Raw genomic sequence first — 52,627 nt, 5'->3', positions numbered from 1 at the left:
TTGAGTTTTCTGAACATAGATTAGCTATAGTTTAAGCCTTCCCATCACACACCCAGGAATAAAGTTTAATGTTAATTTTTAAATGCGTGCTTTTTTTCTTTCTGTTTATTGCAGCCTATTTGTATCAGAGATATCACACCTAACCTGCAGAGCTGCGAGCTTGTTGTTCACGATGGTGCAAGTGTGTTTCAATGTAAAGCAGATGTGTTCGTATCGGTTGACTCGTTGGACTGTGAAGGAGCATGATCAGCACCATGAACTGGGATCCACTCCTTGATGATGGGAAGTTGAGATTTCATGTTTTTTGTTTTCCACGGAAAAAATCGAATTGTGTGTGTTCAACGTTTTTTTTAAATTATCATTAGAAGTAGTCTTGCGCATAATTCTCCAAGCTGATTATACGTGTTATTAATTTCGGTTAAATCATATTTTCATGTAATGTATATCAATGTACATATAAAGCATTAGATTCAGAAAATGTATATGTTCTTGAATAAATAAATTTTGAATTGCACTTCTGAAATGGACCCAATTCATTTGCCCCACGGGTCACACGTGAATTGAATGTAACGCCACTCATATGTGCAATGATTTCCCGACCCAAACAACAAAACAAAATCGATAACATGAAGGGTCCCTTTTAAAGGACAAATATTGTCATTCACTGTAAATAATAGCTACACCATACTCACAACATACTGCATAGAGCTGTGCGACCAGTGCTTGTTATAATGCTGGTTACAGATGTCAGGACGCAAAAATGTTAAGCCTGCGCAGTCAACGTCTTTTATTTATCAAATGAACCAAATAATACACCGTCATTCTGAACAATGAATGTTTTGTGACATGGCACACGGCTTCTATTCAGTAAAAATGAAGAAATTGATTTTTTTTTTAAATATAGCAGAAATAAGCATAATGTAAACTAGCAGCAATTTTAAAGTGTAGAATGGGGAATAGGAAAACATTAACTAGCTAAATCATGTGTTACAAATAGTTATTGCTTAAGCAGTTATTACATGTACTAGTGTGTTAATTCAGTCACCTATATTTCACTTCCAGAAGATTTAAAAGGGCAGATTGTCAGGATGGGTGATGTACTTCATAGAATTTGTACACTACTGGTCAAATTTTGGTGTAACTTATACATTTCCTTGTTTTTGAAAGAAAAAAAGCATAATTTTATTATCCATTAATATAACATCAAATTCATCAGAAATCAGTGTAGACATTGTTAATGTTGTAAATGACTATTGTTGCTGGAAACAGCTGATTTTCAATGTAATATCTACATCTTGTAGGCTCATTATCAGCAACCATCACTCCTGTGTTCCAATGGCCTGTTGTATTTGAAAATCCAAGTTTATCATTTTAAAAGGCTAACTGATGATTAGAAAACCATTTTGCAATTATGTTAGCAGAGCTGAAAACTGTTTTGAAAACTGTGCTGATATTTTTTCAACATCAGCGTTTGTGGGTTTGATTACACACTTAAAATGGCCAGAAACAAATAACTTTTTTCTGAAACCTCGCAGTCTATACTTGAAATGAAATGAAGGCTATTCCATATGGGAAATTGCCAAGAAACTGAATATCTCATACAACAATTTGTAGTCCTCCTAACACAGAACAGCATAAACTGGCTCTAACCAGAGAGAGGAGTGGGAGGCCCCAGTGCACAAATGAGCAAGAGGACAAAAACATTAGAATGTCTAGTTTGAGACAGGTCCTCAGCTGGCAGCTTAATAAAACAGTACCTGCAAAACACCCGTCTCAACTTCAAAAGTGAAGAGACGACTCTGGCATGCTAGCTTTCTAGGCAGAGTTGAAAAGAAAAAGACATCTCAGACTGGCCACTAAAAAGAAAAGATTAAGATTGGCAACAGAACACAGAAACTGATGTCGGATCGCTCCCATCATACCATCAGATTTTATACCTATCTATTTAATCATCTCACTCATTTAGTTTGGATATGCTGATGTCCATATTAGCATACAGGTGCAAAGCCAACCATCACCCCTCCATGTTTGGTTCTATGCTTACTTTGTGGGGTGATCGGTACTGCATACCTTGTTTCTATGCCTATACGGATTGCTATTTATAATATAACAGTGATGTTATTGTTGGTAATATCGTATAGATGTGATGGCAGTGAGTTACCACAGAGAAGCAGAACCTGATGCCAGGACACTGCATGCACATTTCTGTGCATAAGTTCTCCAGTACATGGTTAAACCAATGTGGTGTTTCCCAAATTATTTTCCACATTGTGGAATAATAGTGAAGACATCAAAACTTTGAAATAACACACATGAAATCATGTAGTAGCCAAAGAACTGTTGAATTAAAATACATTTCATGCTGTACATTCTTCAAAGTAACCACCCTTTGCCTTGATGAAAACTTTGCACTCTCTTGGCATTTTCTCAAACAGCATCATGAGGTAGTAACCTGGAATGCATTTCAATTAACAGGTGTGCCTTGAACGGATGATGTCCGCAGGTGTGGTTTCCACTGTGAAGCATGGAGGTGGTGTGATGGTGTGTGTGCCTTGCTTGTGAGACTTGATTTATTTAGAATTCAAAGCACACTCAACCAGCATGGCTACCACAGCATTCTGCAGCGATACACCATCCCATCCGATCCCATGTGCTGAAGCAATTATCATCCAATCATGCCGTGTCAATGTATAAAAATGCTCTGCAGGTTGATTTTGGATCCAGATGGGAAGAGGAAAGGATCAACAGTATGTGACTTTGAAAGAGGTTTCATTATTGGGCCTCTTCCAGGATGACAATGGCCCCCATCCAGGGCATGAAGGGTCACTGAATGATTAGATGAGTACGAAAATTATATGAACTATACAGTATGCTGCAGCCTAAAAATAATTCCCCAAAAAACAGTAATTTTATTAAAATGTGTATAAAACAATGTCACCAACAATTACAGAATTCATAGCAGCCCAAACTGGCATTTCCAAGCATGTTAATTTTGCAAGGTACAAATTACATTCATATTATCATTACATAATAATATACTGAAGCTACAGCTTCAAAGTTCAAGGACCTATTTGTCTAAAAGTACCAAGTTGGATTTTGTCTCTCTGCTAGGAATTAACTAAGAATTGAAGCAACTCAAAATTTACTTGAATAGCAACTAACACTCATTATATTTTTCAAGAATTCAATACTATCCAATGGGCCAATGCCAGGTTGATAACGTCAGAGAAACTATAAAATAAATATAGAAATATATGTTTTACAGTTATAAGTAGTAATTATTACATTAATTAAAAACAACATAAAAATACTGAAACAAATGCTAGTGTCTTAAAATGAGTCTCCTTTCAAAAATAGATGTCAGTATTGGGAGGACTAAATGCATGTAGACAAACTGAATAGAATATTTCCCATGTAAATCACAGATTTGGCCATTTAATATTATCCAATAGGCAAAATGTTATAACTTTTGAAAAACCAGGGCTTTAGCACTGGTACTGTCAATGGACCCATATCGGTTCTTAAAGCAACGAGACAGCCTCTAAGTTGGCCTTGACAATGGTGTCCAGGACGACCTGGAAGACCACCCCCACGCTGTGTGTGTCCGTGGCGGTGGTGTAGTGGTGGTAGACCATTTTGTTGGGTGTTGAATTGCAGGCGACAAACATGGCAGTGATGTGACGCGCGGCAGCATCCACGTCACAGTCAGCTTCTGTAAAGGGGGGACATGGAGGAGTGATGGCCGTTGTTAGAAATCCCAGGAAGTGAAATGAAAATGTACTTCCCTGTTCGTGCCTATAGACATGGCGCAATTAACAATTCTCCACTATAATTACAAATACCACCACTGTGACATTAGAGCACTGTAGGTTTAGATGTTGAGGCAACCACGCGCCAATGTGGTCTGCTGTCCTAATTAAAACACAAGTGCCTATAGAGCTTTGCTCTTCGTCCCTGTACTCACACAGTATGAGCCAGGCATTCTGCCGGGGCTCCACCAATGTTTTGCGGTGGCCAAATGCTACACCACTCCCATGGACATTAGTCTCTTCCCCACAATAAGACTAGATAGGAATCCCTCGCTGATGATTACAAGAACATCTAGTCCCAGTAGCCTATAATTTTCAGACTGAAGTATGTTTGTAAATGACAGAGCAATATAACAATTGAGCTTCAGTAATTTGCACTGAAAGTTGAAGCAAGGTAACTTGGTTCTTCTACAATGGAAAACATGAAGAGACACGGTCCTTCTCAACCCCTAGGGGTAAAATACTATCTTTGCAACTCCACTGAATCCTGTTTTATTTACAAGGCCTTCAGTTCTAGGGGATGAGAGTGAAATATGTATGACTAGGTTTCTGAGCCCTGAGGACCAGAGGAGTAATTCGTTTGGTTGTGCCACGATAATTCACTGGCCAGACATTCTAGCTACTGAGACAACAATGCGCCTTGATGCTACCAATGGGAATGACAGGTACCCACACACTGCAGGGCAAGGGATTAATCTGGGAGTGTAAGTACACATGTAAAAAAGTGTTTCTCCCCATGGAGCAATTAATAAAAAAATATGTGGGTTATCATCTACCTATAGTGTGGGTTATCATATAGCATACTGTAGGTAGGTACCGGGTGTCCAAGGTCAAAATCAGTCCCTATATGTGCCCTGTTGAAGAGCAGCGGACCAGGTGAATTTTGGAGAATATTATCAAGGAATATCAACGTACGGTTATTTAAAGTAAGGTTCCTTACTGATGAATCCATCTTGCGGATATGGACCATATGGTGCCATAAGGTCTTTACCACAGATTCTTATGAATCATCTAATTATGTTGGGAGCGTGACTACAGTATGCAGTGTAGTCACTTCCATCAACCTTTTGATTTAAGTGGGACATTCTATTCTCTGAAGAACCAAATCTGGCTTTCGCTAGCAATTAAAAACAACTTTAATAATGAAAGAAATTCTGAGCAGATACGAAGAGCGTTCTTTTTTGGTGAATTATTCCCGGTTTTTGATTTGACTAACTTGGTCAAAAGGGAAAGCAAACCACAATATCAAGACTGTTACTTTACCTTTGTAACTAGGAAGGTAGAGTCTTAAGTGCCTTTTTGGGTTCAAGATCTTCTCTTGGAAGAGGTCACATTTGTTCATAAACAGAACCTGAAAAAGAATTATGACAAAAATGATCAATCTTTCCAGGTGTAACTTAAGCTCATGTCAACACTTAAAATTAATAAATTCTAATGTTGATAGTCATGAGAAAAACAGTGTAGTGAAAAAGTGTTGATTCTTAAAAAAAGCATTTGAAATAATTCCTACTTGCTAATTGCCTGTCAGAGGTAATTAGAGGAATTAGTCAGCCTGTGGCTGGCTGGGCAGAGGTTCTTCACAGGGGGTGCTCTGGGGGATACTGTGGGCTTTAATTACAGCCACTGGGCTGCACTCAGCAGGTAGCAACGTTTGAGTTTTATTTAACCTTTATTTATATAGGTAAGTCAATTAAACACCGTTATGCAATGTTTACCTCTTTGAATTTTGGGAAAGTTCAGAAAGATGTGTCAAGTAGAACACCGTGAAGAGACAGTGTGAAGCTGCCTCTACGACTACTCCAGGGTTAGACATTGGCTTGTTTTAAAATGGTTACTGTAAGGACGGGGTGGTAGGGTAATCCGGCCCTAGAATGTTAGGGGCATCTTCTAACTATCGTTCACCGTGGGCAACTGGCCTTGGGTAACTGCGGTGACCAGAAGGATAATCATGATGGAGGTGGACATTCTGTTAAATGTAGGTTTGGCACTGATTAATGTTAGGGGAATGCAGTCAGGAAGATGGGCCCTATTCAAATTACACACGTTTTATGAAGATAGCTGGCTGAAATGCATTGAACTTTACTTGTGTAACACTGGTTAGTAGCTTCCCTATTCACTGTCTTAGCCACATTTAATGCCTAGCTAACATTGGACAAAACATGCAGGTTTTGACTATCAAACTTACAAAAATAAATGCCCAGTGGTACACAAAACACTTGAGCGAGATTTAAAATGGTTTGACAGAACTTACTCAAATCACGCTTGCTATGATTTTCCATGACAATAGGAAATTCCTTTGGAAGGTCAACGAGCAACAATCAAAAGTTTGTCGCCAAGTTCTGTCTGCACGATACATACCTGCGACATAATTCAATGTGCTAATCATGTGACCCTGATAATTCAGAAGTAAATAAGCCCAGTCTGAGAAATGAATACAGCACCGTACAACTTACCAGGGCAGTAAGTCTGAACACGGGGTTTGTACAGATGGAGGTAAAGAGGGAAAGGCTCTCTTGTAGCCGGTTCTGAGACCAACAGACAGACGATAGTGAAAAACAGAGAAAGGCAGAAAGTGGTAGTTGACAAAACTAAATGAAAAATGTCAGCAAATGTGTATGTTGTGTCTACTTCAAAAAGGTATAGTCCCAAATCGAGCTTTCCTAGCCCATTACTACTTTCCTGCATGATTCAGACTGAAGAAGAATAAAGAACTGCTCCAACTCCTTTTCTGTATTTGCAAGGATGTCTAAGTTGCTTGGAATAAAGCATCTTCTAAATTGCTGTTCATTACCACAGAGGGGTCCTCCATCAAAGTCATGTCATAACCACTGAGCCCCACCACAAACAGCACGGCCTGGACACGGTCAAAGTAATTGAGCCACTTCCTCCTCTCAGTCCGCTGTCCACCGACATCATACATTCTGAAAAATCAACAAATGCAGGGATAAAAAGGACACCAGGTGAATGGAAACAACATTGAACATAAGCAAATGTTGAATCGGCTCATTTTCTTTAGCCCATACTATATATTTTCACGTCGTTACTACATAGCTAACAATAACATCTGAAAAATGTGCGAATGTGTATCGTTCAAACTTAAATTTAATGTTCATTTCAATTTAGTTAATTATTCTTCATTACAGTTTATATTTACCACTTTGGCTATTTAAAAAACTATGAATTGAGAGATCACTCCACAGCTGCACTCATTTGAAGATTGAGGTTGAAAATTATGAAAGCATCCTGCCACAATTGGTGTATAACATGTTAAAAAGACAGACCCACAGAGAATTAATTTAAGTAAATGTTTTGGAAAGCTCTGATAAAGGAAGTCACTTGGTTGGGGAGAGCCATTGGCAGCAGTGTCCAGGTGCAATTTGTGAAATTGGGGGAAACTCAATCATTTTATGTCCATTTTAACAGATTTTTTTATTTCCTTGCTTATATCCTGTCAGGTTGAAATATAATTATTAAACACCAATAAAGCAACAGAATGAAATAGATGAACATTTAAACAATCCAGAATGTCAAAAATAAAATGTTTTCATCTTCTACATTTGATTGATTTGTCCTTGTGTCTATATAAGGCGTCAAGCACAAGGGAAATGAGTTTCAAAATCACTGTGATTCTCCAGTTGTGTATTGGGATTGTCTTCAGATGTGTAAGCCCAGAAAAAGCCCCACAGTATACTAATCTCTATATCTGGACAACGAGAGGGAGCAGTGGTATGGTCCCCATTTTTAATTGTTGTAGCAAACCCTTCTTGAAAATGACCAATTCTGAATTTAGAAAAGGAGTGGTGTATATAACAAATCCGTTTAACCGGAAAAACAGAGCTACATTAATTGCATTTATAATTACAGTGCAGGCTACCTTTCTGAAATCCATGCTGTGACCCTCAAATGGGTATGGGAGATGACATTTCCGTCTTATTCAAAAAGTACTGAATATAAGAACATTGACATTTTCACAATTAAAAAGACCCCAATGGAGACAATTTGTGCCTTGTTTAAACTAAATGAAATAAAATCATTTTGCATGACTTATCATAATGAACATTAAATTACAAATATTCAAGTTTTCCTACTCTTCCTATCTCACCAAACAAATAACAGGTGTCTCTAAAAGACTAAGACACAGCCTCAACTTTATGACCTTCAGGGTCTTTGTGACACAGATAATTATGAGGCTGTGGCTAATTTGCTTCTCAGGAGTGAGATTGCACTTGCGACAATAAAGCTGTTAGTTATGTCTCCATCTCCAAATGAGCTACACCTTAGGAGTCGGGGTGTAACACAAGCAATTTGTCTTCGAGGTCTCGTTTAGTTGAAAAAATTAAAATAAAACCTGGTAGAGCATGGATAGCTTGATCCCATTCTATATGTGTTACATGCAATGAAAAATTCAAACCGACATAACTTTTTTTTATTTCCAGGCTAGAGCTGTGATGCTCAACCTGTGGTCCAGGGTCCAGCAAATGTTCCTTCTGTCATTACTTTCATTGAGTTCCATACAGCTATATGACTGTCTCTGGTATGCTTATGGGTGTTTATCTTTCTTAATCTTGACAAGCAAAACTTTTATAAAGTTGACATTTAAATGTAGCTAAAGTTTTATACCCATCTGTATTTACTTCCAATTTTCAAAAAGCAGGAAGTGGCACTATTCAGGAGAAGCTCACAACTGTTAGCATGACGACTTTACATGTTGCACATATAAAAAGGAGGGAGTAAAGCACATGGGGCGTCAAGGACAAAAGTGAGGGTTGGGTCAAAGAAAGTGGCCATAACAATGAAATCTATCTGTTGCTATTCATTTTCTCCTTGAAGCAGAGACATTTTTTTATTACCATTAATATTTCACACAGTTGGTCTGATTCCTTGCTCAGTTTGCTGCCTCTCTTGCAGCTGGGGGTATCAGCTAGCATTCCCTAAGTGCTATGTATCTCAACCCTCCAGATCAGCATGTGCTCTTTATAGCAAGACACTTTATGAAAAACTTTGGGCGAGTCCAACATCAATATTTCTAATCAGACGGCGTGAGTCTACTATACACTGCAAAATTCCAGGAATTTCAGATACGTTTTCTGGTTTTCCAGAAATTCTTTGAGGTTTCAAGAACTCCTGCCTATTACTTCCGAATTCTGGGATTCCTCCAACCATTCCTAAAAAAAAATATATGATAAATCAGGGCACCTTCATATTAATACATTGCATAGTAATACATTAAAAGACAATGCAATCTTTGAGTGTGCCGTTTACTCAAACAAAAGCCCTGGCATGGTTCTTGGTTTGCTTTAAAGATAAGAGAAGTTTCCAAGTTCATCCCCATTCCTCAAAACATTAATATGTTTTTCATATACTCCTAATAAAAGGGTTGGTGATAGCAATATATTGCTGGTTTACCCATTATAATCCCAGGAGCTTATACAGTCAGGTCCGGAAACAACGGGACACTGACACGTTTTATTTTGGCTGTTGACCAAAATATATTCGAGTTCACAGTTACAAAATGAATATGGGCAAAAAGTGCAGTCTCAGCTTTAAATTGAGGGTAATCACATCCAAATTCAATGAAAGGTTTAGGAATTACAGCTCTTTAATATGTAGCCCCTCTTATTCAAGGGACCAAAAGTCATAGGACAATTTACTCAAAAGCTGTTTCATGGACAGTTGTGGGCTATTCCTTTGTTATTACTTCATCAATGAAGCAGGTAAATGGTCTGTAGTTGATTCCAGGTGTGGCATTCGCATTTGGAAGCTGTTGCTGTGAACCCACAACAAGCGGTCGGTCAAAGGACCTCTCAATGCAAGTGAAACAGGCCATCCTAAGGCTGCAAAAAAAAGAAATCCATCAGAGAGATAACAGGAACATTTGGAGCGGCCAAATCAACAGTTTGGTACATTGAGAAAAAAAGAACACACTGGTGAGCTCTACAACACAAATGCCTGGACGTCCACGGAAGACAGAGGTGGATGATCGTAGGATCCTTTCCATGGTAAATAGAAACCTCTTCACAACATCCAGCCAAGTGAACACTCCAGGAGGTAGGCATATCATTGTCATTAAGTCTATGATAAAGGGAAGACTTCACAAAAGCAAATTAAGGTTTTACCACAAGGTGCAAACCATTCATAAGCCTCATGAATAGAAAGGCCAGATTTGACTTTGGAAAAAAAACATTGAAAAAGCCAGCCTAGTTCTGGAACAGCATTCTTTGGACAGATGAAACTAAGATCAGCCTGTACCAGAATGATGGGAAGAAAAAGCATGGAGATGACTTGGAACGGCTCACGATCCGAAGCATACCACATCATCTGTAAAACACGGTGGAGGCTGTGTGATGGCACTGGCATGCATGGCTGCCAATGGCACTGGGTCCCTAGTGTTTATTAATGATGTGACAGAACACAGAAGCAGCCAGATTAATTCTGAAGTGTATAGGGATATAGTCTGCTCAGATTCAGCCAATTTGATTGGATGGTACTTCACTTTACAGATGGACAATGACCCAAAACATACTGTGAAAGCAAACCAGGAGTTTAAGGCAAAGAAGTGGAATTTTCTGCAATTGCCAAGGCAATCACCTGTTTTCAGCCCGATCGAGCATGCATTTCACTTACTGAAGAAAAAACATAAGGCAGAAAGACCCATGAACCAACAACAACTGAAGAGAGCAAAGCATCACAATGGAGGATTGGTGATATCCATGCGTTCCAGACTTCAAGCAGCCATTGCCTGAAAAGGATTCTCCAAAAAAGTATTAAAAATGAATATTTTATGATTGTGTTAATTTGTCCAATTACATTTGAGCCCCTGAAATATAGGGGACTTCGTATTATGTCATTATCCAAATATTTACAGACCGAACTGTACATAGTGGGCAACTATTATTGGTGTAGTCAGTTTTTCAAAGGGAACTCTATTTTCGGAAGCAGGTTTTTACATGTCGCCCCCTGCTCTACATTATGTTATGAGTAGTGTTATGTACAGTGTTGCTTTATTTTTATACTTCTGTCTGGCACCATGTCTGCTTATATGTCCTTCTTAACTCTTACTACGTAGTTGTCGGGGGCCAATACACAATCATTTCAATAATGTCATCAGAATGTCATTGTGCAGGAAGACGCTGTGTTGTTTGGTGCATTTGACAAACCTTGAAACTTGAACTTGATTTGAATGGCTAACTCCGCCTTTGCCTCCTTGGTCCCCTGGTTATTATTCACATTTGAAACGTTTGGCTATATTCATTATTTAATTAGGCCAAGTGAATAAGAAATCAATGTCTGACTGTTAAATTAAGAGGCATTCATATTGCATGTCGATTTTAAGAAATGCGTTGAACAGATGTGATGGGTTTCATTTGAAATCAGTGGTAATGGAACATACGCACATTGCAACTCATACATTTCATTATTAAATAAAATAGACCAATGGGGGTTTGGGAAATTAAACCTAAAACAAGTCTCAATAAAAAAAGAAAAAGTGTGCTGATGAACTTGGCTCTAGACTTTGATTACATGATGTTATGGACCAAAAACCATATCAGGGTGTATTTAGAATTTAGATGGTATTGGTATATATAATTTTATTTTATATAGATTTACATGCAAAAAATTCAAGGAGTATAAAACTAGGAGTTACCTATTGGGTTTCTTCTGGGCTGTTCCCTTAGCATGCTACAGTGCTTTCGGAAGTTATTCCGACCCATTCACTTTCTCCAAACTGCATTATAGACATAACTGTCCCCCATCAATGCAATCGGATAGGCAACCATGTACAGGTGCTGGTCATAAAATTGGAATATCATCAAAAAGTTGATTAATTTCAGTAATTCCATTCAAAAAGTGAAACTTGTATAATGTATACATTCATTCCACACAGACTGATACATTTCGTGTTTATTTCTTTTAATTGGGATGATAACTGACAACTAATGAAAATCCCAAATTCAGTATCTCTGAAAATTGTAATATTAAATAAGACCAATACAAAAAAAAGATTTGAAATGTTGGCCAACTGAAAAGTATGAGCATGTACAGCACTCAATACTTAGTTGGGGCTCCTTTTGCCGGAATTACTGCAGCAATGTGGCATGGAGTTGATCAGTCTGTGGCACTGCTCAGGTGTTATGAGAGCCCAGGTTGCTCTGATAGTGGCCTTCAGCTCTTCTGCATTGTTGGGTCTGGTGTATCGCATCTTCCTCTTCACAATACCCCATAGATTTTCTATAGGGTTAAGGTCAGGCGTGTTTGCTGGCCAATTAAGAACAGGGATACCATGGTCCTTAAACCAGGTACTGGTAGCTTTGGCACTGTGTGCAGGTGCCAAGTCCTGTTGGAAAATGAAATCTGCATCTCCATAAAGTTGGTCAGCAGCAGGAAGCATGAAGTGCTCTAAAACTTCCTGGTAGACGGCTGAGTTGACCTTGGACCTCAGAAAACACAGTGGACCAACACCAGCAGATGACATGGCACCCCAAACCATCACTGACTGTGGAAACTTTACACCAGTCCTTTTTGTCTTTAGCCCAGGTGAGACGCTTCTGATGCTGTGTCTGGTCCAAGAGTGGCTTGACACAAGGAATGCAACAGCTGAAACCCATGTCTTGCAAAGGTCTGTGCGTGGTGGTTCTTGAAGCACTGACTCCAGCTGCAGTCCACTCTGTGAATCTTCCCCACATTTTTGAATGGGTTTTGTTTCACAATCCTCTCCAGGGTGCGGTTATCCCTATTGCTTGTACACTTTTTTCTACCACATCTTTTCCTTCCCTTCGCCTCTCTATTAATGTGCTTGGACACAGAGCTCTGTGAACAGCCAGCCTCTTTAGCTATGACCTTTTGTGTCTTGCCCTCCTTGTGCAAGATGTCAATGGTCGTCTTTTGGACAGCTGTCAAGTCAGCAGTCTTCCCCATGATTGTGTTACATGGGGAAGACTACAGAACTAGACAGAGATCATTTAAAGGCCTTTGCAAGTGTTTTAAGTTAATTAGCTGATTAGAGTGTGGCACCAGGTGTCTTCAATATTGAACCTTTCATAATATTCAAATTTTCTGAGATACTGAATTTGGGGTTTTCATTAGTTGTCAGTTATAATCATCAAAATTAAAATAAATAAACACTAAATATATCAGTCTGTGTGGAATGAATTGTACATTATACAAGTTTCACTTTTTGAATGGAACTACTGAAATAAATCAACTTTTTAAAGATATTCTAATTTTATGACCAGCACCTGCACTGTAACAAATTTGGTTTATTTGTTCACGTGTCACAGGTGATTTCTCTGGTCCTACTATGTAATTTTTGACAAAACGTTTGACTGAATGGTGTGTCTTGGGGTTAAGAACTAGCATTTTCCTACATTACATAGCACAGTGGTTCACAGCTCTGACCTAGGAAGATCTAAATATCTCTGTGAAACTGACAGATCAACGGCTAGGCTAGTACCACGGGTAAAACATATTACTGATGCCTTATTTATTATTATTATTGATTACACATGTTTCTGTCATCCAATACCCCATAACCACAGTGATTTTCTTTTTTAGAGAGAATAAAAAAGACCTGTTGCCTTGACACTCAAATTAGGTCAGATGCACCCTGTGTTCTTTAATCATCCTTCATAATGCTCTAGAGAAGTGGGAATTTCAACTGAATGGACATTTAGAAAGGCGCACGTTTGTCTATATAAGGTCCAACATTTAATGGCTTGGTTTTTGCTCTGACATGCACTGTGAGGTCCAAGGAACCCTGCCAGAAGGCCAACCATGTCATGCATTCCCCTATTCTGAGCCATTTTGTTCACCCTTATGTTTAAAAATCCCTATTAGTATTACTGCCACATTTTGTGTTGCTCGGAAAACAGAATCAATAAACCTTGTTCTGTCACTACTCTACTTGCCTTTTCGTTACCCTCCCCATGTTGTCCCTGTCTAGCACTTCTTTAGACTGTGTTGGTTGAACTTCTGAATTCATCCTCCCCCATGTGTTTCAGAATAATCCTATCCTCAATCAGCTCAGTCAATAAAACGACTTACAGTTCTGACTTTTTCCCGTTTCTCCGGACTTTAATCCTGAACAGTGTCAGTCAAGTAAAGCCACAGTCAAATAGTAGCCTAATAATTTACAACTGCTGTTCAAGTCAGTCAATTTGTGATGCCAACCCAACAACTACCTGAGGTGAATAACAGCAAAACAAACATTTTAGTGGAGAGAACTCTCCACACCCAGTAGAAAACTATGTAATTTTCATACCTTGGCCATGTGGACATTAACTGGCTATTTAGTGTGTGGAGAAGCATTGAGAATGAGAAGATGTGAGGTAAGACAACAGTATCACCCACCCCTACACTACTATAGATACTAATTCAGAACCTGATTGTAAATGCGTCACTTCAGCCACATGAATCAAATTAAATTAATTACTTTATCAATAACTAGGCTTCCATTACATTTGTCACCAACTGAGGAGTAGGTTTCATTGTCAGATAGAGTGTAACAAGATAGAAGGTAAAAAAGCTTCAAGCTCATCTATGTGCACAACAAAAAGACCCGAAACGGTCCATCCACATTGACACGGGCGATGGCACAACAGCTTCTTTTCAACCTCCGACAGCTGAAGACATTGTGCAGGTCTCAGAGGACCCTCACAACTAATGATGGCCATTCATTACGTTCTTCGAGGAGCAGGATATTATGCTAGCAGCGCTAACTCAGATTTATTTATATATATATATATATATATATATATATATATATATATATATATATATATATATATATATATATATATATATATATATATATATATCTCTTTTTTTTTTTAAAGCCATCATTGAAATATACAAGGCAATATAGTTAATCTAGCCTGTCAATCTGCCATTTTATGTTCAATGACCGTTCCAATGTTGTTTTTGCCTGTTCTTTTTTTACAGAATAGATTGTTAACTATATGGCCTTATAAATTTAAATGATGGCTTTTATTGTGATAATGAAAATCTGAGTGCTGCCAGCATAATATCCTGCTGCTAAAACTACGCTAATGAAGCCTCGTTTGGCCATCACTACTCACAACCACAGATGCACCATAGAGATCCAACTCTCCCACTGCATCACCAGCTGGTACGTCTGCAGTCGGATGGGTCTTCAGAGGTTGGGGAGGTTCAGCTCAGCCTACCCTCAAGGACATTTACGCCGCACGGTGCCACAGAAAGGCCACGGGCTGTTTGGCCTCCTTGCCATGCAGCACACAAACAATTCCAGAGCGTCATGATCAGGACAGGGGCTGAATCAGACTGTTAATAAACTGCCTATCTGCCCTGTACTCGAATGTGCACATGGGCGCGTGCGCACACAAATTTACACTCCAGCTCATTTACACATGCTCACCATGCACCTGTGTTTACTGCATGTTTTTTGTTTGTGGCGGAAGCACTGATTGTCCTGGGGGTACAGGGCGTTTCTCTTAATTTCCTTGTACTGTAATTACAGCAATAAAATGTTACCCTAAGAAACAAATCATATTTTAGCTGGGGGGGGGGGGGGGGGGGTGTAACCCTTTAGAACCAAATTTACTGAAGATGGCCTTTTTTTCCTAACAATAATAACTGTGTAAAAAGTACTTGATAAAAACTTGTTGCTGTATTTGCTTGGATGTTGTCAATAAGAAACCAGAAAAATGGTATGCTGTCTTTTGATTAGGTTCTATTCACTTTTTTTATTCACAAAAGGCAGTGCCTCAAACTAACCTTTTGGCTGGTAAATTAAATCTATTAAAAGACAATGTTTTCTTATAAGCTGTAGGTATGTGTGAGAATTTCTGACCCTCCCATTATGAGGAATGATCTACAATCCCTTTCAAGTAATGATACCAAAAAAGGGGAGGGCGCACAGATGACAGGCATGTTGGGGATGTGACGGTTTACAAGTGACTAAAAACAAGTGCCCTGGATGTGACGGTTTACAAGTGACTGAAAACAAGTGCCCTGCTAGTCTACCAGGAGCCATTATGAGTCAGGAACCTGTGAGCAGGGTTCGAACACCAGGGAGTGGTGAGTAAATGATACCTCAGAACCTTGTCGAAGAGACGGGGAATGTCATGGGATGACAGTTGTCTGACGACATTTTCTACTCGTCTTGCGGGCCTATGGTTTTAGCATTTAGCCCATCAATAGCGGTCTTTGATTTCTCTATAAATGGCATGAAGAGATTGAGACAGCAGTTACATTATTATGGGCTAAGCACATGGGTCTTCCATGAAGGGGGCTGAAAGCTTTGGGATGACATGCTGTAGGCCTCCGTCGAGACCTCTTTGCCTCAAGCACTATGCTATGTCACAAGGAATTTCCACCCAGAGGTCAAGCCTCAGGTACTGAGGCTTGCTGACTGCAAGAGGTCTAAGGAAAGTTAGAGCTTTGGTCTTTTCTGGTAAAGAATTTAGGAGCCATGCTCTTATGCAACCATCTACTTTAGCACGGCATGTCACTGGAAGTCCAATTACATGACTTTATACCCCAGTGAAACAGAAAGCCATGGGAAACCACAAGAGTTCCTTAAGACTAAAATATATTTCAAGATGTACATGTTAATGAAGGTTTAGTTAGATTTTTTAAACAATTCTTAGGTTTAGTGATTTTTTCTGGCACATTTTATAGAATTCTTTTTTTTTTTAAATCACTGTTTATTTTCTGGGCTGAAGTATATCTGGGTAGCTTGAAGTGGTTGTAAATCAGTTATACATTTAATTATTTTATGACATGATTATCATTGATTCTCAGTTCTCTGCTCTAAGCATCGTGGGATCAAAAAGCCACAGAGACTGACAACTTGTCTGGAACCATTACTTTACCAATACCTCAGACTTGCAGTGGCATATTACACACCTGCATAAGGCAATGACAGGAAAATTGCCTTCAATCGTTTACTAAAAAAAAATATCAAGCACTCCAGAAATTCTTAATAATACCAATTTAAAATTGATCATGCTCAATGAGGGAAGGCTACAACAGCAAAATATTGGTAAACAGACCTTTTTCGGAAATACCAACAAAATCACAGCTTGTGACAAAATGTTTACATGACAAATATGCAACAATTTTTGCATGGGGCAGTGTCTTACCTGAAGACCGTGTGATTGACTCGAAACTGAGTCTCGATGATTCCGCACGTTCGCACTCTCACCCGTAATACATCACTCTGAATGGGAATGTAGTTGGGGGCGATGATGCGACTGATGTTTTTAAAGAAACTGTAAAAGGTTGATATAGTTAATGTAACAGTCGAGCAAAACAATCACCTTATGAATAAATTGTTCAAGCATTTTGTAGACATTCAGCAATTATCAAGAACAATGTAAGTGATGAAAATGTGACTGATGCATGTCAGACTGCCTGGACTCAGTGCTCAGACATGGCACTTTGCCAATGCACCACAAAGCCCTGAGACGCCATATTGCTATTATAAACCGGTTACCATGCAATTAGCAAGGGTCTTCAACCAGGTATTTGTGGAGCTACTGAAAGAAGGCCTTGGGAAGATTTCCCAGAATTGTTTATCTAAAGCAGTATTTTCAATGTAATAAAAAAACTGAACACTTTTTTCAGTGAAAACTGAAGGAAACTGGGGTAGGGGGTTTGTGTTTTCCGAAATAAAGAATGACTTCAAATGTCAAACTACAAATTAACAAGGGAAGGATGTTTGTTCAGAGGTAATTATGTTTTTGGGGACAAACTGAGTGAGATAAAAGGGGTTTGCTTTTGGAAAGAAAATTCCAAATAAATCCGTCAATAGAATATTTAAAACAATTTCAGAGCGAAGATTTACTTTTATTATACAGCCTTGAAATAGTAAGCAAGTGAGTAGAGTTAATTAACATAAAATGTACATTTAAAGTAAAAATCTAATGTAAAATAGTAGACACTTGTGAAGAGTGACAAAAAGTAATGTATACATTTTCATATAATGAGAATTCTTTTGGATCAGAAGTATCCATCCTACTAACTACCTTTGAGTTTGAAAAACCAAGACCAACAATCCCTGACAAATTCAGATTCCATTACCAAATCCCTATCCAGAGGACCAGAATTCAATTTCTTTGTTAAAAAATTCCTAAATGTAATTAGATTTTATATGGATAATGAAATCAGATCTCCACAGAGTAAGCCCATATAATCAATATAACTAGACAAACACCTCCACAAAAGGTCATGCATGAAGATGTTCTGTGTTGAATGTGTCAAAAGTTGAGTCAAAAGATCATGGTGATAAGAAAGAAGCAATAGTCAACAACAGCTAAAACTGTCACTGGAAATAAGTCAAAAGATCATGGTGATGAGAAGTAGTGATCAACAGCTAAAACTGTCACTGGAAATAAGTCAAAAGATCATGGTGATGAGAAGTAGTGATCAACAGCTAAAACTGTGGCTGGAATTCACACAATGAACATGCGTGTTGTGTCTACACAACTACGAGGCATTTATTCATCGTATGCAAATCAGATTCATGGGACATCAATGCAGGCCTTTTTCTTCAAGACTTTGTATGAAGGTATAATGAAAAGACATACTAGCATAACAAATGTTTCATCTACAAATTAACTGCCATCATTAGAACGCATATTCGCATATAAATTAAAACATACTTGTGCCACAATAAAAAAAAACAGAGCACAGCAAAAGCCGCTAACAGGCCAAATAAGCAGCGATATGCAGGAAGGGGGAGGCACAACATGAAAATTGGAGCTGACCTTATAATCACAGAGCAATTAGCGCTTTTCAAAACGCAACACACAAACCGGTACTGCGGCCAAGAGCATCGACCACTAAACCGTTACCTACAGGGCTCCTGCCAACCACCTTCCTACCCACGCTGCACTTCAACTCCTGGAGCCAGGCATCCGTGATATTTTGGTCTAGTCTCATCGTGTCAGCCACTTCAGGAGCCCGCCCACCCACTTCAGCCACTTTTTTGTTCCTTCCGCCCTCACACCCTTCCTGACTGCATGAAAGTGTACATTTTGGCTGACAGACCCTGGGTTCAAATTATATTAATATAATTTCAAAATTCATATAAAAAAATTCAAAATTAATTTGACTGACCCAATCCTGGACTCCATCAGGTGGCCGAGTGCTATTCTATTGGTTCAGCTGCACCCAGCCATGTCCAACTGAGAGCATCTGAAGTATTCTGAAGAAAACCAATACCATTTCATCCCAGGTCCAGCGGCCAAGACACTATCCATAGCGGGCCCCTCAATGGGTCATGGAGGCCTTGACTACTGGAACTAGAGGGTGGGAGTTCCAGGCTAGCTTGTCTGCAGCAGGGGGCCATGATCCAACCTGGCAGCCTCAAAAAGGACACCAGCACCCCCTGCTATCCACTGCTAGTCTGCTGTCATGACAGACTGGGCATCAGAAAGCAGAGCTTTAAAGTGGAGGGGATGGACTGTGAAAAGTGATTGTTTTTTTGTTTAGCTTGGGTTAGATGTGTTTACAGAAGCCAACAGATCCAGTTCTACAGCTTTTCCCCCACAAAAGCAAGTTCTACAGTTATTTTCCCCCACAAAAGCAAAGGTTAATCACAAACTAAGCCATGCGTAGCTTTCCACTGCAAAGATGTGTTCATAATAAACGAATTGTCTGACAAATGTTGAAAAACATCAAAGAAAAAAAAAACAGTCCATTACAACCGTAGGAAATTGAAGAAACTGGCCAGAGCGGAATGAACGCAGGAATTAAGATGGGAAACTAAAATGGGATGTGCCTCTGATAAGTCTGATCATCAGGCAGGGATAGGGTCATTTCATTTTTTTCGGGAGGGGCCTGAATGTTGGCAATTGGATCTGGTTGTGTAGGGCCTCAATGTTATACTCAAAGGTGAGAGTAGAACGTCTGCCTACAACTTCACTTAGAGGGGGCAAAATCATCCAGTGGGCAAAATAATAAACCAATTTTCATCTAAATATAAGGAAAACGAGAAAAGCTAATGCTGTTGGCGTCTACAATGAGTTTCACCAACATAGATGGACATTTGAATAATGGAACCCATCCACCTGTTTCAATAGGACTTTAAAGCAAGACTGATTGTTGTTGAGGAGAGAAGCTGAGGAAAGAACATTGGAGTGCCTTTAAGTAAATCCTGTTGAAAGATCAATAGATTTTCAGTCAATGACAAAAGTATCTTGACATTTATCGTCATTTCCTCTCTTCACTCCCTAGAGATCCAGAGAAAGTCAAAGTGTGTCACGACTCAGTCTGATCAGCCAATTCATGTGGAAGAGATCAATTGAAACAGGTTGTTGTGAAGGTTGAAGCGCCATGACCCTTCAAAGACAAGTCGGTCAAAACCAAGAAAGAGACAAAACTAAGAGAGAGGTAGGTAGTCTTTCCAGTTATTAAGAGGGGTCTAAGTATGTTGGGTTTGATTTGAACCTGATCCCTAGACCCACCGTGTCCAAGTAGTGCACCACATATGAAGTGTGAAGCCGTTTCAGACACAGACATACACAGGATTGACAGATGGTGTAACACTCAGAGGTAATCCTTAGTCACATCACCCCCCCGTCTTCCGGCCAGACTGAGACACATAATCCAGTCCTGATAATGAAGCTGTCATGGCGGACTTTCCTGTCTAGAAAGCACCCAACGACTTGGGTGCTTTAAGAATAGAGCCTAAGTATGTATTTGAATGTGTGTATTGTTGTTCGTGAACTGGAGGAGTGTACTCAGTTTAGTTACCAGCGGTTTAAACATTAATGGCTGTGTGTTGAGTTATTTTGAGGGAACAGCAAGTTTTCACTGTTATACAAAATGTATGCTCACTACTTTACATTGTGTTGTCACATGAAAAGATAATCAAATAATGGCAAAAATGTGAGGGGTGTACTCACTTTTGTGATATATATGAATTCAGTTATTTTAAGTAACATTATAAACATTACAGAAGCAAAGAAATACTGTACATGAAACATTGGACTTCAATTAGTTTCTCACTGCTTTAGTCTGACCAAACAGAGTTCATTATTACATTAGAAATATATTTGTCCCACACACCCACACACCCACACACAAAATATCTTTTCATAAAGACCTTTTTTTATACATTGCAGAGAGCACCTCACAGTAAGGCTAAATAGAATTTCCATACTAGAGAAACATCCACTAACCTGCATGACAAAAACCATGCACTCAGTTATGCAATTGTCCTTTCGTTTTCACATAAAAATGGAGGCCAGAATGTTTTTATTTGATACCAAATGAAAATCCAAGTATTGGGTCTGGTGACATCCTTACTAGCGTTTGCAACTTGGACTCAAGCCTCTGTAGTTGTAAAGTCTTCTACAGATGGTGGTGGCTGACACAAAAAAAGCCTACCTCCTGAAGGGTGTAAAACACTTCCATTATGGGGAGCATTCTTTAGCCATTCAATGTAACGGTCTTCTTTGTCCTACCAGTTCGTTTGTAATTGCTGAGCTTGCCAGTGCTTTCCTGCTTTAAATGATGTCCCAAACTCTTGTTGTTGGTAAATCTAAGGTTTTGCTAAGGTCTCTGATGTTCTCATAATGAAAGCTTGCTTGTGTGTGAAGGAACAAATGATTAACCAGAATCAACTGTCTACACAATTGTCTCATTACTTTTGGTTGCCTGAATTATAGGCACTGTCTAAAGAGTGACCTTTCTAAACAGTGCACAAATACCCTCAAATAAAAGCTGCAAACCTTAACTGTTTGATTTCCAATCCAAACTGTATTACGCTAAAAGGAAATGCTCCCAATAACTCGGGAGGGCACTCACACAGTGCCCTCCATGAGTCTAATAAATAATGCGAGCGGAACACAATGCTAACGCCATTAATCTAAACCTACATCATCATAATCCACACTTCACCGGATCACTGGAACAACATCCCATTCATCTGAGGTAATGTCCCTGAAAGCGAGTAATACAGAGGCACCATATTGGGATATGATGACACTTGAAACAAAGTGTTGTGAAAACCTGGAGCGCTCCCCGTGAAGTGCCTAATTGCGTCGCTTCCCAAGGACGTGGACTATGTCCAATCAAATCCCACGCTTCGAAAAGCTGCGGATCAACCCTCACAAGGGACGACACGTTTATCTATGATCGGATCAATAAAACTAAAATATCCTGATCATGACCTCAGTTTAGGTCGAGGGCCTATTTTAGGAATACCGCACTCGCCTGCATCTACAGAGTGTGACGACATGGTGATTAATATACCATGGGAGTGTCTTCAAAGAGGTCACATCATGCGTAACACAGTGATGCAGGTCTAATTACAGCTGGCTAACGTGGGATTGCATGTGGATTCACCGCCACTTCCTTTGGCTGAGAAACCCAGACCCAGCTTTCTAATGGTCCCTGATGCCACCCAACCCACCCACAGCACACCCGACGGGGGGGTCGAGTGAAGCTGAATTGCTGTGACGCAGAACCCACAGACGCCGCCTAGCGTCAACTAACCAGTTATTCCCGTCATAACCGGTCCCTCCGCGAGAACGTTGCATGAAGAACATGTCCTCTCCACACTTACCGCCCAATATACAATGTACACACATGCACACTTTAAACATAATTGTCTTGTCAGTTTTATTCCCCAAACAAAACCCATTTACCAAAAATATTCCCTAGGTGTTAAATTATAACGAGGGCGCAATTAAATGGCAATTAAGGAAAATGTCAGGGTTGTAATTTCCTGTGAATGGCATATGTTTTTGCTACAATCTTATTATGCGTATATTGACGAGGAAGCCAAGACCTGGGAGGATCCACACAGCCAAGACTCACCATGAACAGTGTCCAATTCAATTACAAAAAAAGGAAAACAAAGCAGAATACACTCCTAGGCTCTTTAAAAACCTATTTATGTAAAATAATGTTTTGCTGGGGCCTACCAGGTCTCAAAGCAGTGTAAGTACCATCCCAATTTCAAGACAGATGGGACGCTGTGTAAAATGCAAATAAAAAAAGGAATGCCATGATGTGCAAATCAGTTATCCATACATTTCCTTGAAAATAGTACAAAGGCAATATGTAAAATGTGAATTTGATGACAGCAACACATTTCAAAAAAGTTAGGACAGGGGCATGTTTATTACTGTGTTGCATCTCTTTTAACAATACTCTGTTTGGGAACTAAGGAGACCAATTGCTGTAGTTTGGAAAGTGAAATGCTTTCCAATTCTTGCTTGATATGGGATTTCAGCTGCTCACCTGTTTGGGGTCTCCTTTGCTGTATTTGTCATTTCTTGATGCGCCAAATGTTGTCAGTGGGTGACAGGTCTGGACTGCAGGCAGTCAGGTTTAACACCCAGACTCTTTTACTACGGAGCCATGCTGTTGTAATACAAGCAGAATGGCATTGTCTTGCTCAAATAAGCAAGGCCTTCCCTGAAAGGGAAGCAGCATACGTTGCTCCAAAACCGGTACAGTGGGGAGAACAAGTATTTGATAACCTGCAAAATCGGCAATGTTTCCTACTTAGAAAGCATGTACAGGTCTGTAACTTTTTATCATAGGTACACTTCAACTGTGAGAGATGGAATCCAAAACAAAAATCAAGAAAATTACATTGTATGATTTTTAAACAATGAATTTTCATTTTATTGCATGACATAAGTATTTGATCACCTACCAACCAGTAAGAATTCCAGCTCTCACAGTCCTGTTGGTTTTCCTTTAAGAAGCCCTCCTGTTCTCCACTCATTACCTGTATTAACTGCACCTGTTTGAACTCATTACCTGTATAAAAGACCAGTCCACACACAGATTCCAACCTCTCCACAATGGCCAACACCAAAGAGCTGTGTAAGGACATCAGGGATAAAATTGTAGGCCATGTATCGCAAGATCTTGGTCCAACAACCTCCTTCCCTCAGCAAGAGCATTGAAGATGGGTCGTGGCTGGGTCTTCCAGCAACGACCCAAACCACACAGCCAGGGCAACTAAGGAGTGGCTTCCGTAAGAAGCATCTAAAGGTCCTGGAGTGGCCTATCCAGTCTCCAGACCTGAACCCAATAGAAAATCGTTGGAGGGTGCTGGAAGTCCGTATTGCCCAGTGACAGCGAAAACCTAAAGGATCTGGAGTCTGTATGGAGGAGTGGGCCAAAATCCCACGCTGCAACAAGACATTACACCCTGCAACAAGACATTACATGCTGCAGTGTGTGCAAAGCTGGTCAAGAACTACAGGAAACGTATGATTTCTGTAATTGCAAACAATGTTTCTGTACCAAATATTAAGTTCTGCTTTTCTGATGTATCAAATACTTATGTCATGCAATAAAATGCAAATTAATTAAAAATCATACAATGTGATTTTCTGGATTTTTGTCACTCACAGTTGAAGAGTACCCATGATAAAAATGACAGACTTCTACAAGTGGGAAAACCTGCAAAATCAGCAGTGTATCAAATATTTGTTCTCCCCACTGTATATATTGTTAAGCATTAATGGTGCCTCCACAAATGTGCAAGTCACAAGTGCCACGTGCATTAATGCACCACCATACCATAACGGATGCTGGCTTAAAAACTGAGCCCTGACAAGCCGGATGGACCCTCTCCTCCTTGGCCCGGAGGATGCAGCATTCATGATTCCCAAAAATAATTTCACATTTTGATTTGTCAGACCACAGGACAGTTTTCCACTTCACCACAGTCCATCTAAAATGAGCTCAGGCCCAGAGAAGGTGGCGGTGTTTATTTGCATGGGAGAGTTTTAACTTGCATGTGTGGAGGAAGCGATGTACTGTGTTCACAGACAATAGTTTTCTCAAGTGTTCCTCAGCCCATGCAGTGATGTCCACTACCGAATTGTCAGTTTTTAATGCAGGGCCATCTGAGGGCCCCCAAAAAGCACTGGCATCCAATATTGGTTTTTGGCCTTGTTCCTTGCATACAGAGATTTCTCTGGATTCTCTGAATCTTTTAATGATAAGTTGTACTGTAGATTATGAGATCCCCAAACTCTTACATGGAGAAACGTCATTCTTAAATTGTTGCACTATTTGTCTGTGCAGACTTTCAGAGTGGTGAACCCCTCCCCATCTATACTTCTGAAAGACTCATCCTCTCTGGGATGCTCTATTTATACCCAATCATGTTACTGACCTGTTGCCAATTAACCTAATTAGATGCGAGACGCTCTAACAGTTTGTTTCCACTGTCCAAGCTTTTTTTAAGGGTGCTGCTGGCATCAAATTCAATATTTTCTAAGGAACATATGGTTTAAATTATTTGCACATTATTGCATTCTGTTTTTCTTGACATTTTACACAGCGTACCAACTTTTTGAACAGTAGTGATCGCTAGTGTCTTATAAGCCTTATGGGCGATGCGAATTGGCCAGTATTGCCTGACAATCAGGCAGTAAGGCCTCTTACAAATCTAACTGTGGCCATTGAGCAACGGTGTGTTCCCTCACATGCGCTGAGCAAGCAGGCTTACAGGTTGGAGCGCTGTGCAAAAAGCTGAGAGCACCATTTCCTGCTGGAGTCTGGTGTTGAGTTCAAGCTCCCTGGCAAATGAGCTGCAGCTCTGCCAGCTGTGGCCTACCCCAGTCTCCCTTTACATACCTATCTGCCTAGCTAGCTCCCCCCCCCAGCGTTCCTGTTATTAAATATCCCAACAGAAATGTACAAACCAAAACTTTGCCGGCCACTACATTTAACTCTGTCAAGTCTTTTGAAATTGGGGAACAAAAATGGGGCGGAATTGAATTGAAAGAGCAAACTGAAGTGGACACATTAATTCCATCAGCTCAGTTTCTAACGTAAGGACCGTTTTCATCAGCTGCAACGAGACCAATTCTGAATATTGCAGGGATCAAGACAACACTACACGTAAAGTAAGCCACTTACTACAGCGCTGAGTCATTGAGTTCGAACTCGTAGCCCCTGGTGGCTGCAGCTCGCACTCCTTGGTCAGCCCAGAGGGCACAGAAAGCGAGGGCCACAAACGGTAGCAGCTCTCCGTCTTCCCCAAAACACTGTCCACAGGACAAGACAGAACGGGCATGGACCTGCATGAGGACAGCAGAGGTTGTAATGTCTTGTTGCAAGTTTTTCTAAAGCAAAAACCATCTGCTTCTAACTACCTTTACTAAATGTGAGTAAAGGGCTTTAGAGATTTCACTTGTAATTATGTATGTTTTGTAAACAGGATAATACAAGCCTGACATCTAGTGTAATTTCAGAGCACTACAGTACATTTCTTTTCTACATAAAAAAAAATAATTTGTAAAACTGCTGGCAAAGAAAAATGTCTAAAACTGGAGATATTTACACGGAGCCTAAGGTCACCATGTGTTCAATGAAGAATAGAGTACATGACATACATTTTACCAGGCAGTCAGGATGCAAAAGAAGGGCAGAATCTTGGCAACTGCCAGAAGGCAGTAAATAACACTTTACGAAACAATCAACCCTATCAGTAGTTAACCGGCACGGGATGATCCTCAGAGACGGATTGCTCTTCTTGCTCTTCTTCCTCACCTTGTTCTTCTTGTTGGCCAGATTAATCCTCAGCTGCCCCATCCCACGCAGCACACACTTCATGGACATCAGGAGGTTATCCAGCACTGCAGTCTGGGGATGGAGAGAAGGAAGTCATTACTACGGAGCACTAGCCAAGCTATTCTTTGCAACACGAGGTGAAACTAAACCATTTCAGTTATTCCCTATTGTGCTCTACATCGGTGGCTGTTCTAAGCAACCCTGTTCTCTGTGAAACGTTAAGTAATTACAGCCTCCTTATGAGACACCTAGTCAAAGCACATAAAAGATACATTTCCATTTATATAGTTTCAAAGGTGGACCTGCGGCTAGAAAACGCATTTACAGTAACAAGTAAATTTGGTGTGCTTTGCGGCCTTTTTACATTGAATTGGAATAACTAAACCACATGAATTTTGGCTTGGTTTCTCAAGCTTCAAGGGCAAACTGTTTTAAGGTTAATGCATGCTAATTATGCAAATTACAGTAATATATTATCAGTTCATAAAAGTTTGAAATGAAGTGTAGGTAATTTGAATTAACCTAAACATGTGAAGCTGTGTTGGTTTGGCCTGTTTTCCTATAGAAGTCCAAGACACTGCAATGTTAATGCCAACTATGCAAATTACACTAATTTGTATAATTAGTCAAATGTTAAAGAATTTAGAACCAAGTACATTTGGTATCTAACTTGAATGGTTGAAGAGATGCTTCAGGAATTTTAAATTGATCGAATATAAAAACATTTGAATATTAAAAATGTATTGATATAGTCTTTGTCAAGCACACATTAGATGTCTACCATTAACCACACAAAACAATGATTTTCATGACCAAAATAATGATCCAATTGGCAGTAAACGGGACAACCTTCCTCAAAACCCAACCACCATACCGTGCATCAACACACTAACCTTCGAAATTCCCTAGAGAAATCCATCAGCTAAATCAGAGGCATGACAAACCCCATGCTCTAAGCATCAAGAGGATTTCGTAGGAAAAAAGGCATATTAATCAAAGACCTTCTCCATGTTCATTACTTCCATCCATTAAGCCAATCATTGATTTTCTCCCTTCTTCCCACAATGCTTGTTTTTACAAGGATATATAGTTGAAGAGGGAATCAGTAGTTGACTCCTTGTCTGCTACAACCCAGATACAGCCACAGTATGAGATTAAAGGGGCACTGCGTGGAATCATGCCTCTAAACAATAACACAACTTGTCACCTTGTCCTCTTCCCTTACCGAACAAGATCTGAATGGTAATACCTTGTCCAGGCTGGTTTAGGTTGCGGAGGAAAGCACTGTGACTGTCTAAAGTCATGCAAGCTGAAAAACGGACCTCGGAGGAAGTTTAACTGGGGATTCTCAGACCTATTTGGTAGAAAAATATTATTTGAAACATCAATACCAACCAGTAATTTTTGCATGTGTTTATGCTAGCATGAGAGTTAAAATCTTACATATTGCCCCTTAAAGGAAAACGACTTCAAAATCATGTCATGGCTCAAATATAAATACCTATAGTATTTAAGATGGTAGAGTGCAATTTCTTTTTTAAAATAGTGCAGTAGCCTACATCCTCTATACATTCTTATTTTAAGTCAGAAGGTCGTGATTAAAAAAATTTGAACGCATTGGGTTTTTTAAATAACTTTTTAAAAACAGAATCGGAAAAGTACAGAAAAAACTTCCAAGTAGAATAAGTATTAATACATACCTTAAAGCTAATAAGTTCTGGCTTGGAGAAGCCATGACTGTGCATGACCTTTATTTGCTTGACCAGGGTACTTTTTCCACTCTCTGCAGCACCTGGAACAAGCAAAGTTATACTGTGTCATCTGAGGAATTCAATGTACTGTTATGTTTTACTTATTTTGTCACATAAACACCTTACTCTGCCGTGACATGTTTTTTTTTTGTGAGCTGACCCGACGCCACGCACTTACCAAGCAACAATATTTCGATCACGTTCACCTCAAGCTTGGCTTGTTCAAACAAATCTTGCTCTATTTTAGAGCTTTGCATTTTGGCTCTTTTTTCCTCCTCGGTATTAACTTTGGGATGACTGAACATTGCTCTCACGCACATCTAGGTTTAAAAAGACAGTTGAAAACATTTTCCGATATCTTATACAAGATATTGCAATACATTTCTTTTTGCAGAACACACGCAAAGAAATGAGTAAGACAGGTCACATCTTAAAGTTGGTGTTGCAATTCTAACAAAAATACAAGATTTGAGATACCTGCATTGAGGCTGGCAGAATATTGAAACACCGAAACATATTTGAGGTAGCTTGGACAGCAACGTTTGCTAAACGAGGGCTGCAAATTCAACACGAGATACATCTGATATTAGAGAAATTAAGTAAGTAGCTTATAGGCTAAATAACTGGGAAAATGTCCAAGTGATTTCTGTAGTATATGCTGTTGTTTTAGGTCGAAATATTGCAGATACAAATTGCAGCTTTGCCCAATGAGAGGTGTCTTAACGTCAAACACCTGTGCACCTATCCGGGCGGATGAAATGCACAATTAGAGTGACTAGCGCAAAAATAAAAATTGTGCGCTTGTATCTTAACTGTATTATTATTATATAGCAGCTGAATAGCGGTGTTAATTTAAAAATGTTGAATGTGTATGCAAGTTGAATGAATAAAATTAATGACTCCAATATGTTACATTGGCTTTGCTTGACCAAGAAGAAACCGTTTTCGAGAGATTTGAAAACAATGTAAAATCACAGAAAATGCTTTCAGGCTTGCTAGTGTGCCGGGTTTGTACATGGATAAGTCAATGAACGCCTATCCATGCAGTCTGTTAAGCAAGTTAGCTAATTTTAATAAACTGCAGGGTACGTGATCAATTAGAGATGGGTAGAGGACTTATTTGCGTTACCTTTATTTTAGCTGAGGTGGTAATGCTGAGACCTAATGTCTCTTGCCTTGCGGATGAGCCCAGCGTCCATGCATCAAATAAATACCCTATACATATCTATAAACATGTAGTTCACAGGAAAACAAATTGTGGGAACATAATCACAAAATGTATTCCTTTAATATATTTGCCCTTGAGGCACCAGTTTATTCAATTTGTAATAATTTTGGACATTATTTTAAATGACAATTTACCTGAGAACACTTTCTACAATGGTTCGCTGCCAATTCCTTAATGCAGTCAATTGGGTGGGACTTTCAACTTCATTTACTTATGATCCCGTTGGAGGATAGAAAAGGATGGATGACATATCTACTAAAATGGAGATGGGCTTAACAGCGCTAACCGTGCACTGAGATGCCATTTAAAAGGCCCTCAAACAGGTAATTACTTGAGGGAAACTATCATGGTTATGTAGAACATAACCTCATGGTGACCCCTTGACATTGCACTGCGGTATACACGCATGTGAAGCTGATCCAACCTCACATCCAAAGTCAGACTAAGATAGCCACGTAGAGCAACAAAACATTAAATATAAATGCTAAAACATTTATCAGAGGCCAAGCACAGGCCCCCCACCCACCGTGGGGCCCCCACCCACCAGATACCTTGCATTAGCGGTTTGGGGTCAAATTGCAGACCACAGCAACTATTTTGTACCCCAAGGTCCAACTGCTGTGCTGTAACGCTGTTGTTGGACAGCTGAGCTGTCTCAACACTGCACTGACTGGGGGCAGAAAATGTCAGCAACCTTTTACTAAAGGTTTATTGCGATAAAATAACTCAGTTTTTTCATTGCAACCCTATAATCAGGGACTGATTTACATCTGAGATACCAGGTGGGAGCAGTTAATGATGCAGTAGAACGGAAAATAAGCAGGCTCTTGACCTCGTAGTGTAAGAGTTAAAAACCCCAGGTTTAGGATATCCCTAATTCGCTCCCACCTTGTGGAAGTTAGCTGAGTTATGGCATGGAAAACATGATTTTGCGCTCATATATAAAATACCAGCGAATCACCGCAGCTAAAATGACGGTAGGAGGAAACTTTTTCCATATTGAGTGTTGCCAGGTTGGGTGTGTTTCTAACTAATTGGGCTATTTTTAACGGGCTTCGGTGGGTCGATTTCGTTTTTGAAGTCAGCGGCAGAATACAATTCACGGTCAATAATATCTGGCAACCTTGCATACAGGACCACATGGGTCCAGACATAGCAGAGATGAATAAGTTGGAAAAACATGTGGATCCTAGTTTTCTTTTACTCCCTAGCATGTCCAAATATTCCATTAAAATAAAAAATTCTAGGTTATGTTAAGAATAAATATATTGCTTGCATATTTGTGTTGATATAAGGGAGGACATTGTAGCGTGAATAAGCTGCTCAAGTGGACAGGCACAACAGGGCAGATTTAACACTATAATAGTTGTATTTTTCAAGTGTGTAGCCACATTATATAAAGTATTTCACAGAGGGGTGTCCAGTACCACATTTGCCTAATAGTAACTGAACCAGTGAACAAGACAGACTAAGATGTAGCACACCATAGTCAAATAAAACATAATTCTCCAACAACAAAATGGTGGCTAGTGAAAATGCTGAGTGGCTAGGCACGACACTGCAAGCTTCAAAAACAGGACGGCCAAGTAACGGTTTGCTGAAAAGTACCTAATAGAGCATACAAAGTTCTGAAAAAAAAGGTATTGTGAACAGACGAGACAACGATGAACATGGACCAGAGTTAAGCTAGAGTAAAAGTCAGGAGAAAACCAGAAAAGGAACCAGGCAAGTTCAGCAGGCCCGCAATTAAAAGTGATACAGCTAGCCTCACTCGACTCGGGTCTCCCACGTGAGAGGTATTCCTTAACCACTATGCCACAGTGTTTTGAATATTTTGCCAGACACCATTAAGCACTGTGTTAAACTGATTAACGTTTCTTATAAAGCTTACTTCCACCACAAATAGCATCTATATAATGTATAGCTTTTACCACTGGCCATTTTAACAGCTTATTAGCCAGTAATAGGCTTAGTAGTATCTACTAACTTACTAGAATAGTCATAGAATTGAGCAATTGATAGCGAGACTGAAGATGTCTTATACACAGCAAATTTTTTATGAAATTTAATTTAATGGCACAAAAATATTCATTTTTCTTCCATTCGTGAATGACATTGATACAATAACTGTAATGAATGGTGGTGTTGCGAGAGCAAGGAACCAGGTGCAGGCAGGAGTAGTCGGTGTAAAATCTTTAATAACAGAGGGGAAACATTCAAACACATACAAATTAGCAAACAGGGACCTGGTGTGAATGATAATTGAAGACATGTGACACAACAAGTCCGGGGTGCATTCATGTGATGGTTGGAACTGAAGGTGTATGGAACGGTGGTGATGCTGTTCACCGTACCATGACAATAACTGTGAAAAGACGAGAGAATTGTGGAAACTTCTACTTTTACGGCCTACTCATACTTTTACAGCTCAAAGGGTTTTGATCTAGCCGATATTACCCCAAAAAGCATGCACGAATGCGTACTTCGAAAATCCACCCGAAATTATCTAAATTTAACCGTAAACAGTTTTATTTTAGGCTTACTACAAAGTAGCTACTGAAGGTTGTATCCATCGAAGTATTTGTCTATCCGGAAACAAATCCTAACGCATATATTTGTTTTGACTGTGAGGAGATTCGAAACGCGGGACCTATTGCTTGCAGGTCTAACCGCTATGCTGTTGAACGTCTGTCATTCAGTCAGACAGACAGACATTAGCTCTTCTTGGCCGGCTCCGCTTATGCGGTCCAGCAAAAAGGAACTGCTCAGGACCCCATGGCATACCACTTCATCAGTGAAAGGGGGAGTTATGTCTTGGGTATATGAATCCCACCGCAACTGCCTCACCTTTCTCGATGTGAAGAAGTATTTTCCAAAAAATAATCACCACCTTAGACTCTAAAACTGGTTACACCACCTTTACCAGCAATGACTGCTTCCAAACACTGCCTGTAGTTATTGATCAGTCTCTTAGAGTGCCTTGAAGACATTTTTGCCTATTCAGCTCTTGACATTAACTTTTCAGCTCAACAGCCACTGGCTAGTGGTTTTCCAAAGTTACTGTAGTTCTACTTGTGATATTTTCTGTAGCGGATTGCGGCAAACACATTCAGGCCTACCTCCTCTAGGGTTCCCGTTCCGTGTACTTTTTATTGTTAATATTACTAATATTACAATTATTATTCTGTCATATGGCATAATAACTGTAAGCCTGAGACCGTTAACAGTTGCTTAACTCAACAGTACTTGCATACTTTCAATTATCTTCCAAATGTTTTTGGTACACCCACAACTTCGGCTAAGTTTTAGAAATATATTTATGACTTGCTTTTCCTCATAAAACGTCGTTGTTATTTTCATTTACACATGTTGAGAGACAATAATAGCTGACTCCAAAGCAAAGCTTAGAATTATTTCTGAAAGAAGGAGACGTGATATAGCCATTTCATATGGAGGTGTTATTACTGACAATGATAATATACTGTATCAAATTACACAGCATTTTTCATTCAGATCAGAGTTGTCAATAACATAACAATACTTTTGCTATACACGGAATACACTTCAACTTTACAGACAGACAACATGTTAAATGCTTTTGAAACATATGAAACCAACCAGTTTATGTCAAGGTGGTCTGACTGCAAAATGTACATTTACGAAAAATATAATGTTTAATCTGAATTAAAGTTTTTAAATGGTATGTCTGAGACCTGATCATGACAGTAAAAGGTCATTAGTTCATGTAAGTTAACAGCACCTTTCATATTTCATAATCTTCTATCATTTTAAATTATGTATAATTATAATCATTTTGTTCAAATTCAGGAGTGCTACTGGATAAGGAGTGACTCTCAAAGAGGAAGCATGACCTCCTGTGGCTAAAACAAGAAGTGCACTCGAATGCTGGGCAGTGGGTTCTAGAATATAGTGTGCATTCGTAGTGGTAAAGGAACTGTTCTATATACAGTATTTCATAGATTCTGTAACATAGAGAAGTTAATGCTTTCCAGTCAGTGCGTTGTGTATTATGTACATGAGGTCCCTGGTCCTGTAAGTTAACCAACCTAAAGTTCAATACAGTAGGAAGCTTTCGATTGGTGACTATCCCACTTAATATTTTAACTGACATTTGTTATATAGTTTACACTTAATTCACCCATACATGCTAACTTTACAGGATTTCAGATTTCAGAAATATTTCAAACATCAATGACCTCAACCTGTTCCAAGATAAAACCTACAGTACCAATTGAATTCTCCCTAAGAGATGGAATTTTCAAAGCCACCTGTAAACCCTTCTAGTGGTTTCAACATCTTCCAGAGTTCTTCTGGTTAATATTATTTATAATAAATACATACAGTACATATATACAGAGATGGATTAGATAAATGCTCAGGGGATCATTGCCATGACGAAAGCAGCAACAGTTCCTTGAAAAATGACAGCTGCATTTAAAATAGCAGCCTATTCCAAATTGTACAGTATGTTTGACCACTAGGTCATACAGTGGATATAAAAAGTCTACACACCCCTGTTAAAATGCCAGGGTTTTGTGATGTAAAAGAATGAGACAAAGATAAATCATGTCAGAACTTTTTTCACCTTCAATGTGACCTATAATGTGAACAATTCAATTGAAAAACAAACTGAAATCTTTGAGGGGGAAAAATAAGAACCTGGCATTTTAACCGGGGTGTAGACTTTTTATATCCACTGTATATAGTGCACTTTATAGAGAAAAGTGGGCCATTTTGTATGCAAGTGTTGGATGCTAAATAATAACTGGAAGAGAATCAGCAGAAAAGCTGAAAAGCAATAAAACGAAGTGTTGGCTTACAGCTTGACACCTGTCTCTACGTTCCCTTGTCCAAATCAGAATGTTGAAAAAAAAGACTATACTTTGAATATTCAAAATTCCCAAATGTTTTTAAGCTCAATAAACCCCAAAAAAATGATTTGGTCTCCTTACTGCTGTTGGGCCTCAAACTGCTTGAGACACTGTGCCATGTTCAGAGACACACTTTACTGGTTTATCAAGACTATTTTGGGCCTTGCTCTTTGTTGTTAAACTCAGTGAGTGAAGGAGAAAATGGTCTATACTGTTTAGGTATTCATAGGAAAACCATAAGAACAAAATGACGTAAAATGTTTACAGCCGGATTTAAAAATATGAATACAGATAGAAAACATGTCAACATAATACGATACCATATCGAATCTACAACAGAACTCCCATTGTAAGAATACTGCATGTTGTTGTTGTTAAAAAAAGAAGGCTTGTCGTAACTTGAGCCACTGGTGCTATAGACAGTGTGAACTGGAGGGGTCTTGGTTAGGAGTTATGACACTGGACAGGTGGACTGATTACACTGCATCATTGGTGGGGTTCATTGGTGGGGTTCATTGGTGGGGTTAGATGTTTTGGGTTCTGTCAGTCACAGCTTGACCCTGAAGGTGGTCAACGGTTCCTCAGTGGTGGGTGTGCATTTTCTGGCACGTCGTCCTAGAGTACAGCCTTGGATCTTTCCTTGGCCTTCTCTTCCTCTCGTCGCTTAATGGCCTGTATCACAGCGATCTCTTTAGCTTCTTTGTTCTGGTTCCGGGCCTCAAACAGCAGCCTGCGTCATGGGTGGCACAGAGGGGAGGTTTCAATAGGACACTCTGTTAAACAGCATTTTGTCCAGTAAACCCACAATCCTACTGCAGCCTGATCCCTTAGAATTGTATGGTTATTCAACCACAATGTCAGCTTGCAAAGAGATGCGGAATTCCTACTGGAATTCAGCCAGTGAGGATATCCAACCAACTGAACGTTTAATCACCCGTTCTGCATTGAGAATAACTTTGGCAGTGGAAGGTGAGGATTACTGTGACAAGACAACAAAAATTCTTACAAACTGGAAAATTCCAACAAAATCGAAATGCAGTACAGCAAGGTCATTGGTTTTTAGCAAACAAACAATTTTTATTTCACTTAAAGCAGAGGTTGTAGAGTCAGTGTGTTTACTTGCGTAAGGCAACCAGCTGCAGTAATATGGTGAGTTTGCTCAACAGTTGGTTGTATTGCTGACCCAACACTGTTGCATTCTAAAGGCAAACAAGAATGTGTCCTTTTCTCAAGTTGGTTTAAATGGAGAAAAAAAATCACACTTTAGCAAATCTCTTGTGGATCTAAATCCGTCTCAGAATAAAAGTAATTAGACCATTGTTTTAATTGTCAAGTACAGCAAGTATGGAATATTTCCACTACTATTATTTTTGTATTCTTTCAATTTTCAAGTGGCGTCCACCTAAAACCTGGAACAGGTCCAGAAGTATTTAAACAAGCACAGAGTCAGGCTTGGTCACTGGGAGAGGGACTAATATAAGGTGTTATTTTCTTTACCTTTCAACAGTATTATCATGAAGACATAACCGTTGTCTCATTTAAAGTACCGGCTATATTTCTGTTTTCAAATCTCTCTAGCTGGCTGCAGGACATCTGAGGTGGTGTCCTTTTCTCCTGCCCTTACCTGTTTTTGATTATCCTCTGGACAATGTCATCAGTAGTGAGGCTGTTCATACTGTCCACAGTGTGCAGAATTCCTCTCCTCCTAGGCTCCTGCATTTAGGAGACAATCCACAGGTTGATATTCACTTAGACATTTGGTAGAAACACAGTCTCCAGTCTGAATCACTCAGTTTCTGTTAGTGACTCGATGGGGAATGTGACCTGCGCAGTATCATTGCCAGTGCCCATTATCCCCTTTGTTATTCAGCCAATCCCTTTTCAAAGAGCAGCTAATACCGTATTGTTTTCTACCATTTTAAACACACAAGGACATAACCAGTACATAGTAAAGGTTTCAAGGTACTTACAGTGTAGGGGTCAGAGCCGTCTTTGTCAGGATGCACCTCAGTTTTCCCATGACAGACAAGGTCCACCTGCAGAGACAAACCTTACCAGGTGAGGGGTGAGAGCAAACACTGACCCACTGTGAATGGTTTACCTTGGGGTTTCCACAAACACGAGAACCTTTCAGACGGTCCAAAAGGGTGTGGAGCACACGAACGTTGTCCCTTCCCCTTACCTTGAAGTGTTCCAGTAAGTCTCTTGTGACTGCATAAGGCGCACCAATCACCACCTCGGAGACGTACTGGTGGAGCGAACAGCATATACGCATGTTAGGTCGGTCCAGTCATTTCTTATTATGAAAGTATTTTAACAATCTATAAAATGACTTCTCACAGAAACATATCTTTCATAAAAGAGTGAGAACCTACTCGACAGGCCAGCACACTTAGTGTTCTCTCGTGGACGTTCATGATGGGATAATTCTTCCCTTTGTATCGATTGACCTCCTGTAAATTAAACAAAATCAAAAGTTACATTATCAAAAAAAAATCACCACTATTAAATAATGATTTTTTTTTTTTTACAGTGGGAGTTGAGGAGAACGAACCAGAGCAGGACTCACTTGGTCAAAGTGCAACCCCACTATGACATATGGCTTGTCTGAGAGCTTGGAAACCGCCTCTAGGAAGTCCACATGGCCGATATCTGATCAACACTGGTCAAGGCTAACACCAGCAACAATAGCAACCAAGCAGGCTTCTGAAATCAGTGTACAATCTAAAAAAAAACTAAAAAGAAGCTGCTACAGAACTTACGGCAAAATAGAACTGAATGTCACTGAATTTCTATGTTGAAGCATGCTCCTCTTTCTAGGGCCCGTATTTTTTCCTCATCGGGTCACATGGTTGGAAAACATGGTAGATATGAATATATGGAACCACGAGACACAGTGTGACCTACATCGATTAATCAGGGTGTTAAAAGCCTCCCGAGAAGGCCTTTGTGAATGTTTGAACAGCTCTTACGTAACATCTACATACTGCACACCGTCGCACAAACCTCTGGGCGCCAGACATGGAAAACCTTGGGTGTTTAGCGGATGAAACGAAAGCGTCTGGCGAAGGGAGAATTGGGCTTCTAGAAATGACTGGCGTCCACTGAACTGAGTGGAGTCCGACATGCAAGTGAATAGCCATGTGTCTAACTGAGCCTCTCGGACAGAGGATGCGGAAGAGGTCGAAGGCCCCGGCCACATAGATGATGGTGTCCCCAGGCTGAGGCTCCTGTCCTGAGGCAAACTGGATGATCTTCTGGGAGGTCTGGAGGAACTGGGACACCCCCGTCCACGGACTGTGGCCCTTCGGACCCTGCAACCCCCATAATTTACAAAGGCTCCAGATAAATACAGTGTTCCAATAATCACTCAGAGTAATATTATGCTGTATGGTATTTAGTATATATTGCGCTGTGTTGTATTTAAAGCCAAAAGGGGCCTCTATTAATCACTGTGTGTGGCAGTTTGAATAATTCCTAGCGAATTTGGTATTCAAACTGAACCGGCTTTTAATTTCTCATAAGAGAAACTGGTCACACTGCTCCACCCAGTGGTGAGTAAAACATCATCCAGTAGCCTGTCTAGCCTCTTGAAGGACAGACACAGGATCTTAATTTGAATTGGTTTGCTAAAGCAGGAAAATAGTCCAGCAGAAACAGGAAGTGTTTATTTTTTTACAGTTGATTGGGGTTTTTGATTGGATAATTCTTGTAAATTTAAAATGAAGATACACTTTAGAAGCCTTTTTAAACTTTGAACACAACACAAGCTTGGGTTTTACACTGCATAGGAAAATTCCATCAAGCACAGGGTGATCAATCTAAAACACATCATCTGTATCTCAATGTCTTTGAAAGCCCCTGAACAAATGTATTTTCTTTCAACGTTTGAAACACACAACGCTTCTTATGTAACTACGATCATTCTAAAGCAACCTTTATTTCCCACCCCGACTTGGAATGAAACGTAGATCCTGTGGTCAGAGGAAACAGAGGTGGTATTCATTACCCACTGGCCAGGCTCACAGCTTTGATTATCAACTGAGCACATCAAGAATGCCCTTTGTGTCAAAGAGTTGAAAGAGTGGTGGCGGAGAAAGTCTACCCAGAATATAAACAGTAATAGTAGATCATGACACAGGTTGCTATGGTCAAGTGCACTCAGATTTTTTATTGACTTTACTTTTATGAATGCTTTTATTAAGGAAACAAGTGCTTTCTCTTTGAAATGATGCAAAACAAATGTAGAAATCGCTTGGAACCACAAATGTTTTTGTTAAGTTGCATCAAAGTAGACATGAGACCTACCTTTCCAAAGTTATCTGTGTGCTGTTGATAGTCAGAATGGCCCTGAGGGGGCACAGGACAGAATAACAGTATTATTGTACTATATCAACGAATAAGTAAGAATAGGAGCTAAGAGACATGACAGCAACAAATCCTAACCTCCATTGATGTCCATGTAGGCGAAAATGGAAGTTTGTGTTTGCTACATACTGTAAAACATAAGAGGAGTTCATACTGTCCATACGAAAACCCAGAAGTTCTGTCTGGTCAGGTAATGTGGTCAAGACAAACTCAACTCCTGCAGCTTTGGTAGCCAATGAAGGGATGCAGTACTCACTATGTTGCTGTGGTGGGCTTTGGTCATTAGGAGCATGCGACCCACCAGGTCTGTGGTAGAAACTCCTTGGGTTCGCTTGCACTCCCTGAAACAACAGTGGCTGGGTCATCAGGCAAAAGCGTACAACTGTATCCAGAGAACCAATACTGGCCATGGCCCAGGGTTCATTCCAGCTTTAAGTCAGGAGAGTAAAGGAAGTACAGACACACACACACACACACACACACACACACACACTCGCAACAGCTTGTAGTCGCACCTGTATCTTCCCGACTTCTTCACCTCTTCGTATGTGTCCTTTCCATCCACTGTCAGTGTGATGTCATCTGAAAAGAGCCATTCAAAATACCTGTTGTACTCTGGTCTAGGTGCAAGACAACACTTTTTTTTAAGAGGATAGGACAAGGACACTGTGTATGATATGACAACCAATTGTATTCAGTCTTTCTAGATAAAAGTTCAGAAAGTAAATTGCTGAAAGAAATGTTGCTTCAGTTCATCTTCGCTTCAGCATAAGTGTGAAAGATGTGGGGTTCTAATGGTCAGCATTAGGCACTTTTTGGTGAGAAAGGTGGAAGGAGTATGACAAGCTAATAACGCGAGCAAAGAGGCGAGGCACCAACAAGTAATTCAATCTGAACACCGTCTCGGGAAAACAACTCGTTGGTCCTTGTCTCGCATGGTGACGAGGACTACTGCAGCGAACAACCACACTAGGTTCCACTACTATCAGCTTAAAGACCAGACGAAGCGGCTCCAGTGGTCGTGATCACCGCCCCTGCTCCACTGGCGGACGGACCCATCCTGCCCGGTGTCAACGCTACACGCCTGTGGTGTCGTTGTGAAGGGGCGCGGACGTTTTCCAGCTATGTCTGATCCCTTGAAAACAACTGAGCAATGGGCGTATCTGAACTCCCGGCACGATCATGCTCCGTGTCACAAAGCCTGTATTGTCTCAGAACCGTTTCAGAAACATGACAGCCAGTTGAGTGGCCTGCACAGTCCCCAGACTTTATCCCAATCAAGCGTCTTCCCTGCATGAAGCGTCAACTGATGAACAATTCCTAGACCTTGTAGAATCCAGAATGAAATATAGTAATTACATTTGCCATTTAAGTCATTCAGAGCAGATGCTCTTATACAGAGTGACTTAAAGGAGAAATTGCAGTTAACTGTTTTGCTGAAGGACAGAACTTGTTTTTCACCTTGCCAGCTCAGGGTTTCAATCTAGCCACATTTCGGTTTACTGGTCAGATGCTCTAAACTCTCGGCTGCCTGCAGCTATCTGTCATATTCAGATAAAACAAAGTCAGCGGAACCGGCTTGCTTCTCCATTTGCATAAGAGTACTCACCTCCGTGCACACAGAAGTCACAGTTGTATTTGTCCAGCGTCTCCAGTGTGGTGACGTAGGGCGCTCCCTCCACTATCTCATCCACCCACTTGATGGCTCGCACCATCTTGTATCGCTCAGCCTGTGTGAAGACCGGGGGACCCTTGTGCTTCGAGATCTCACCTAAAGCATTGCGAGATTACAAAGACTTCATATCAGCAGTAACATTTTAAAGATAGAGCAATTTCATAACAGAGCAAAAACTGCAATGATGAGTATTTTGATGAGCTTTGATTAAGTTAATGTAAACATTTTGATATTGTAGAATGATCAAAGTTATTTGTCAGGACATTAGCAGTCACCAGCCACTTCATTATGTACACATTGCTAGTACCGGGTTGGACTCCCTTTTGCCTTCAGAACTGCCTTAATTGTTTGTGGCAGATTTAACAAGGTGCTGGAAACATTCCTCAGAGATTCTTGTCCATATTGACTTTATAGCATCACCAGTTGCTACAGATTTGTCTTCTGCACATCCATGATGGGAATCTCCCGTTTCACCACATCCCAGTGGTGCTCTGTCAGATTGACATCTGGTGACTGTGGAGGCCATTTGAGTACAGTGAACTCATTGTCATGTTCAAGAAACACGTTTGAGTTGTAAGCTTTGTGAAATGGTGTGTTATCCTGCTGGAAGTAGTCATTAGAAGATGGGTACGCTGTGGTCATAGAGGGATGGACATGGTCTGCAACAATAACCAGCTAGGCTGTGGAGTTTAAACAATGTTCATTTGGTACTAAGGGGCCCAAAGTGTGCCAAGAAAATATCCCCCACACCATTAAACCACCACCACCAGCCTGAACCGTTGATACATGGCAGAATGGATCCATGCTGTCATGTTGTTTACACCAAATTCTGACTCTACCATCTGAACGTCGCAGCAGAAATCAAGACTCATCAGACCAGGCAACATTTTTCCAATCTTCAAGTATCCAATTTTGGTGGGCCTGTGCTGTAGCCTCAGTTTCCTGTTCTTAGCTGACAGGAGTTGCACCGGGGGTGGTTTTCTGCTGCTGTAGCTCATCTGCTTCAAGGTTCGACGTGTTGTGTGTTCAGAGATGCTCTTCTGCATACCTTGGTTGCTACAATGGTGGTAATGAGTAACTGTTGCCTTTCTATCAGCTCGAACCAGTTTGGCCATTCTCCTCTGACCTGTGCCATCAACAAGGCATTTTCGCCCAGAGAACTGCTGCTCACTGGATATTTTACATTTTTCAGACTATTCTCTGTAAGCCTTAGAGATGGTTTTGTGAGGAAATCCCAGTAGATCAGCCCTTTCTGAAATACTCAAACCAGCCTGTCCGGCACCAACAACCATGCCACGTTGAAAGCCACTTAAACCCCATTCTGACGCTTGGTTTAAACTTCAGCAGATCATCACGATACTGTCTACATGCCTAAATGCACTGAGTTGCTCCCACGTGATTGGCTTATTAGATATTTGCGTTAACAAGCAGTTGAAAAGGTGTACCTAAAGAAGTGGCCTGTGAGTGTATTATGACTACGTTTGCAGACGAGCCATGACCAGCTAGTGATCTGGATATCTTGATTAGTTAAGTGACCTGTTAATACGAGGTGTAAATGCACTGTTACGCAATACCAAAGCCAAATGTTAAAACTCTTCAAGATCTGCAATGACTCATCCATGATGAGAAAAACCCTTTATTCACTACCCACTTTACCCTATTAGTTTTAAAATGTTTTAACATGTATAATAGTACAATGAAGAACACTGTTAGTGAACCGGGAACGACTGTGCTCAAGCAGAATATGAATGGAACATCATGTTACTAAAAAGATAATGGGATTCAAACAATAATTATTCAAACAATAACAAATATAAAGTTTTTCTCTCCCTGAGCAAGACAGTTAACCCTATTTGCTCCATATTCATCCATAGGCCTCTGAAATAAGACCCTTGAGAATATTTTCTAGAGTTCAACAATGGATCTGATAATATCCTATCAATTATGGACAGTAGAAGGTGAGAGCGTTGGTAAGCATTACATTTACATTTTACATTAAAGTCATTTAGCAGACCCTCTAATCTAGAGCGACTTACAGCACATGCATTTTCCATAATATTTTCCTCACTAGTTTAATAATAGTTTCAGCAAATGATATACAGTGTAGAAGCGGTAAGACCTTATCATGTGTCGCTCTCTCCGAAGCTTGTACCCTACACTCACTGATCGGGTTGTCTCTAAGCAACCACACAGTGTGTGAACGTGTTTGCAATTGTAACACCATTATATTTTACAATTGACATCGTAAATGATATTAGTTGCTTTCTCACCCTGTAAATGGTCTATGGACCAGGAGAAACAGTAATCCATGGTTCAGTGCTGTGCAAGTCAAACATCTTTAGAAGAGATGGTGTGTAAGTATGTTGTTTATATAACGACCAATCACCTTTTAAGAAAAATACTCAGAAAACCTAATATGCCGTTGATTTCAGGTGATATTTAAGAAATATTAAGCCTAACATGGAGTTGATTTCAGGTGAAATTAAATAAATATTAAACCTAACATGGAGTTGATTTCAGGTGATTTGGATGTTCTTTTTCTGAACATGCTCACATTGGGGAGTGATATGACACTGTTAGTGGCAGTTGAAGGACTGAGGTACTGTATGCTAGGTATGGGTCTATGGCAGTCTGAGGAGGTTTGGGTAGTGGTCCATTCCACTGAGGTCAGGGTCACATTCAATAAGATAAGCAATGTAAATTGTTAATTAAAAAAATTAATGACTATTTCAGATTGGACAAGTCTGAGTGACTCCACCCTGTCTCAGTCCATTTCCATTTTCTTGAGTTTGGTGCTAATAGTTAAGCACCCTGGTGTGATAGAGGCTCCCATGTAGCAGGCCGTCCCAGGACCCCCAGGCCTGGGGCTCTTACCATCTGTGTGCACTCCAACGATGAGGTAATCTCCCATGGCCTTGGCCTGCCGCAGCTGGTTAGAGTGACCATAATGGACCATGTCATAGCTAGAGGGGGATAACAAAATAACAGTCAATCCTGGCCAGCAAAAACTGTTGACCACAGAGGCTGTCATCAACAACATTCAGACAACAACTGCATTAGAGAGGAATAACTAGCCAAGGGCACTACTGTAGTTCAGTGGGGTCACGATTTAGCAGGATATTTTTGCATCGGAAACATTTTTTTTTTCCAGACAAGAACAGGTTAGGGATCACCTCTTTCAAAATGTTTTCACCCTATTTCAGTACTATAAATGTTGTCCAGTAGCATGGGTAATATGATAATACAATGACTAACACCTGCTTTAACTAGACACAAACATTGGAATTTAAAGGGTCAGTTAACAAGATGCAGACATTGTTTCCAGGACATCTACAGTATTGATGGAAACCTTCCCATAATCTAAGACCGACAAAACTAAGAGAATCAGAGAAAGTGTAATTCGCTGCATATATGCAGTAGAGAATGGTCATAGTGATAAGCACTGAGCACACCATCTGGAGATAATTAGATTATTGCCCAGACTGGGACTCTGGTTGTAATAGGCTAATCTAGCATGGCATTGATGACAAACAGGTGGACATTAGCATTAGCCTGCTATTAGTCAAACAGCTGACAGTTCCTAGTTCAATGGATGGGGTTTAAACTGCAGCTACAGTCAAAAATACCAGAACAATTTTTAATTGTATATGGATATTGCAGCAGTTCCCCCATAAGTATGGATTCATTAATCCTCTATGAGAGCTACATGAAACACTAACATCTATCAAAGTCAATCATTGGAATTATGAGCAATGGTGTAATGCACATTTAAATATTTCAATATGTTTTAGTATAGGTGACAGAAGTCTAAACTGTATCACGCTATACTTTCCCTAATGTAGCAAATGGCATTATAGTCTTCTTAGTAGTGTATTTGTGGTTATGTAGCCTGTGTTTTCGAGGAAAGTTAGCATAAGGCCACAAGATTACAAAGAAAGTGGAAACTTTGGGTGTTCTTATCGCCAACCACCAACAAAAGCTGTTGATAGTGTATATACTCATTTGACAGATCATAAAAGTGAATACTAGCAGTCATAAAACATTTATTAAGTATTGCACCTGACATGCTTCCTATTGCTGCTATAAAATGTCTATTTTTCTAGGACATACAGTCCTAACAGCTGTATCACTGTGACCAGGGGTTTGAATGCCAGTGGCGGCATTTCAACAGAAATCCAGCAGAATGTCTGAGGTGTTAGGGATTTTTCACAACAAGCCATTATTCACCTCTGTCCCAGCCTGGAATTAGCATAATCAGCATTGTACAAATTCATGAATTGGAACTATGCATCTATTCAGAGGTGAATAATGTCTGGTTGTGAAAAATGACTCCATGGACCTTCAAGAATAACTTAGGGTAAGTGTACTTTCACCCATTTATGAATCTTTGTTAAACTATCCCTTTAAGCAAATAGTTTTTCTGTTAACTCCACATCTCTTTTTTATATTTACAAATCATGTCCATTTCAAACTTTTCTGCGGATAAAGGTCAGCTGTCTTTTTCTTGTCCTTCTAATTTAGTCTACTAAATGCCAATCCCCATAGTGAACAAACTTAAACAGCTAATAAAATATACCTTATTATATGCTGTCAAATGCAATGATTTTGAAATAGTAACGGGAGTAACAACAAAACAAATGTATTGACAATACTGTAACATAAAACAGTGATGTTGTTTTTACTGTTTTTTTGTAACTGTGGAGAAAGAATATTATTTGTATTCGCTGCAGTTGATCTACTCAACTCAAATCTTAAGTGTTTCTTTAAAGTAACTGAGAAGTCTACCAAGATTTCTATTGAATGTGACCTATAATTACTTGAGATTGGAGTAAAGTATTTACCTTCCTATTTTATTATTGATTCATTACATTTTCTTTATCAGAAATGGGGTAGGGTTACCCTGACAACAAAATCTTTTGGATATAAACCAGTCATAAAAGTATTAATGTGAGTAGGCAATTGGCCAACTCATACTTCCCTAGACTGCTAATTTGCCAGTTCAAATAAGTATGTGTAACACATTACTACCTAGCCCTGACAAACTCATTTTGTTCGATGTTACTTAAATCATTGTCACATGCCCTAAATACTTCCAAAGCTTTTTAGATAATGTTGGCTAAAGTTAACTCTAATGACCATAGTTCAGAAAACTGAACTATGGATTACAGGTTATGAAGACTCCTAGATGAGTTTCGGGTCAGGAATCATACAGAAAGTCCTTTTGAAATGTCTGGAATGCATCATGAAAGGATTTAAAAATTTCAGAATCAATAAGAATACCCACATGCATATTTAAAAGATGTCCAGCAAAGAGCAATAAAATAGCATCATTTTGAAAGAATTCTCCACTCAGTCTAAGGTATTGTGTGCTCAGGATCAGGTTTTCTTCAAGGACCTTTCTGTATTTTGCTCCATTCAGCCTTCACATCCCCGTAGCATAATGCATCCACCACCATGCTTTACCAGTGATGGCATTAGCCAGCTGTTGGTCTGTACCTTGTTTTATGCCAGAGAGCACTTGGCATTGGTGTAATAGTTTGATTTTGGTTTGGTTTACTTTTTGCTCTGTCATTCACAGTGAAGGGTGTTACCTTCTATAAACTGAATTTGCCACAGGTGGACTCCAATCAAGTTTTAGGGACATCTCAAGAATGATCAAAGACAAGATGCATCTGAGCTTAATATGGAGTGCTTTCATTTTCAATAAATAAAAGCGTCTTTCGCTTTGTCATCATGGGGTATTGTGTGTAGATTGATGTTAAAAACGTTTTAATATATAATCAGTTATAAATAAAGCCTATAACAAAACAAAATATGGAGAATGTGTAGGGGTCTGAATACTTTCCGAAGGCGCTGTACATACTCTGTCTAAAACCAGCTCTCCCACTACAAAGCCTAGGAAATGCCAATATGGAAAAAGTTTGGAAAAAATCATCTGATCACTTAATTGTTTAGGACCTTTATTTCAATATTTTTCACACTGCAGTTAAACCTTGTCCCTATCCTCTAGCACACATTTGGCCGGAGGTGTCTGGAAACAGGATTACACACGTGCACATACACCGCAGGGACGTATGGCCGACGTTAAAAAGTGGATTTTCAAACACATCCGTTTCAACGCTGTAGAATACTGAATGAACGTCATGTGGCGTGACAAAAAAGCACATTGTGTCTGCATTCAAATACCTTGAGGTTTTCTTCAAGCTGGCTTTTGGAATGGAACCCACATGTTTTTTTTTCTAAATGGGACTGAGTGTTGCTGGTGGGGCCAGCAGTAGTCTGTGTGTGTGTGTGTGTGTGTGTGTGTGTGTGTGTTACCGGTGGGTTACGTAAGAGACTGTTTGTGAAGGAGCCCCTGCCATCCTGGGCTTGGGGTCCATGTCTGTGCGCCTGCCTGTTGATCTGCCGGCCTGTTTGTCTCCCTGCCCTTGGACAATGTAACACAGGAATGCTCGGTGCTTGTTAGGTGGTCTGGCCTAGGGTGACACAGTTCCTGTTGTATTTTTAAGCAGAGTGGGGAATTGAGACAGGATCACATTCCGTGATTAAATATTAACTAGCGTGATAGCTAGCTGATAGACACCTAAATAGCACCAGAGCTGTCTGACAATTACAGCAGCTGGCCATAATAGGGAAAGAAATTGTGGGATAAAGATAGCACAAAAAGAAGTGCCCAACTAAAAAACAAAAAAATAAAAGATACAGTAATAAGGTAAAGATATAGAACTACAGAATATACAGCTCCGGAATAGATTAAGAAACCACTGCACCTTATTCTTTCCTTTCCAAAAAACTTGAAAAGGAAGGTTTTGTGTGAGGAACAGAAAGGTTAAAATTAAGAGACCACTGCAAATTGAACGCTTCTGTTCCTCACTCAAAACTTTCCTTTTCAACTTTTTTGGAAAGGAAAGAAAAAGGTGCAGTGGTCTCTTCATTTTTTCCGAAGCTGTAAATATATAGAGGATAACAGTTGGTAATTACAATAAAACACATGTGTTAGGAATTAATTGTAGATCCCTTTCAGACTAGACTACCATGCCGCGTGATGACAAAGAACAGAACGTACATTATCCAAATACTAAATCTGTGCTAATTGACCGATTGAGCATCAGGGTCTGAAATCAATAATGTACTCTATATTGGAGCAATCATGTCATTATAGGAATCGTTTAACAGTTTTACGACAGTGCAGTTACAGAGCAGAGCATTGGAAAGTCCCAAGAACACATTTAGTCCCACCGCCTTGTTCAACAACTATTGGGCTTGAAAAAAAAGGGAGTGACTAACAGATAATCAATGTCATTGCAATGTTCTCAGATATACACTGAACAAAATTAAACTCAGCATGTGACGTGTTGGTCCAATGTTCTATGATCTGAAATAAAAGATACATATCTATGTATGTGCATTCCCAGTCATATGAAATCCACACATTACAGCCTAATGAATTACAGTAACTTGATTATAATGATTATCTTATGCACTGTAACTCCAATTTTAGATGTTCCAAAAAGTTTGTTAACCACTAAGCCTAGATATTATTCATGATAAATGCCTTGCAAGGAATGCACAATCTCTCTAATTCCGATCATCTAGAGTGTGGTTGTAACTGAGATCACCTCAAAATGACTCATTGAAAGCATCCTCCCCTGTCTGAGGTTGCACACTGCATGTTTAAAGGCTTTGTATGAGCAATGTTCATTTGGGCTCTCACGTTTAAAAATGTTTGGCAACGGTAAACAAAAAATGGATGTGTCTTACTGGGCAACCAGTGCGTACCTTCTGGTTTCAGTGAGAAAATAAAAGATAAATCAAGTTTGGTTCCTAATGAACATCTGCCAGGCCTAGCAGCAGCTATGTGTGAGGAGCGTCAGTGGACTTTACTCTCAGTTGATGATGTAGCTATGCTGACGCCAGTTGGTCCCTAAACCTTGACCCTGGCTCCTTTGTCATCGGACAGAATGTTCTTAACTATAACCCTTAGAGGAAGACACTGTCCGGGTAACAAATAGAAAAGGTCTCACTGACATTTCCTCGTTTTTTGGGTACATTTTCCCAGTGTCTCTCATACAACAACTCCTTCTGAAGCTGATGGTTAAAGAGGTCAACAAGGATACTGCCCTGGATTTGGGGAGGGATAAACCTTTATGCTTTATTGACTGAGACAAACTGAATTGTCTGGTTAAAAGACATGTTCAAACCAATGCCAAAGCGATACATTAGCACCGGAAGGCATCAGCTTAGACCGCTGGACCAGCGTAGGCCACCAACTAACACTTTTTTGGGGAGGAGCGGGTGAGTGAGTCGGCAGTGCGTGAACTCTCCTGGACATGGCAGGTGTGGGCCGCAGGGGTTAGAGGGGTTACTGAAATGAGCGCTGTTGACACAGGCTCTCTTTGGGAACTCACCCCAGCGATTAATATTCTGGCATCCGAAATATTCCGCAACATTCCATCGATCCGCGGGCAGGCGGACACACCGAAATGACTGGAATTCTTCCAGAGAAAGCCACCGTAATCCTGGTCTTCACACACATGAAAGCGTGTTTTCCCACCCTACTGCCCGACATGGGGCACGCATCTACATGGCTGATACTGGAGAAGTGTGGATGTGTGTGGTAGGTGGGAGCAGATAACCTAGTGGTTAGAGCGTACCGCCAGTAACAGAAATGATGCGAGCGGACAAGGTGAACAGTCTGTTGTTCCACCCTGGAGCATGGCATTGAACCCTAGATGCCCCTGTAAGTGGACAAGAATGTCAGCTATGGTTCATATTTCAGATTAAGGGATGGTGCTTCTCGTGACAGGAACATACAGCCGTGTTTGGTTTCCACCCAATGTTGCGCCGTTTGAAAACACACTCCGACCCCTGAATTATGATTGGCTCATTATGAATCCCGTTTGACACGCACGCTTGTGTGTGTTTCATCAGTTTGCTTAATAGTCGAGTAAAGTTGATACACATTTTGCTCAAGTAACATGCCCCGTGAGTAGCCTACACTACATTAGCCTACATTATAATACATTATAATAATGATTATAAATGGAAAGATATAACTACTTGGCATGCATGTATGGATTCTCTAGAAACATCATATACCCACTTGGCATGCATGTATGGATTCTATAGAAACATATACCCACTTGGCATGCATGTATGGATTCTATAGAAACATATACCCACTTGGCATGCCAGTATGGATTCTATAGAAACATATACCCACTTGGCATGCATGTATGGATTCTATAGAAACATCATATACCCACTTGGCATGCCTGTATGGATTCTATAGAAACACCTTTCTGTTTTGACAGAAGGGATGCCAATGGAATCGCATGTGCTGCTGTTTATGGCGTTATTTGTAAAAAGAGCTATGGCTATGGACAGTGCATTGGACATTTGATAAATAATGAAATTATGTTTTCTCCTAAATAAATGCAATCTTTCAAATAATTATGTCGTTCCATAAGATGGCCGTAGTCTAGCGGTGATCATCCCTCAAATTAATGATAATTCCTTTCTAGGAGACTGAATGCAGCGGCCAAAATACAGCAACCTAAACCTTAATGTAGCTTTTATGGGGTAATGATATTAGGCTAAGTATCACTCACCATCCATCACACCATACCCGGATGGTTCGTCTTCTTTTCTCCGGACTGCAAGCCGTAGCGCCGAGTTTCGTCCCTGCGTCTTTCCCTGCTGTGTTCAGTTGATGATGTCCGTTCTTTAGCATTTTTGTGCGCGAGAAGACTAAATCTATGATATTTCAACAAATACCCAAGACAATGAGAAAATCCCAATAAAGCACGAACGAACACGCAAATGCCTAAACCCTTCGACGTTATTTAGGCTGTGCCTAATGGATGTCCCCTTGCAGGATAGCCGGTTTCTGCATCGAAGTGACGCCTCCGCAGCACCTCCATGGGACAACGCCTCCTATCCCTGGGAAGTGGCGTCATATGGCACTGAATCGTACGATGACTGCTAGAGGATCGCGGACATTATATAATCGAGGCATGCTCCACCGTCATGTGATTTCATCTGGATTCACTGTGTAACCATGTGCGTACACATTGAGAATGTTTTGGCCCACAGTGTTAGTAGAAATGAAGTAGACGACAACATGATTATATTATATTTAATAATCCACCACGTCCTATATCCGGTGCCGTACTTGGAAAACAATAGCCTCATAAGAAGACAGTGGATTCATATCGTCGTCTAATTTCTAGTCTTGGGCATTCCGAGCCTATTTAGCGCGCTGGCTCTTCTAGGTAAATTCATCTGAAAGACCCGGTTCATTTTCCTTTCGAACGGCTCTTATTTTAGATCTTCAAAATAAGAACTAAAACAATTAAAAGGGTTCAAATGTCCAATGTAAAGGCGAAATTTAGTTAGAGCATGAAATGCTTGCTTAAATAGGTTACATCTTAATTATACGATGTAATATACAATATTTTTGAGTAAACAGGCTACGTTTTCACCTTATGTGCAAATAATTGTTTGAGTTAAAAAGGAAATTAAGGAACGTAATGAATGGCTCTTTTCACCAATGCGATTCAGATCCCAACGTTCGTTCGCGACACATTAGAGCGCAGTTCGTTCGGGACACATTAGTTCGGCCTTCAAAATAAAGGTTTTTCATGTAAATACAGGCGATTGCCCTTAAAAGTCAATTCGACATTTGATGTACCGCTAACAGACTGACATCCTTATCTAATTATCAAGTTTATCCTATTGATATCCTATTGATTATTTTAAAGTTTGGGCCTTTACAAATGTCGAAGCATCAACAATCAAAATTTCACTTTATCCGGTAATGTATTCTATTCTTTCACATTTTAAATGTTTTTCTGTATTTTTTGTTGTATTGTTTTTGTGTTCTTTAAAGAAACACACACAGTTTGTTGCGGTTTTATATTTTTAACTTGCTGTTGAAACATAAATTTTATGGCATAAAATACACAATAATAAAAAAATGCTATGTGAATAAAGTTTGTTCAAACTCTTCACAGTTTTCTGTGTCATTGATTATGCTGATACCCTCCTACCACAGTTCACAATATAGTTAAAGTCCAATATGTATGCTACTGTTTGTAAAATGCCTGTTAGTATGCTATCAATTGCAATTATGCAATTTAATACATCCACAGAGGAATGTAAAATGATTTAACAACCTTCCAGCATTGCTTAGCATTATCTATTCAGAAGGTGTAATATTTAAAATGTTTTAATGTTTTCATTACTTTAAATTAGGAACTTTATTTTGAACCCAAAACCAGGAAATGCTATGAATCCACATATAATAATAATAATAATGATAATGATAATAATAAAATAGGCTAGAACAGTGCTGCCTTTGTAGCTCAAACCAGACATTATACTGGAAGTACAATAACAACGAATCTACTTCCACTGACCACCGAATTATTGTATCTGAAACAGGTGGTCAAATGAGAAACATGAGTACAGTTCTTGCTTTACAAATGGAGTACAAGAGATGCACGTATCTCATCAAATTATGCTACAAGATACAGCACATTTCTCAAAACTCAGCAAAATATCCACAGAGTTATTACTTTGCATTATAGACAATACAGTCCAGAGTACAAGTGGTCTTTCATTAAATGTGCTCTACAAATTCCAAAGTCCCCTAAACAAATTGGTTTCTCAAATTATTATTTATTGTCCCCTAATTGCCAGCTCAAATGTAAAACTTGATAATCAATTCAGGTTTAACATCGATTAATCTCCCAGCCCAGACTAGCTGCATACATGTTTCGCTTTGGCTAACAATAGCCATCTCTACACTGCCTGTTATGACCTGGCAGGAAATAGATGCCTCTAGGCATCTCTGTGTTTAGTGTCAGGTGTCCGCAAGCAGAGGCAGCTGCTATGTGTTGCCTCTGATTGGGGACCCTATTTAAGTTGCCCTGGTTTTCCTGCTGTGGTTGGTTATTGTTTGTCCATAGGATGCTGTTAGTTTGTGTGTTGGGCCCTTTTGGTTTGTTAGTTCAAGAAATCTGCCTTTTGACTGCCTGTGCCTAACCTTGACAGAATAACTGACTGGAAAGAATGGAAGTAGCAGGTAAGCCCTCAAACCCCGGCCAAGGGAGACCTGCTCCAGCGGCCCGCTGCCGACGCCAAGGGAGACCTGCTCCAGCGGCCCGCTGCCGACGCCAAGGGAGACCTGCTCCAGCGGCCCGCTGCCGACGCCAAGGGAGACCTGCTCCAGCGGCCCGCTGACGACGCCAAGGGAGACCTGCTCCAGCGGCCCGCTGACGACGCCAAGGGAGACCTGCTCCAGCGGCCCTCTGACGACGCCAAGGGAGACCTGCTCCCACGGCCCGCTGACGACGCCAAGGGAG

The 52,627-nt window shown here is 40.0% G+C and overlaps 2 protein-coding genes across 7 annotated transcripts; both read right to left on the bottom strand.

Moving 5' to 3' along the window:
- Window positions 1–2,869: 2,869 nt before the first annotated feature.
- Window positions 2,870–29,145, bottom strand: LOC105013037 (guanine nucleotide-binding protein G(o) subunit alpha). 3 transcript variants are annotated; one of them, XM_010874279.3, is made up of 11 exons: window positions 29,010–29,144; window positions 28,574–28,652; window positions 28,275–28,416; window positions 28,046–28,137; window positions 26,325–26,417; window positions 25,692–25,852; window positions 16,931–17,059; window positions 6,601–6,730; window positions 6,263–6,334; window positions 5,073–5,160; window positions 2,872–3,712 (listed from the first exon to the last, which is right to left on the bottom strand). In XM_010874279.3, the coding sequence occupies exons 1-11, from the start codon at window positions 29,111–29,113 to the stop codon at window positions 3,522–3,524; spliced, it is 1,281 nt and encodes a 426-aa protein (XP_010872581.2). In that variant the 5' UTR covers window positions 29,114–29,144; the 3' UTR covers window positions 2,872–3,521. The 3 variants fall into 3 exon arrangements, with proteins under 3 accessions (XP_010872582.2, XP_010872581.2, XP_010872583.2); XM_010874280.3 differs by lacking the exon at window positions 6,263–6,334 and having other exon boundaries at window positions 2,870–3,712; window positions 29,010–29,145; XM_010874281.3 differs by having other exon boundaries at window positions 28,574–29,144.
- A 4,838-nt stretch (window positions 29,146–33,983) lies between these two features.
- On the bottom strand, window positions 33,984–50,593 carry LOC105013038 (ethanolamine-phosphate cytidylyltransferase). Of its 4 annotated transcripts, none has more exons than XM_010874282.3 (13): window positions 49,871–50,520; window positions 43,134–43,222; window positions 40,194–40,355; window positions 39,100–39,166; window positions 38,841–38,925; window positions 38,525–38,566; window positions 37,392–37,539; window positions 36,786–36,868; window positions 36,592–36,669; window positions 36,399–36,464; window positions 36,187–36,252; window positions 35,841–35,929; window positions 33,984–34,946 (listed from the first exon to the last, which is right to left on the bottom strand). In XM_010874282.3, the coding sequence occupies exons 1-13, from the start codon at window positions 49,990–49,992 to the stop codon at window positions 34,832–34,834; spliced, it is 1,212 nt and encodes a 403-aa protein (XP_010872584.1). In that variant the 5' UTR covers window positions 49,993–50,520; the 3' UTR covers window positions 33,984–34,831. The 4 variants fall into 4 exon arrangements, 2 of the variants coding, with proteins under 2 accessions (XP_010872584.1, XP_010872586.1); XM_010874284.4 differs by having other exon boundaries at window positions 37,392–37,530; window positions 49,871–49,992; XR_004576475.1 differs by lacking the exons at window positions 33,984–34,946; window positions 35,841–35,929; window positions 36,187–36,252; window positions 36,399–36,464 and adding an exon at window positions 38,663–38,712 and having other exon boundaries at window positions 36,630–36,669; window positions 36,786–37,539; window positions 49,871–50,593.
- Window positions 50,594–52,627: the final 2,034 nt, after the last annotated feature.

Source organism: Esox lucius, chromosome 11, assembly GCF_011004845.1.
Source record: "Esox lucius isolate fEsoLuc1 chromosome 11, fEsoLuc1.pri, whole genome shotgun sequence".
Classification (NCBI taxonomy): Eukaryota; Metazoa; Chordata; class Actinopteri; order Esociformes; family Esocidae; genus Esox; species Esox lucius.
This window is presented reverse-complemented; position numbering and strand designations above follow the sequence as displayed.

Coding starts and splice junctions, on each gene's coding strand:
- LOC105013037 (XM_010874279.3), bottom strand. CDS start 29,113: ATGTACAAACCCGGCACACTAGCAAGCCTGAAAGCATTTTCTGTGATT. Junction 6,335..6,600: donor TGATGGAGGACCCCTCTGTG/GTAATGAACAGC, acceptor TGTTGGTCTCAG/AACCGGCTACAAGAGAGCCT. Junction 3,713..5,072: donor CTACCTTCCTAGTTACAAAG/GTAAAGTAACAG, acceptor CCCCCTTTACAG/AAGCTGACTGTGACGTGGAT.
- LOC105013038 (XM_010874282.3), bottom strand. CDS start 49,992: ATGCTAAAGAACGGACATCATCAACTGAACACAGCAGGGAAAGACGCA. Junction 36,670..36,785: donor TGGGGTTGCACTTTGACCAA/GTGAGTCCTGCT, acceptor TTTAATTTACAG/GAGGTCAATCGATACAAAGG. Junction 36,253..36,398: donor ACTTACTGGAACACTTCAAG/GTAAGGGGAAGG, acceptor TTGTCTCTGCAG/GTGGACCTTGTCTGTCATGG.